At 33.7% G+C, this 63,416-nt stretch overlaps 1 protein-coding gene across 1 annotated transcript; it reads left to right on the top strand.

Moving 5' to 3' along the window:
- The first annotated feature begins 37,309 nt into the window (after positions 1 to 37,309).
- Positions 37,310 to 39,363, top strand: LOC149566222 (pathogenesis-related thaumatin-like protein 3.5). The gene is made up of 2 exons (XM_089817367.1): positions 37,310 to 37,617; positions 38,596 to 39,363. The coding sequence occupies exons 1-2, from the start codon at positions 37,440 to 37,442 to the stop codon at positions 39,276 to 39,278; spliced, it is 861 nt and encodes a 286-aa protein (XP_089673493.1). The 5' UTR covers positions 37,310 to 37,439; the 3' UTR covers positions 39,279 to 39,363.
- Positions 39,364 to 63,416: the final 24,053 nt, after the last annotated feature.

Below are 63,416 nucleotides of genomic sequence, written 5' to 3'. Positions count from 1 at the left end.
TTAAATATTATAGCGCAATGATTTATTTAAAAAAAAATTAATTTAATTATATAAGTATTTGCTTAAAAAAATTATAATTAACTATTAGTATATTTATTATTATTTTATTAATATCAATGTTAAAACATTAAAATAATAAATTAATTATTTTGTATTTTAATTAAAATATATTTAAGAACTATAATATTACAGAGTTATCCAAAATTGGTATGAAGAATAAAATATTTTTTAATTGTCACATCGGTGAGTGAGTGTAATAATGACTGAGAAAGTGAGTCGGCGGGTCATCGAGGTAGTAGTGTTGGTACAATTGGCATATTTTTAGTTTCTTAGTTTCAAAAATCATTTAAAATTTAGGTAGCTCCACAAAAAGCATTGACAAGTTATGATGTTTTCTTTTAAATAGCTTAATCTGAAATGAATGATAAGACTAGGTGACATTTATTTGAATATATTTTAAGTAATGGTGACTGGATGTTTGGATAAACATCCCAAGATAAGCATTATATATGAGGGAAAATTTTATTTCTCATCGATCTCCCAACAATATATTTCCTTTCTTGTTATACAAGGGTGCCCCTTCACCCCATTATTTATTATTATTTAAAATTAGAGTGCTTAAGTTAAACACGACATAACAAGAGATGCAATGTGTCAAAGTTCCTACTAATAAGGAAAATGAAGATTTATAAGTAGAAAGGAAGGATATGAAGAGAGAGCTGAAAAAGAGAATGATATATTATTATAAGGACAAGTAAAGGTAGAATGATAGAGAGGGTTGAAGGGAATTTTAAAAATATTAATAAATATATTATTTTAAGAAATATATAAATACCAATAGAAATTATATTATATGAATGAGCTAGTCATTTCTACCATTTCAATTATAAGTTGAAATATTTAATTTGAGAAAATAAATTGTTGATGACTTAATTCAAACTACCAAAATATCTAATTAGTTTGAGGGGTAGTATTAGTTTTACAATTTGTAAAATGGTATTGAAAAAATTAGAATAAGATTGGAAAATAGTAGCGGTTTTCATATAATATATGTTTAAAAATTGTAAAATAATATTAAAATCAAAATATATAAGTATTTTAAAAAAATGACCTTATTATACAAATTCCTCATAATTTATTATTTTTTAAATTTATAAATAATAAATTAAATATTATAGTGCAATGATTTGAATTTTTTTAAAATAATTTAATTATATAAGTATTTGCTAAAACAAATTATAATTAACTATTAGTATATTTATTATTATTTTATTAATATCAATGTAAGATTGGAAAATAGTAGCTAGTAAAATATAGTGCAGACTTAAAGAAATAACATTTTACAAGTTACAAAAATAAGCATCGATGTAAAACTAATAATAAATATATTTAAAATAAGGAATATAAAATATTTAACTCCATATTTGAACTTGGTAAGAAAAATAGATAATGATAATTAATATTGATTAGACATACATTTGTGAGGTGGAAGATAAAAATGATTGTTTTAAAAAAAAAATTCATCCACTTGTCACAAATGTGGAAAAGATAAAGTTGTAATTAATGCATTCATTAATACATGATAGAGTTATTAGAAAAATATTTGTATTTTTGTTGGAGAAAATTAAAATTTTTATTACCAAAAATAGAATGGTCCAATAGAATGAATGAAAAATGTGATTTATAAAATAATGAAAAAACAGATAAAGATATGAACATTTGAAGTTTCTTTTAATCATTTAAATCCTATGAAAAATTGAATTGAATGAATTAGTATCCTTCGAAAGGCATGAACTAATAATAAAATGAAAAGATAAATAAAAAATAATCAATGCTAATCAAATCTTTTTCAAACAAGTGTAAGCAAACAACATAACATGGACATTGAAAATTTGTTATATATTTTAGATATTATAAAAATTGAATAAATATAAATGTATTAGATAAAAAATTGAATAAATATGCATTGAAGATATTTGAGTTGTCAATTCAATTTTATTTTGCCAATATGCTTAAGGTTTTAAATTACAAAACAAACAATTGAGATATAAACCTATTATAATTTGTATCGTGGATACTCAAAATTTGCATTGTTTATAAATGATCTATGCCTATCTTCTAAAAAAAATTGCAAGCATTTTTTTGACATGCAGAATTGATATTAATTTCCTTTAAGCCATTGTTGGCACAAGAATTTCCTGCCACACAATTGAGTGTGTGATATAGAATCACATCAATTACAATGAGGTAAACTATTTAGATATTTTAAACATACTTAAAAAACATGAGGAAATGATTTTTATTTTAAAATTATAGATAATTAGAGTAAACATAAAAAGGAGCAAAGCTCATCAAGAATGAATGTAACGATATTTGGAGGGAGATGTTGTAGCCATTTCCACACTAAACAGGGTTTTCAAATCTTATGTTTCAAATGTTCTCTTTCCCCATTACTTCTATTGTAACATAAGTTGGTTTATCCTGCTTTAATTTTTCAAGAACAATTTTGTAACCATAAAATCTACCACAATAATTTGAAGCACAATCTAGAGAATATAATTTGGGAGTTAGCATGACTTGCAATTTTATGCTTTTAAAGTATTAAGAATAACTACAAAGAAAATAGTTTATATGGCACAATATTTGCTACAACAGTAAATGGATACTAAGCCAAAAATAATTAACTGTGGTAATTGTAGAAAGAGAATATTGTGCATCACCAAGAATTATGTGCAAATATGGTTCAAAATCTTCTACTTCGAACATCTCAACCATGACTTTTGTGATTTCCCTAATGGTATAAATGAACCAGGTACACTAGTAAAACTTATACTGAAAACGACCCATCTGAATCTATAATGAGTTTTTATTTCAAACTCGCCTAATTTCTCATTACAGAATCTAGTTGTTTTAGTTTTACCAGATCTCAACTATACTTAGTCTACAAATTTTGTGATTATCAATCTATAGTAGAATTACTTGGATCTCTTGGTTTTCCTATACAGTGAAGGGTCCATAACATATAAAAAATGTGGTATAATAGAAAAACTAGCTTTACTACAACTGATTTTAAAAAAAAAGTAGTGCAGGAGAAGAAGATGATACTGTTCTTAGGCTCTATTATAGTTGTAAATTAAAGTAGTATCTTTAGCTGCATGAACAGATAAAAAGAAAACAAGAAATCATAAAGTACCAAAAAAAAATCATTCAAACAATAAAATATGAAGAACACAATAGATTCAGACCCATATTGTGAAAGAGGTGGATGGAGTGGATCAAAGACAAACACCAACTAAAAGATAAGCATTCAATTCAATATGTAAAATACAAAGACTTATCACAATGTGCTACAACGCTTCATACATAGCTAAAATCTATTACAAGTCCTTAAAATGCTACAACATTCTATCCACTCATGATCCACAATGATTAGATAAACATCTTATGCTCAAGTCCTTACATAATGCCTCTATATAGAGAGGGATTAGAACAATCTAGATGGTAAACTATTACAATCAAATAACATGTGAAATATATGGCAGCGAACAGTTTATTGGACAGTGCTAGAAACTTCCATATTAAATATAGTAGTTGGGAATCTGCATGGTTGGCAGTAGCTGTTAGAAAACAACTTTTATTGTTTTTAATATAGTCTAATTGCCAATAGTTTGTTGGTAGAAATTATGATCTACCAACATATTGAGCACATATTACTCTTCAATTCATTCTTTTTGTGTGCTGGTCTCGCTAATCTTTACTTTAGTGACGTGTCTCTCAGGTCATCCATTGTGCAATGAATTGTAGTCTTCTTTTAAAGACTTCCAGCTCCTTTAGGGCCTGTTTGCTAGTGGGAATACAAGCAGAATTGCCATATGTAAATTCTTAAAATTTTGAATTCTTCATTTGGATGCACCAAATCAAAATTGGAATACGAAATAAAATAGGAATATGTATTCCAATTTTGGCCCAAAAATGAGGTTTTGCAATTTCACCCAAATAGGTGGAATTGGAATACGTATTCCTATTCCAATTTTATTTATTTTAGAAAATATAAATTTTTGGGTCTGTGAATTCCCATCAAATTTTGGCTGAACCAAATAGAGAATAGGAATATGTAACCCCATTTTCTATTCCAGAATAGCTATTCCTATTCTCGTAGCCAAACGGGCCCTTAGTGACTACCCTACAATCTTCACATTCAAAAAAAAATACTATGTGGGCATAATAGGTTTTTGGCCATACATTACTCAAACGTGAGTCCTTACTCTTATTCTATGAAATATGGTAAATATTATTACCCCTGTAGACTTAATTTGCAAACTATTATACATTCTAGCCACAAATTTTCCCAATCTTGACTATGAATTTTCAATTTTTAGAAATTATGGCAAGTTATATTTTGTGTATGGTCTATAATTCTCTATTCTCCTTGGGGAATAAATAAATAATCTATGATATTTTATGACAGGTTATTTCCACATTTTTCTATAGCCTGATTTATCAAATGTGTTCATCGATCACTCGGGATATTCATAGTACATCAATAAATAGATAATATGATCTCATATATTATGTTTGGCATATGAATTGATAAATCTTAGAAAAATGCAACCATTAAATTCTATAGGAGTCAACGCAACAAAAGATAAGTAGTATAGTTAGCTCAAAACAAAAAGAAAAAAATTATTCAAAATCATACTCCGGATCGCACAAAAAATTACAAGAAAAAACAAACAAATTACAGAGCCCAACTTGCTCAAACCTATTGGAAAAAATAAAAAATAGTAAAATGCATTCAAGCATGGAAAATTGAATACCTGAACTCAAACAATTTAGGTAATCCTACAAATTTTCAATAAGATTCGTAGGACTCCTCTCTGCAAATATCACCATGAGAGCAAAAAATAGATGTTAAGCTTTAAAGACATAACCTTTCAAAAAGTTCACAACCTGAAAAGAAAGAAAGCAAAAAAAAATATTATTATTCAAAAACCTTACCATACAACAATGCACATCACTTAGAATGACATTTCAATTTGAAACCTCATAATCAATTCTATATATCAACCTATGAGATAAAGTCGACAATGTTAGGTGTCCACAAGAAACATTTCCCTATGTATTAATTACTGGATGACCAAATAAAGTGAATTTAGATTTTTTCTATAAAATTACTGTGACCTACTACAAATGAAGGAAAATCAATTGTAATCCATAAAAGAGAAGATTTTTAAGATTTCATGAAGATTGGATTACACCATCCAAGTGGATGAAAAGACCAATCAAACTGACAAAGCACAAGAGTCAAAGTGTTCAACAAAATTTACACCAATTATTGTACTTCCAATGGTATGCACAAAGATTTCATGAAGATTGGATTACAAAATCCAAATGCAAGAAAAGACCAATCAAACTGACAAAGCACAAGAGTCAAAGTGTTCAACAAACTTTACGCCAATTATTGTACTTCCAATAGTATGCACAACTTCTACCAAAGGAACAATGAATCAGATCTACATTTTTTAAAAACTAAAAATCCCTTCCAACCAGATTTTGAAACATGGTAGGCATACCACTTCAATGAATATCAATGTTCTTCTTTACTCAAACACCCAAAGAATTCATTGGAAGAAGCACTACTACATTAAGACCACATTTTTCTTCGAAAAAGTGCTATCATATGCCTCAAAGAAATGACATCCTATTCATGCAAACAATAAAGCCAAAGATTGAGGATTGATTTTCTCTATATGTAAAGACAACTCATATTATGAAAATGAAAGAGAACAAGATATTACCAAACAAAGCATAAATTATTTTACAAGTAACTACTGCTACAGCAACTATCAAAAATTAAGAATATTGTAAATACAATTTATTAAAAAGGAAAAGAAATGAAAAATAATTACAAATAGTATACCAAAAATTAAACATTGATTGACCATTGGCTGATAATAATAATTGAAGTAGGATCGTTAGACATTCAATGATTGGGTCACCGAGATCAGCGCAATAGGAACTAGTAAAGAATATTGATGTCCATGGTAGGTGTCATAATAATCCATGACAAGGGAGGCTGTGAAAGATGTTTTTGGAAAACAATGTCTTGTACATTTATAAACATTTTTTATATTAAAAAAAATATCAAAAATTATTTATACAAAGAAACTATCAAACATCTTTGAGTAAATTTTCCTTATTTGAAAACATTAACATATAATTTGAAATAATATAATGTACAAATCTACAACTAAGCCTCCATAGAGCCCTCATTATTAGTCCCATACAGGCCTTAATGGCCTCAGCCTCACCTAGGGCCAGGAAGATTAATATCCTCTGCCACTTGGCACCTATTGCATTTATTGAATAAGGCAATAGAATTGTTGGTTGTAATCAGGACCGCTCTCACCATTACTAAGATCTTAGATATTTGCGTTACAAGACAAAGGATGGAGAACATAGGCAATCCCTAGGAGCCCAAGAAGTTGGAAATGCTCAACCCCCCTTCAAACAAGCGCTACAAGGAACCTTCAACATCTCAACCGATGCCAAATTTATTAGGAAACAACTATTTGCAACCATTTTCCCCGTCATCTTAGGAGATGGAGGTAAGGAACCATCTTCCCCATGTCTTGTTGTCAAGCCTAATTCCCAGATGATGCTTGAGTTAGATAAAGAAAAGACTAGAATCTACTGTTGAGGAACTACATTAATGATTGGTTTCATAGAGTATGGAGTAATAAGCTAGGGTATCATTTTTCTTTTTGCCACATGATCCAAAAAGGGCTATTTATTGTTATTTTTTGTAACCCTATTGTTCAAAAAGCTATTGTTGATAATTTTTTTTGGAAGGTTAGAAACTCTGAATTTAGGGCTTTATCCTAGTCTCTTGACTTTGTTAATAAAGAATTTCTTTCCTTGGCTAGCCCTAGATGGGTCACTATCAGCAATCTCCCACCCTATGTTTGGAACTTCATTCCCCAATTATTGGAACCCATTGGGAAGGTCCTCAAAATTGACCACTTGAACACTCTCATCCCTCATGCTGATATTAGAGTCCTTGTTTCCATCCTCCCTAGTGTAGATGACCTCGAAAAAATCACCCTAGAAGATGGAGTCATTCCATTTGATTGCCCTATCATTTACATGGGAGGTTTGAATGCCTACTACTTATGTAGATGGGAAGGTCATAAAAGGGAAAATTATCCCTTGCTGGTGGGGAGAAAAGTGGCTCTCTCTGAATCCTTTTCCCTCCAACCCACCTCCTAAGGTTAAATTTGTGATTATATCTTCCAAGAGAGAATCTTCTCAAATCTCCATTGACCCTTAAGCCTCTAAATGGCTAATAGAATTTGAGGATCTTGTTGCATTCTTGGACTCTCTTAAGAACCAATTTAGCCAAACTTTACAGGAACCTCATCCTCCTGTTTATCATGATGCTTTGAAAGAACTTATATCTCTTCCTAATGTTCTATCTTTGGATTCTAGTCTGGAATCTAAATTGTCTAGGAGAAAGAATAAACCCCTTAATGCCCAACAGGTGATCCTTATGTCTCTAAAAGATAAAGCTAAGATAAAAATGCATGAAAAGTCATTGACATCTATGGAACTATACTTTGCTTCAACCAGGGATTGTGAGGAGTTTGCCCCTCCTCCCTCCACCTCAACTTGTGCTGATTCAAAATCAAGTTGCCTTGAATTCTTAGCCAAAGCCCCCCCTAAGGTTGATAGCATGGATTATTTAAACATAGAGGAAAGGCTTCATGACTTCTCTCTTGTGGTTATTCTAGAAAAGTCTAGTATTCCTAATCTTGCCATGAATGAGGAGGCTTATTTAAACATAGAGGAAAGGCTTCATGACTTCTCTCTTGTGGTTATTCTAGAAAAGTCTAGTATTCCTAATCTTGCCATGAATGAGGAGGCTTTTGAAACTAAGGATGATAATCGGGACATTCCTAATTCAAGTCAACACAAGGGGAATTGTGTTCTTGAGGATGGGAAGCCTTCTAGTAATCCACTAGTTGTAGTGGAGTGTAGTCCTCATGAAGGATATTTTGCATAGTCAGAGAAATTTGTATTCAGTACGAAAAAAAGAGAACCTGGTAGTAAGAGCTATCAGGATGGTGTTCAATTTCTTAAAAGGAAAAGAGGGAGACCTCAACATTCTAGTGGTAATACTAAGCCTTTCAAAAAAGCCAAGACTAAAATGCCAAATTGTTTCAAGGGGTTCCTATCCCCTATGAATATTGATAAATAATTGTCAATGATGAATAAGCTTAAAATTACTTCATGGAATGTGAGAGGTCTTGAATCATCAAACATGAAATATATAGTTAAGAGATTCCTAGGATGGAACAAAAACATAGACATCCTACTCCTTGAAGAAGTTAAGTCTATAGGATTCACTTTGGACATTGCTTTGAAATGCATCTAGAAAGATGTTGTTACCCTCTCTACTAAGCATCCTAAAGGTAAGGGAGGCTCCTCTATCCTAGTTGGCCCTAGTTGGAAAAAGAAGATCACCAATTGGGGCTCTTCCCCTTGTAATAAAGCATCCTAGGTCACCTTCAAGGATGAAGATTTTGAGTTTTGCATTTGCTCGGTCTATGCCCCTAATGAATTTTTGGAAAGAATTTTTCTATGGAAATGGTTGGCTAAATTTCCTAACGTGCACTGGATTCTGGTAGGGGACTTTAACATGGTTGAAATGGATCAAGACAAGATGGGAGGTCTCAGGTTTGAATGGAAAGGCAATGAACATCTTTATTGGTCCAAGATGGCGAATAAACTCAACCTCATTGATCATCTTGCCGATTTGAAGAATCAATCCCATGGTACTTGGTTCACTTGGTCTAACTAGCAGAAAGGGGATAAAAAATTTATTCTCAGCTAGACAAATTCTACTTCAATGAGAATCTTTTTAGTTGTCTTAAACCTATGGACAACAACCCAATGCAAGTTCCTCCTTTCTGCCTTTCTAACCATCACCCAATTGTGATTGATATTTTTAAGCTTGGCTCCTAGCAACCAATAAAAAAAAAGACTCATGTCTATGCTCTCAATAATTCTCTCCTTCATGATCAAGATCTCGTAGCTTCCTCTAAGATCATTAATTGGTATAACTATTCTATTTGCAAACATGACAACCTGATTGACAGTTGGGTCCAATATGTTCACTCCTAGAAGAATTGATTCAAAATAATGGATATAAAGAAAGACAAAGATAGGAGGGCTCTATAACTTTCCTTGGTTAACTCTTTGTAGACTAAGGAAGATACCTCCTAGATGCATCCTGATAACCCCATACTTGTTGATTCTATGGCTAAAACTAAACATGAGTTATGAAAGCTCCAGTCCAAAAAAATTTTAGGGGGCCAAGATTCAATCCAAAGAAAACTAGTTTTCCTTAGGGGATAGGGGTTCTAATTTTGTTTTCAATGTGTTGCACTTGAAAGAGGCAAATGATAAGATTGATTGCATTTGTGAGGAAGATGTCATTTTCATAGATACAAAGGATATACTTATAATGTTGTACAAGGCAAGAAAATCCCCAAAGGAGATGTCCTAGCCCCCAACAAATAATGACATAGTGAAAACATAATAACAAGAAGCAATAATGTAAGATCTGATACTGAATTACAATAATTTGTTCATAAAATATAACTGATTACATGCAATATGCTAGGCTATAAAGTCTTCTGGGTTAGGGCCAAACACAAAATGTAATTACAAAAATTATTTTTGCAAGATTCCTCAAGATTCAACTCAAACACTATCCCAACTAGCCCAAATTTGTAACATAACAACAATCTAGAAGAAAGCACCAAGGAAATCTAAACTTGTACACGCAAGCCCTTGAAGTAATCTCCTTGTTCTCCAAGCCACAACTACTAGCTCTTCTCAAACTCAATCCAAGATCCAAGTGAAAACTACCTCACATTTGGCACTCTGTCCACATATTCACATCTTCATCAAATCCTACTTTAAACTGCCTCACATTTGGTGCTCTGCTCATAGACTCAGGAAAATTTGCCCTTTAGCTACTCCCATACTCACTTCTCTTCTGAATGAATGACTAAAGACTCCACCACAACACCTATTTATACCAATCTAAGCCACAAGTTGGTCTAAACACAAATTAAAATACAAATACATAAATTAAATGCCACAAGTCGACCTGCAACAACAAATATGCCAAAAATTCGATACCCAAGTAAAATCATGATATCTCCCATCTCCAATTGAATTAGAACTTGCACTTCAAATCATAGGTATTACTCTAGGTACTCTACAATATCTTAAATGTGCAAAAGCTGATTCCCCAAGGAAAAGTGTGCATCCATCCCAAAAGTCACACACGAAAACCTATCATGCAGTCTGCTAGAAATCGATACTGTAGGAGAATTACCATATCTCCCAACTCATAATGAATTAGAACTATGCTCTAGATATAAGGAAGTAATCTAGGTCCTCTTCAATCCTTGAAGTGTTCAGCCTCTAACTCATTAAGGATAATTAGTTACACATCTTGCAATAGGCACCCAGAAGCCAAAAAAACATAGTTCCAGCAGCAAGGCAAAAACTACTCAAACTTCAACTCAATCCATCCAATATCTATGCAATCATGAGGAAATGTTCCCCAATGTGTCTCCAACACATCCCTTACCATGAAAATCATAGTTCCACCAAAAAGGTTGATGCTCCTGCATCAGACTCCCTAGGTAAATAGAAAAGTGTGTCCTACACTTTGATGCCTAAAGAAAGATTTGCAACCAACTTCATCTTTACCAAAGGCTTCCACTTCATGAAAGTGAATAGAAAAAATCTGAAAATCAACCATCCATGCTCCATAAAAATCAAATACATATAAGTGACCCAATAAGCATGCTCACACCCAATAATAGATTGAACATAATGCTTCAACAACAAACCCTCATCCACATCAACAACTAGTGAATCCACAAAAACAACAACAAACTCCACATCATCAACAATATGAAGATCTCTATCAACATATGCCAAACTCACAACAACAACAATCTTATTGCTCACAACAAGATGCTCTGCAACACACAACTCATCACCAATAGCAACTGGATCATCCATGACCAAGTGCTCTGCAATTTCCATATCAAACCCAACCAACTGATCATGAAAATCAACCTCTGTCCTAGCATCAACAAGGATAGGAATATCTTTAGCAATAACCTCTAGCTGCTCTATAGGTTCTGTATTAGACTCCAAAAATTGATTAGCAAAACCAACCTCTTCCACCTCAACCTTGCTATGCCATCTTCTCTCATGAGCAAGTCTCTTAACTGACCAAATAACTCTCTTCTAGATTAGTAAACTCTAGCTCCAAAAAAATCTATGGAATGCCTTCCTAATCCTATACTAATCTTAATCATCCAAACTAGTTTCAAATCGAGCAACCACATCCTGAGCTTGATCAACCAAACTAGCTTCAAATCGAGCAGACATCTTAGACAACCTCCTCTCTAGTACATCATGAAGATTCTCAGCATCTAATCCTCTTGGAGCCATCTCCCAAGATCTTCAAAAACCCTCTACAAAAAATCCTTCCTACACTCCTTGTGACAACCTCAAATTGTTTGCAAGTTAGATCAAAACCTACCACCTGACATGAACAATCAAGAACCAAATCACAAGTCCAAGACCATGGATCTGCAATCCACAAACTCTCTACAATCATGCCTCAACAAGATCAGTCTTCCATCTTCACATCCATCTTTCCATCTTGTAAACCATCAGATCAAGATCAACTTAGATCTATTTCTCCAACCCAAGTCCTAGTGCAAACTACCTCAACTTTGGCAATTTGTCTACACACTCAAGAACAACCTTCACTCTGATAAACTTCACCTAACCAAGGTCTTGGTACAAACTACCCCAACTTTGGTGATCTACTTGTACACTTAGGAACAACTGAGCTCTGATACCATCTGACACAATGCAAGGCAAGAGAATCCCCAAAGAAGATGTCCTAGCCCCCAACAAATAACCACACAATGGAAACATAATAACAAGAAGCAATAATGCAAGATCTGATACCAAATTACAATAATTTTTTCATAAAATATAACTAATTACATGAAATATACCTAGTTTTAAGGCCTTATGGGTAAGCAATTACAAAAATTAGTTTTGTAAGATTCTTCAAGATCCAACCCAAACACTATTCCAACTAGCCCAAATCTGTAACAGAACAACAATCTGGAAGAAACCACCAAGGAAATCTAAACTTGTGCATGCAAGCCCTCCAAGAAATCTCCTTGGTTTCCAAGCTATAACTACTAGCTCTTTTCAAACTCGATCCAATATCCAAGTGTAAACTACCCCACATTTGGTACTCTATCCACACATTCACAATTTCATCAAATCCCGCTATAAACTGCCTCACATTTAGCGCTCTGCTCACAGAATTAGGAAAATTTGCCCTTTAGCTGCTCCCACACTCACTCCTCTTCTAAATGAATGACTAAAGACTCCACCACAACCCCTATTTATACTAATCTAAGCCACAATTCAGCCCAAAATACAAATTAAATACAAATACATAAATTAAATGCCACAAGTCGGCCTACAACAACAATTAAATGCCCAAAAATTGATACCCAAATAAAATCATGATATCTCCTAGCTCTAATTCAATTAGAACTCATGATTCAAACTATAGGTATTACTCTAGGTCCTCTATAATCCCTTAAATTCACAAAGGTTGATTCCCCAAAGAAAAGTGTGCATCCATCCCGAAAGTCACACAATCTACCAGAAATTGATACTATAGGAGAATTGCCATATCTCCCAACTCATAATGAATTAGAACTTTTTCTCTAGATACAAGGAATTAAACTAGGTCCTCTTCAATCCCTAAAGTGTGAAACCTCTAACTCATTAAGGATAATTAGTTACACATCTTGTAATAGGCACCCAAAAGCCAAAAAAATACAATTCCAGTAGCAAGGTAAAAACTGGTCAAACTTCAACTCAATCCATCCAATATCTATGCATTCACAAGAAAAGGTTCCCCAATGTGTCTCTAGCACACCCCTGACCATGAAATTCATAGCTCAACCAAAATCCAAGCTTGATGCTTTTGCATCAACTTATGACCTTCTATCAGTTTTACAAGAATTTGTTCTCTTCTGAGGATAAGGGAATGCTGACTGAGGTAACAAGGAGTAAGATTGATTCCATCATATCCAAGAAGGTCTCAACCTCAGATGTCTCCATTCTTAACTCCCCTATTTCCCTGTCAAAAATCTTAATTTCTATTTCCTCTATGGAAAATGATAAAGCTCCTAGACCAGATGGTATCTCTGTGGAATTCTTCAAAGCCAATATTGAATGAATTGGTCCCAATATTCTCAAACTCTACAACTATTCTATAATGGTAGGAACCTTGGGCCCATCTATCAATTCTGGCCTTATCAAGCTTAGTGGTCCGCCTCACAATAGGTGTATAATAATCATGCCAAAGGCCATACTTAGGAATAGTGTTTTCAATTGAAGGACTATTTTTTCCCACCATGAGGTGCATTTAAATTTGTCAAACCAAGGACGTATGCTTGAAATGGTCAGCACAAAATGTGCACTAGGTTTCTTAATGAGTCATTATTCTTATGGTGCAGGAAAGTAAAATGAAAGGAAAGAACCTACACTAGTGCTATAGGAAACTAACACACTTAACTCTTTACTAAAATGAATACTGCAAATGCAATTAAATACTAATATATATTCCAACTCAATTCACCTACTATAATTGTTCTTACAGATGCAACAAGAACACTCACAAAGTATGATGCTATAGGAAGGAGCTTATAACTTCTACCTACAATACTAAAGATGCTTGAAAACAAATCTATACTACTCTAATCTAATCCACCTCCCAAGTGGGCCCCCTTGGTTGGCTTCTGCTAATCTACTAATACAAAATGTAAACCAAGAGCTATTTCATTATGTTCCAAAAATTCATTACATGAGAACGATACATAAAATTGTAAAAACAACTCACTGCAAGAGTCAACAGTTTCTTATCATAAAATTTCTTCTAACTTCTAACACTATTGGTTTGATCCCTATAAATAGAAGATCGACACTTATTCTAAAACATAAAAGAAAAAAAAACTAACTTCAAATCTGCCAGAGAAAAAGAAGAAAAGATAACAACACATGGAATGAATAATAAAGTTTGGACAACTGCTTTGACACAATAATAAATGTAGAGAAATATAAAAATTCTTCATAGCTCCTCCATATTAGTGGCCATGTCCCTTGGTACCATTATGACTCTTTCCACCACAGCTAAACTTTAATGTCTTTTCTCCTTGAATTTTGTTGGCTATCTTCAATGTTTCCCTTTGAATACTTCTGACCATCTTCAGCTTCCTTCGCTAATAGGTTATTTATTATGTAGAGATATTTGAAGATAAGCATTATCAAATTAAATTCAAATATTAGAACACAAATTTTTATGGTTATATGAAATACTAAATTTATATATAATATTGGCAAAATATGACATATTATTTACCCATAGGTTAATCATAAGTTCAAGTAAACATAAGTTTGCAAATGTCTTGGTGGAAGTAAAACAAAGTGTTTAAAACTATCATAAAATAGAGGCAAAATTAGCCTCATCATCTGCCCTCTGGTAAACTGATGCTTGTCCTCAAGCATTGCATTTTCTAGTTAGTGACTTGAATTCTCCAACTTCAGTTCTTCCTCTCCTGCTACTCTTGAAGATGTAGTAGAATCCTTGTGTTCTCTCCCAAACTTCCTTTCTATTGTCCCCCTACAGTTTGTCAAGTCTGTCAGCATTAATATCATACAGGGGCCACATGAGCATTAGAGGTTGCATAGTGAGTGGGCACCATAGTTTTGGCCTAGCCTGTTTCCACAACTCTATATACTTTGGAATTCTATGAAGGCCAGCCTCTAAATTGATAGGACTGTGTAGCTCTAATCTTTTAAGTGTCTCAGGTAATCTAGCCCACCTACTTTTAGCACCAACCATGGCTCTCTGAAAGGAAAAGTAAGGTAGGTTCTCATATTCAACATACACCTTGGTTCTAGCAGCGAATATTTTGTCCCTTACTCCCTTGTTCTTATCCCCATAAGTTAATCTAAACCAGTCCCTAAGAATTTCTTCTGGTTTACTGCTCTTAGCTCTTAATGATAGAGGCTCTATTTTTTCCTCATCTCTGTAAGTATTCAATTGTCTATCATAATTAGCTTCATTATGCATCGAGGGCATCAAAGCCCTTAGATGTATATCCCCTATGTAGAGTAAAGGATTCCATTGAGTTTCTGCTAGAATGATATAATTGTGCACATATAACTCATAGAGCAAGTTCTGCTGCCAGGATGGCAGAGTTTGGTATAAACCATAGAATTCCTGAGCTGATTTGAATTCTACATTTATGTTCTTGAGGGTTAGCATAAGTTGGAATAAAAGGAATTGTTACTTTAAACACATAGCATAAATCTAAGGTGGTGGTCTACAAGCAAGTGCTTGATCAACCAATTTGAGGGCATAATCCATCTTTTGTTTTTGGTTTGCCAATTGCTCTTTCAAATCTATAATTTCCTCACTTAGGGACACTATGATTTTCTTCATTTTCTTCCTCTCCTCTTCCCATAGAGCTGTAGTAGGCATATGTTGTCCAAAAAATTGGAAAATAAGTTTTAGCAAGGTAATGAAACCACTGTCCTCTTCATAGTTATTTTTCCTCTTTCTTTGTTCCTTCCATAACTGCTTTATGAAATCTCTAAGCCATGTTGCTTTATAGGAAATAGGCCAGTATTTCAATAAACTAACTCATTCATTATGGGAACTATTTATTGGCCTATTGGTGGATCATTTTGATTTTCATTTACTTCAACCCTACATTCCTCATTAAGGTTTTTAGGAATGTTTGCAATTTCAGGATGAGAAGGAGAATTATTAGGAACAATTTGTATTGGAATTCTTTAGTGGATGGTTTGGATGAAGTAGACTGGGCTTCTACTGTCACCTTATAAATTTGTTTCCTCATTCTACGACTTCTCACAAGGGTCTCCTATGGTATCACAATCTTCTTCCTACTTCTTCCTTTCGGTGTCTCTGTGGCAGGAGTAACTGCTACAGGAGCTATCTTAGTTTTCTTTTTCTTTGTGACTACAAGATTTGGCTTTTCTAGTACCGAAGCCGAGGTCTCCTCCTTTAATTTTCATTTTCTCTTTGCTTGGGTAGAGGAAAGTTTTTTGAGTCTCTTAAATAGGTAAAGACACATTTTCTTGCACATTCTCTTACACATTGCCAGCTATAGCATCTTGAGTGCTTTGCTTAGCAGGTTCATCAATGGGAACTACATTCTCTTTACTGAGCTGTTCATTAAGGATAGCCTGGGATTGTAGGGTTTTAGCTTGTACAAATTCTTCCCATGATATGGGAGAGGCATTCCTAAGTGATCTTTCTATGAGTAATTTAATTAGGGCATGATGGGTGATAGAATTGTCCTTCCCCTTTTGGGTTTATTTAGCACTAATGTTTAACATATTATACAAGAAATTGGGAACATTCATTGGATAATTGTGCCTTATACAACTAAGCAATTTAAAATGATGTGCATGTAAATATGAAAATATTCCTTCATAGGTGAGGTACCTAATAATGTGCATAGTTAGCTCGTTGTATGGCGGTAGAAGAGACATCCTTTTGCAACCTTGCTTGGTGATATCCAATTGAGGATCAATTGGTATGACAAAATGAGCCCTAGATGATCTTGCATCATGTGTATTAGGATAATGTTCTCCTATTGTTGGTAACCTAGTTACTTCTACTATTTTCTCTTCTGTAGCAACAATCATTAACCCTGATACAGTAGCTTCTCCCTCATTAAATTTTCTTGTAAATTTCATGGTTGCTTCTTCATCAAATGCATTTAAACTTAGAAAATACCCTAACTAGCCACAAGCATTAAATCTCCTCACTACCTCTACATTTGAGAGTAAAATAGTATGCTCCATTGGTTCTTGTTGTTGCAATTGTCCACCCATTTTTCCTAAAAATTTCACTCTTTGCTCTTTTTGTACTATATCCCTTCTATGAATTTAGGCTTTCTTTTGTTTTTGTTTTACAAACCCATTTCACATTTTGATTTTTAGCTAATTAATGTCATAACAATTTGTTATGAGCAGTAATAATGTGGTTTATCATGGATATGTGAGAATCATCCCAAAATGGAATTCGGATCACTTCAAAATTAAATATGGGTCACACCATAGCCCGATAGTAAGGAATCATTCAAGAATAAGGGGTACGACACCTAGACACTTGTGTACTTATAGCAATTGAGTTTTATAAATAAAAAAAGTATAAAGATTTGGGAAAAAAATCTTTATGAATAAATAGGAATGTCATTGGGTTTTAGTAACCTTCCCTACCTCCTACGAAAAATGGACAAGTTTCCACACTTGTCAAACTTAGTATGGGGTATGGAACTAGCATAACACCGCCATAATATAAATAATGCAATATTATATATAACCAACGAAATTGATGTACTATAAATGAATAAAGATTTGAAAAGCTTATACCTGTGAGTTGATTGTTGTGCGTACCAAAAAGTGGCAAAAGGTGTTAGAGTAAATAATTAATAATTAATTATTTATTTGATTTACTTAAGTTTACTTAGGTTAATGCATGTATTTAATAGTTGTAGTGATGAGTTGTTGACAACACGGGAGTTTGTTCCCTTCTAGCATGTTCCACCTTTTTGTAGAAGTGTTCTTAGTTGTCAACCTTATCTTCTACAACCTTCCAGCTTATTCTACAAGCTTCCTTGAGGCCTTTATATTTGGTCTCTCTCTCATTGTAAATTCATTCATTTACATTAGAAATTTCAATTTTCCTATTGTGAAATATTTTCTCTTGCATTGTTTGCTTCAAGCTCTTGCTTGTTTGATTTCTCTTCAACAAGCTATTTGCATGCAGGTGATATTGGTGCACTGTGGAGTTAGATTTAGTGCTCTGACAATGGAGCATCATGTGGTGCAGTCAGGATACTTGAACCTTTGTATTGTTCTTGAGATCCCTATTTTGACTGCCACACCACATCTAGTTGAAGACTTTTCTCTTCAGCAGGATTCTTCTTCTTCTACTCTACCTGATCCTCCAACTCCATTCATCGAGCCTCTAGGTGCACCTATTGCAGATTCTATAGTGGACATTCATGACAGTATCATCACACCTACCTTGGGGATTCCCTTTTAGTATCCTCATATTTTCTCCTTTGAGCATCAGATAGGCCTTCCAATTTTCCCTTTCATTCAAGGGTTACCTTGTTTTGTTCCCTTGTTTACTCCGCATTGGAGTTTCATTAGTTCGATTCTTTCTTTAGGGGCTCCATTATTCTGGGGGGGCTTTGGCAACTTTTCTATCTCTCATGGGGGGCTAGTTGTACTTATGGTTTTGAGAGAGTCTATTTGAACATTTTTGGTGGAAGTTGTCCTTGGGGGGTCTTGTTGAGGCCTTCCTTCCTTCATTTTTTTAGCACATTTTTTTACCTCTTTTTAGGGGAGGGTTTTTCCCATGAGGTTTTCCCTCTTTCTCCATTTTTAGAGGTTGCATTACTTTGCATTGTAAATGGGTACCTAACATGGCCTTGTTGTCGGGACCCATTCTGCATTTCATCTTAGTTTTTGTGAGCTTAAGGCATTCCCCTAAGTTTCTCTTAAGGGGGGTGTTAGAGTAAATAATTAATTATTAATTATTTATTCTATTTACTTAAGTTTACTTAAGTTAATGCATGTATTTAATAGTTGTAGTGATGAGTTTTTGACAACACAGGAGTTTCTTCCCTTCTAGCATGTTCCACCTTTTTGTAGAAGTGTGCTTAGTTGTCAACCTTATCTTCTACCACCTTCTAGCTTGTTCTACAAGTTTCCTTGAGGCCTTTATATTTGGTCTCTCTCTCATTGTAAGTTCATTCATTCACATAGCAATTTCAATTTTCCTATTGTGAAATATTTTCTCTTGCATTGTTTGCTTCAAGCTCTTGCTCCTTCGGTTTCTCTTCAGCAAGCTATTTGCATGTAGGTGATCTTGGTGCACTGTGGAGTTGGATTTCATCAAATCCTATAGAAAGTACATCAGCAGTGACAACATATGTCAGAAAACTTGTGGTGTTTGTTGAAAGCATTGTAAAATGATGACATGGAAGGTGGGTGGGTGGTAGGTAAAGAAGTGAGATGAGTTGGAAAAGAAGAAATTAGAAGATTAATGGAGAAATTTATAACTTTATGTGGACATAAAGTTTTTATTATGGGCATGCATGAAGAAATTAATAATGAAGAGCTACACACAGGAGGTCAACACCTTCTGCTGTAGGAAGAGTTACCTAGTGTGCATTTGAATTTGGCCATTGAAACTACTGCAAGAAGTCCTCTTTTGCTTGGGACCATTTATATAACTTGAGTCTATGGCCATTGACTAATAACTTAAAAGGCACTGGATCAATGGTAGTTAATTGGATGGCTCCATTTGCAAAGACATGGTTAATTTCGTATGGACCCAACCACTGTGTTTGTAGCTTGCCTGGCATATCTTTAAATCTAGAATCATATAGCAATGCCTAGTCACCAACTTGAAATTGTTTGTTGTTAATGTGGGAGTCATGCCATTGTATCCTTTGCTTATGTATAATTTCAATGCATTCTAGAGCAGCCTTGCGCATTTCAACCAAAGAATTAAGATGTAGAAGATGTTCTCTTTGTGCTGCAGGAAGTTCAATGTTTAACTCCAATGCGGTTCTTAAAGTTTAATTTTCAAATTCAATGGGGAGCATTGCTATTTTCCCATATAGGAGCTCAAATGGTGTGAACCCTGTAGTAGTCTTCCATGTTGTTCTGTAGGCCCAAAAAACTTCTGGTAATCTACTATTCCAATCCCTATAGTGCAAATAAACTATTATTGTTAAGATAGACTCTATCTCCTATTTTGTGACTTTTGCTTATCCATTAGTTTGAGGGTGATAGGGGCTTGATTTTGGGTGCCTAATATTATATTGTTTCATCAGTTCTGTGATCAGATTAGAAGTAAATTGAGCACCTTGGTTAGTGACTAGTTCTTTGGGTACACCATAGCAAGTAAAAATTTCTTCATATAGAAATTCTACAACTTTGTGATCACGAGCATGCTTCATGGCTTTGAATTCAACCCATTTTTTTAGGTAGTTAGTGCACACAAGGATATATGATTTCCCATTGGATGGAGGATCAATTGGACCAATGAAATCCATACCCCATTTGTCAAATGGTGTTAATGCCAGTTGTAGATTGAGAGGCATTTCATCTATTCTTGTTGGTCGCCCCATCCTTTGACACTTGTCACACTTCCATGTATAGTTGGTTGCATCTTTGTGAAGTGTAGGCCAATAGTAACGAGTTGTTAAAATTTTCAAGGCTGTTCTTTTTGTTGCAAAGTACCCTCCACATGGTTCATTATGACATGCATGTAGAATATCATATGTCTCATCCTCTCTCACACACCTTCTCATAACTTGATCAGGTCTAGTATAAAATAAGATATTATCAATCCAAGAGAAATGGAAACTTTTCTCTACAAGCAACTTCTTTTCCTTGTAAGAGAAATGTTCTGGCATTTTATTAGCTGCAATGTAGTTAGCAATGTTTGCATACCATGGAGTTTGAACAACAATATGAAATATATACTCATCTAGAAATGCATTATCTACTAGAGTAGTGTCATTCTCATCATGGTGGATTCTTGATAAATAATCAATTACCACATTGGCTCTTCCAAGCTTATCAACAATGGTGATATCAAATTCTGCAACAATAGTAACCATCTTGCTAACCAGCCTATTATAGTAGGTTTGTTCATGAGATATTTAATTGCTGCATGATCAATATGAAAAAAATATGGGATAGCCAGTTATGTAATGCTGGAATTTGTTCATAGCATAAATTACTGCTAATAGTTCTTTTTTAGTCACTGTGTAGTTTAATTCTAGTCCATGAAGGCTCTTGCTAATATAATATATTGCATTTTCAAGATGTTGAGATTGTTGCCCTAGAACTGCACCTATAGCATAGTTAGAAGAATCTGTACATATGTGAAAAGGAAAAGTCCAATCAGGGCCTTGTAGAACTAGGGTTGTAGTGAGAAGTTTCTTAAGCTGCAGGAAGGCTTCATTACATTCGAATGTCTAAATGAATTCAGCTTCTTTAGTTAGTAATGTATACAAGGGACTAGGTATTTTGCTGAAGTCTTTTATGAAATGTCTATAATATCCATCATGACCTAGAAAATATCTTACATCTTTCAGTTTTGTGGGTATGGGCAATGTTTGAATTACCTCTATCTTAGTTGGATCCACTAGTATTCCTGCAACTGATATAAAATGACCAAGTACCACACCTTCCTGCATGAGCATGAAACATTTTTCACTATTAAGTGCTAGATTATGTTCATGACACCTTATCAAAAAATTTTCAAGATTCATCATGGCTTCCTCAAAGGTGACTCCAAATTTTGTGAAGTTGTCCATATATGTTTCCTTATAATCATGTGATATATCATCAAAGATGCTAATAACAACTCGTTGAAATGTTGCAGGAGCATTACATAGACCAAATGACAAAACAAACTATGCAAAAGTACCACATGGGCATGTGAATGTGGTTTTATCTTGGTCTTCAGGAGCAATATTGATTTGATTATAACCACTATACCCATCTAGAAAAGAGAAATACTTCTTTCTAGCTAAAGTGTCTAGAACTTGATCTATGAATGGTAAAGGAAAGTGATCCTTTTTGGTGGCCTTGTTCAATTCTCTGTAATCTACACAAATCCGCTATTTCCCTCCCTTTTTGGGCATTATGACAATGGGTGACACCCATCTACTATCAGATATAGGATAAATAAAATCAACATTAAGCAATTTTTGCAATTCAGTTTTAACTATTTCTCTAAGGCTTGGATTTATCCTTCTCTGGGGTTGACGGAGTGGTAGACACCCTTCATTGATGTATATTCTATGAGTGCATAATGTAGGACTCAACCCTTTTATATCACCATAGTCCCATGCAAAAGCCTTTTCATGCTTTTGAAGTAGCTTTGTTAATGGTTCCATTTGTGTGAATGATAATTTGGGGTTAACATGAAGATTATGACCTTTGGACAACACAACAATAGTGGTAGACTCTATCATAGCAGCTTTAGAAATTGTACTTGTATCTAATTCACATGGTAAAATTTGATGAAAAATGCCTGGTTCTTTGGGCAAAGTACAATTCTCATCACATTTCTCATATGTGGTTAATTCTAACACAGAACTTTTAGATACATCTTTTTATACCACACAATTGTTAGTAAGAATACTCTGAAATACTGAATCCTCTTCCTGTAGCTTTAGAAAGGATTGTTTATGTAACATCATAAGTCATGCTATAGAGTTTAATTCTTCTTCTCTATTCCCTAAATCTGGCCAAACAGATGTGCTTAAATCTGGTAATGGTTGTTCTGGAGAATACAAATCAAATTTCTTTGTTGCTTGGCCATTTGATATGGTCATATTTCCTAATCTACAACTTATATTTGCATTGGTTATAGCTAACCATGGTCATCCTAGGATGACAGTGTAACTAGATAAATTAACTTTGGGAGACAGAATCATGAAATCTGCAGGATACTCTAGAGAGTCTAAGGTTACAACTATATTTTCTATCATCCCATCAGGAGTGATAGTAGAACTATCTACAAGTTGCAAAATTGTTGGAGTAGCCCTTAGTCCTTCTATCTTCAACTTCTTCATAGTATCCTTGATCATGAAATTTATAGCAGCATCAAGATCTATTAAAACATTTTTAACAGACTGACCATTTATACTCACATTCACAACTAGACTACCTAGATCAGAATATTTTGGAGTGACCAATTTTCTTAACATAATGTCAGCTAATTTTCCCACAACATGGACTATAGTTGGGTCATTTTTCTTCCTCCCAGGCTTCTTCAGGCAAGCTTCTCTAATGGATTTTTTTATAGATAGGAACATCTTTAATAGCTTGGAATAGGGGTATTTGGACATGCATGTTCTTCAACTAATCAACAATATCAAAAGATTTTTCCTTTGTTTGTACAAGTTTACTTTGTATGAGCTTCTTTGGAAGAGGAGGTTCCACCGTTGACTGAGCTTGGGTTGAGATAGTGACATTGGTTAGGTCAACATCTTTAGAGACTGGGGGTTTTGATGCTACATGAGTATCTGGTATTTCAGTTATAAGAGGCAGTTTAGGTGCTGGTAAAGTTGTACCAGATCTCAGTTGTATATTTGAAACATTCAGAGCATAAGTAGGATATTGTTGAGCATCAACAATATACATGGGTTGTTGCGGTTGCTGGTTATTTGGATTTGGCTGAGGTTGTGTAGGTAACTGTGTCTACTTTTGAGGTCCAAGATTCATAGGTGGTGGCATTAGTGCAGGCTGTTGAGCTGGGGGTGGTAATTGTGGAGTACTAGTATTTTTGTTAGGCCACTGTTGAGGTCCTCTCCATTAGTTTGTAGACTGCCAATTCCCCTGAGATGGTTGCCATTAATTCTATTGGTTTTTCCATTGGTTATTTTGTTGGTTGGGCTAGGATGGTTGGGATTTCTAAGGCCATTGGGGCTATTACGGATTATTTTGCCACACATTACTCCAAATAGGTTGATTATATTATGGGGGGGCTTAGGGATTATGGTTTTGCCATTGATTACCATATAAATTTGAATTTTGCAAAGGGTCTTGAGGCATACCTTGATGTTGGGCCCATGGTTGGTGTTGAGCAATAAAGAATACTTGCTCATCATCTCCATCTATCTTGATGTACTCAGTTTGAAGATGTTGGTTCTCCATGCTGGCAACTAGTTTGCATTGGCAATCCTTCTTTTGCTTCCGAAAATGAGGTCAAGATTTAGCTAGTTGTAATTCAGCTTCTACATGCTTCTTCTTTGTAGTCATTGTGTTGAGATGTGTAGCAACAACATTTATGATGCCCTTCTTGAAATCTAACAATAGGTTAGATATCTGGAGCTTTGAAATACCCTGACTGATTCCGTTAGTGATTGTGGAACAAGGTCCTTGGCCTTTCTTCATAGTTGAATTTGAATAGTTTTGATAGATTTTCTTGAGGTCATCCTAGGAAGATTGATATACATCACCACTAGCCATCAGGTCTAGTGCTTCTAGACAATTATCATTCACACCTCTCAAAAATACTAGCTTTTGTGAATCCTCATACAACACATACCGAGGGTTCTTCTATAGTGTATACAAGAAACATGAAACATAGTCTTCCAATGTTTCTTCCTCCATTTGTGATATCTTGAAGATATCATCTCCTCTTGAACCAGATGCTTTGTAATACTCTTTATATTTATCCAAAAATAGAGTTTGCATTTCATCCCAAGTTCCTATTGCATTGGCTCTTAAGTCCATGAACCATCGTAAAGCTAACTCTTTCAATGTTGCTAGAAATAATTTGAGCTTATGCGCATCAATGTTGTAGTCAAAACTACAATAGAGTATGTCAAATTTAAACAAGAAGGTATCAGGGTCTTTAGCTGCAAGGCATAGAACTTTAGAAGAGCAGTTGTGGGTATATTCTTGAGATTATTAGCATTTATGAGGCTTGGAAGAGGAAATGGAAAAGTAGGTTGTGCCATTACTGGAGGTATTAGATTATGTTGTTGCTGCTGAAAAGGAACATTGGGTACTATATCATTAAGAACTGGTGGATTTGGAGTAGTATCATCAAGGAAACTGGCCAAAATTTCAGCAAAAGGTTGAAGACCACTCGTATCTATAGTTTTTGCTCTTGAGGATGATTTTGTAGAAAAAATAAGGCTTGCATCTTCAAAAGGCAACTCAACTTCTTCTTCTTCAATTTCTTCGTTCAAATTAATAGACTCCCATGGAAGAAATCTGCCATATTCATCTCGTCATCTTCCTCTTTGATGCATGCAATTGAATTCTTCACACTAGTGAAGAAAGCTTTAAAATTGAAAATTTCTAAAAAAAATTAACTAAGAACTATGACTCAAGAATGCTCCTAGCTTGACACCATCCTTGGCAATGGTGCCAAAAATGGTCCACCTTAGAATAGGTGTATAATAATCATGCCAAAGGGCATACTTAGGAATAGTGTATTCAGTCTAAGGACTATTTTTCCTCACCATGAGGTGCATTTAATTTTGTCAACCCAGGGACGTATACTTGAAATGGTCGGCATAGTATGTGCACTAGGTTTCTTAATGAGTCATTATTCTTATGGTGCAGGAAAGTAAAATGCAAGGAAAGAACCTACACTAGTGCTATAGGAAACTAACACACTTAACTCTTTACTGAAATGAATACTAAAAATGCAATTAAATACTAATATATATTCCAACTCAGTTCATCTACTATAATTGTTCTTACAGATGTTGCAAGAAAACTCACAAAGTATGATGCTACGGGAAGGAACTTATAACTTCTACCTGCAATACTAAAGATGCTTGAAAACAAATCTATACTACTCTAATCTAATCCACCTCCCAAGTGGGCCCCCTTGGTTGGATTCTGTAATTCTACTAATATAGAATGTAAACCAGGAGCTACTTCATTATGTTCCATAAATTCATTACATGAGAACGATACATAAAACTGTAAAAACAACTCACTGCAAGAGTCAACAATTTCTTATCATAAAATTTCTTCTAACTTCTAGCACTATTGGTCTGATCCCTATAAATAGAAGATTGACACTTATTTTGAAACATAAAAGAAAAACAAACTAACTTCAAATCTACCAAAGACAAAGAAGAAAAGATAACATCTCACATAATGAATAATAAAGTCTGGACAACTGGTTCGACACACTAATAAATGTAGAGAAATATAACAATTCTTCATAGCTCCTCCATATTAGCAATCATGTCCCTTGGTACCATTATGACTCTTTCCATCGTGGCTAAACCTTAACGTCTTTTCTCCTTGAATGTTGTTGGCTATCTTCAACGTTTTCCTTTGAATACTTCTGAACATCTTCAATTCCCTTTGCTAATAGGTTAGTTATTATGTAGAGATATTTGCAAATAAGTATTATCAAATTAAATTCAAATATTAGAACACACATTCTGATGGCTATATATATATGTATATATATTGGCAAAATATGACATACTATCTATAGGCATCTAAATTTGATTACATCACTTAAGTAATCCTATTTAGTCATCTCCTAAGGCATCATTAATTAAGTATTTAATATTTAATTAATCTATTGTCATCCCTTAGTTAATTAGTTAATTTAATTAACTATAGTCCAATTGATAAAATTAAAAGATAACCCAAAATCAATTTATCAATTAAATCCCTATTCCTCTATTAAATTGAATAAATCCTCAAATCTATTCAATTTAATTCTATATCCCCATTTTATTAAATAAATCATTTTAAAAAAATATAAAATCCTAAGAGCCTCCCTAAACCCTATCCTAACCCCTAATCCAACCCATTCACACATACTAACCTCATTTAGCCACCTAACTAACCCATCCCATCAAATCTAAGCCACTTACCCCCTAATCCCCTTCTAATCCAAGCCTAATCCTCTTCTAAACATGTGCACAATCATAAACATGGGTTAAGACTTGCTAACCCAAGCCAAAATCAACAATCTTATTCTCCCCTCACCCTCCAACATTTATGACCCAAGCCAAAGTCAACAATCTCATTCTCCCCCCAACCATCTCTATTTATGACCCAACCATCCCCATTTGTGGCTCAACCTTCCTCATTATTCCTTTGACCAACCCATATCCTACCCTCTTACATCCAATCACCCTATGACATGTGTCACCTCCTAATTGGCTTCAAACAAGCACAATCCATGTGCTCCCCTTTGAGTGCATCCTAGCCCTCCGTCACCATCTTGCCATCCTTGCATCTTGACCATCCATCCCTCTACTCCTTGGCCTATAAATAGAAGCTTCTCCCTTCACAAATATCATCCACTTTTGAAGCAAACTTATAATGCTATTTTGAGAGCCTAAAAACTACCAAAATACAATCATAATGCTGAAACCCCTCCATACCTTCATTGCTGAATCATTCATCCAGACCCATATTTGATTATCACTCATCCACTTTGAGCTTGAGCACATCATGAGCATACATCCGCTATCCATCAGGGAGATAGCTTTTTCATCATGAGAAGCACTTGAGGAGTTTACCATATTTGGTCTACTTTCCTCAATTTTGTCTTCTTTGGTCCTATCTTAAGTGTTTACTTGTTTTTAGTATTGAAAATGCTTTTTATAGATTAGTGTTCATTTTACTCTACTAAAAATTAGGTGATACACTATCTACTCATAGGTTAATCACAAGTTCAAGTAAATATAAGTTCACAAATGTCTTGGTGGAAGTAAAACAGAGTGCTTAAAACTATCATAAAATAGAGGCAATAATTAGCCTCATCACTTAGTTTCAAAAGTGGTGATAAAACCTTGGTCAAGAACTAGAGACCAATTACCCTTCTTAATGTTACCCATAAGATTCTAGCAAAGATTTTAGTAGCCAGAGTTGCTCCCATTCTTGCCAAAGTAATTAGTTAGACTCAAATAGGCTTTTTAAAGGGGAGGTATATTCTGGAAAACCTCCTAACTTGTTGGGAGGCTATGGAATGGGCAAGATCTTCTAGACAGGACATTGGAATGCTTTGGATAGACTATGAGAAAGCATATGACAGAGAGGAATGGAAATTTGTTCTTATGATGTTGAGAGCCTTAGGTTTTTTGGATTTCTATGTTCAAATGGTGGGAGTTTTGTTGAAGGATGTTAATGCCTCTCTTGAGGTGAATGGCAATAGATTAGAATGTTTTGAGCTTTCTAGATCCATCAGACAAGGCTGCCCCCTTGCCCCTGCCCTCTTTGTTATTGTCGTTGAAGCCTTGCACTACCTCCTAAGAGATGAATCCATCTTGCCTAGAGTTTCCAAGCTTCTCCTACCTAATGGGATGAAATATCTAATGTGTAGTTTGCAGATGATACCTCGATCCTTTTTGAACTTACAAAAGAAAACATACATCACCTCATGGCCAAGTTGGACCTCTTTTGCATAGCTTCAGGGAGCAAAATATCCATTGCTAAATCTATTATTCTGGGTTGGGAACCCAATCCGCCTCAGTGGTGCAACAAGTTTAAAATTAGTTGGGGTGGGTATCCCCTTTGCCATCATTCCCAACATTAACAATATGTGGTGCTGGGTGAAAGAGAAGATCAGTAACAATATGTTCAAATTGAACATGATGTATTTATCTTTGGCTAGTAGGATTCAGGTTTTTTAGAAGATTTTTTCCTCCTACTCAGTTTACTTCTCTTCGGCCTGGTTATTTAATGTGAATTAGTTTGAATTCTTGCAAAAAATTATCAGAGACTTCCTATGGTCTGATAGTAAAGAAACCTTTAAATCTCATGCAGTTAAATGGGAATGGTGCACTAAGAGCAAGGCTATGGGGGGCTTGGTCTCAAAGATCTGAGGCAACAAGGCATTACTTTGATTGTAAAATGGATTGCCAAAGCCACACTTGGCGAGGAACCCTGAAAGATTCTAGTTAGAAATAATTTGACTAATGGCCACCCCTATGGAGCCAAATTCTAGAATAATTGGGATGCTCTAGATTTTCTTGCACTCAACTGCAAATCTATAGTTGAGGGATTTGTTGTATTCAAGACTATTTGGAAGAGTTGGGGTAAAGTCAGACCTCTTCTAGGCACCATTGTTAGGACATAATAGGGAAACATTTTGTGTGGATTTTGCTCTATCTGGTGGAATCTCCAAAGTTAGGGCGAACCACTTGCCTTGGTGCAGGGTTGCTTAGCAAAATGCTGGTCTAAGGTGGGTATCAATATATTTAGAGATGTTTTTGGAAACAATAAATTATTGGATTGGTCAAAGTTGAAGCTGATATTCAATTTACCGAAGTCCCATAAAAAGACATATGTTATGGTTTAAAAAGCCCTTGAAGCCTCTGGTGTTAGAAGTACCTACTGCTCAACTGATTCTTGCTAGTTTCACCTTAGGTGGCCAGATTCCTACCTTCTCCATTTGGTTAAAACTAATTATGTTTATGACTTGCTCTCCTCTAGACCTGTTATGCTTAATCACCTCAATATTGTTTGGAATCTCTCTCTATCCCATCTTGAGTAGAAGAAGATCCTCAGCCAACTTTGGGCCAGACCTATTGAATCAAAGATTATCTTTTTCCTTTGGAGGTTGCTTCTTCACAAATTGCCCTTCTCCAAACCTGGTGGTGAACCCAATTCTTGCTCTATTTTTTCCCATCTTGGATTTGTTATTCATGTCTTTTTTAATTGCCCCTTTGCTTTTGGAGTTTGACAATTATTTAGGTTTACTTTGGGCTCCAAATTTTTTGTTGTTGATGTTATCCATGGTAAAATTTGTTATGGCAGCAAGAAACTAAATGTGTTCTAGTCTATTCTTTCCTCTTTATTGTTGTGGTTTATTTGGAAATCTAGGAATAACAACATTTTTCAGGGGGTTGATCGTATCCTTACCGAGTCTCCTTAGAGACTCATAGCTATTGATATTTCCCTGTAGGTGGCAACAATTGTCAAATTGAAAGAGGACCAGTTCTAGGAGCTCCTGAAAGAAGGTAAATCCACACTTTCAAAGGAGGAGCTCTTCTATGGATACACCACCCTTAAAGAGAAAGACAAGGAGAATGTTGCCAACTCTATGGAGGATGTCTTCAACATCCCTTTAGCTCAATTGTTGAAGAAGATCAGAAAGGATGGTAAATGGAGGCCCCCCTCTGAAGATTTTGTACCGGTTGCTTCCTTCATGCCTTCCCCTATGAGGTTCACCACTTCAGATTCAAGTGAAGAAGAAAATCTTTAATTTTTTTTGTATTGTGTACTTTTCTTTTGTTCGTCTGGATGTTGATACTATGTTACTTCATCTGTGACAACTTTAGTGTTGTATTTTGGTATAGGTTCTCTCTGGTATATGGTGTAGATAGCATCTTACCCTAGTTAAACTTTGGTTGTAACTCTCTTTTTTGTCTTCTTGATGTGTAATAATAAACAATATAATGTATGACTATTCTGTGAATGAAAAAATCTTTAAAAATGTGCATATGGATGTTATTATTAATGTTTTGAGCCTTGATATTAGTAGTAGAAAGTTAAAAACATTTTAAAAATCAAAGAAAAGAGGCTCAATAAAATTGCTACAATTTTTATCTCCTATCATTGTTTATGTCATCATAGCTTAAAAAATTTAGGGTTATTGTAGACATCTTACAAATCCTGGAAATTCCATCTTTTCTATGTTTCATTTTAAGAATTTTTTTTATAGTTCTTTAAAAAGTGCACAACAAAGTTGATAGTAAAATATAATTGTTCATAATTAAAAAAAAGAGAGGACTTAGATTCAAATTTAGGTTAATTTAAATTATGTCATTGAAATATGTTTAGCATGAATTAATATTAGAAATTTATTTTATAAAGATTGATTTGATGTAGTTCAAATTTTAAGGGTATTAGATTTTTTATTTTCTTTTCAAAGAAAGATTTATTTCACTTGAGAGTTTAGTTTTAGTTATTTTCTTTTTCATTATTCATAAGAATGGATTTATTGTAGCTAGAATATAATTATAATTTATATTGCAATTTTGATTTTTTGGTAATTATGGTTGAGAGTTTGATAACAATTGGTATGAAGGGATTTGCTATAAATTTTGATACATTTTATAAAGACATTATTTGTTGTACAATCATTGATAGATGTGATTTATTGTACTTAAGAATTCAACAAATGATATTACATTTTAATTGTAAATTTTGATTTTGGGGAAAAAGATGTGGTCTACTATAGAATTTGGTAGTAATTAGTATCAAAAAAATTACAGTGAGTTTATTTATTTATTTTGCATGATATGATTTATTGTAATTGAGAGCTTATACTCGATAAAATTTTCTTATAAATCATAATTGTATGACGTTTAGTACTTAGGAGTTTAGGACAATAGATAAGATTATTATATTACTTTAACATGATAAATCTTAATATTTAGGTAGCCACTAGTAATCTTAATATTTAGATAGCCACTAATACAATTAACAAATTGTCTTTGATCACTAATTTGAATTAAAGTGGGTTAAATTGGGTGAATAAATCATTGACTATAATGAATCTATCTAGAATAATGGATTGCTAGTGGAGAGAGAATTTCCAGTCAAAGATTTTCTGATCTCTTCTAAATAACGTGTGATAATTTTGGTGCTATTGCCTCATCTAAAAAAGTAGTCAACATTTGAAAAAAAAAAAAATTAATATAAAATGACTAATAAAATAGAAATTAAAAAATTTAACTAAAAATATTAATTTTTTTTTAAAATAAAAACATGTATCTAGTTACTATCATACTCTCTTATAGTATCATAGTGTGAAAACAATATAGTTAATTTTATGTCAATGTTGCCCTTGGCTTTAATCTTTGTGATATTATTGAGTTGGAATGAAAGCTATTGCTGTATATTTTTAAATGGAGGTCACATCAACAATAATAAAAGGTGATTTGTATAAGTTTATTTATCAATTCTATTTAGTTTATATAAAGTTAAAAGAAATTCTATTATGATTGGATGGGAAGACAAACATGTATGTATAATGAGAATTAACAAGAATTGAATTGTTTATTTTGAAAAAGTCAAAATTTGTTTTTTTTTTAAAAATTTTTTTTTAGGACTTTTATGTATATAGTTTTATTAAGAAAGTGTTTCATTGTGTGAGGTGACCTATACTGTATTCGATGTATGGTCTACAACATATCTTTCTATAAAGAAGATCAATAGGGTTGAAAACATTATTTTCTCTTAAAATACATATCAAGAAATTTTATATCTTAAAAAATAAACTAATTCTAGATCCAAAATAAAAAATCATAGCTTTGAAAATCATTTTCAATTATACTTTTTGTGCTATTCTGATTAGATGGTGAGTTAACTACCAATCATGTTTTGTGTCCTTAATAATTCTTGATCCAAAAACAAACAATAGTAGCTTTGAAAATTATTTTGAATTATGTTTTGTGGTAGAATGAAAGAAGATTAAAATTGTGAGCTTAGATGTACTATTAATTTCTTATTGGATAGGTTGGAGATAATAGATCTCTAAAACTTGAGGCGTGACAAGACTTGGATAGAGCTAAGGGCATGAAGTTGCATTCTTCCATAAATTGACATGCTAGAGGTGAATTATCAATGAAAAATTAGTTATTTTATTATTGCCTTGTATTCTTGGAGAGTGAAATAAACATCCTTTTACTAGACTTGACTTTTTGTAACTTTTTTTCCCTAGCTCAAATTTTGATGCTAAAATAAACTAAAAAAGAGTAATGGATATAAATATATCCCAAAATTAAATAAAAAATACACATACATGATAAAAAATTTATTTGACAGTATTATGTATGGTAAAAGATCACATGGCAATGATAATGAATGTGGCAACACCTCAATTTAACCAAACATGCATGAATATGATAGAGCTTAGAAACTATATGTATCAGTTCCTCAAGTAAAATCATGCCAATATATCTTAGACATGCAATTATGTGCTCCTCGAACTATGTCAAGGACATATAAGTGATTTATATATATATAGAAGACAAATTATTACTTGTTTCTTGCAACTTATCAAAGATGTATTAGCCTTGGCTTTGGCTCTCCTATCACTTTAGATTGTAACTATTTATCTCATACACCTTAAGAGGTAGTTTAATGTCTACATGTTCATAACCTTCAATTCATCTAATTTATATTACATAGAGAATTCAATAATTTATGCAAAGGTTGAAAATACTATAGAATAGTTGAACATAACATTATGCTACATTGGAATAAAATGCTTATGGTTTATATATAAGTTTGAATTATACATCTCATTATCTATCCGACTTAGATGTTATAGAACTCTTTTACCAAAACTATCTCTTCCTTAGTGAAAAAATGTCCATCAAAGAAGAAGACAAGTAATCTCAATCAAGTGTCCTATTGGATAAAGAAAAGAACAAGGAGGAGAGCCAAGAAGAAATTAAAGCTTAATAGAATGGATTGTAGATGAGAGCAGTACAAATGCTACCAAATGGAAATTATTTTTTCAAATCCCTAGTGGATAAACTTGAAGGTGATCAAGACCAACACTCAAAGTATTGTAGAATGGTAGTGGAGTACCTTATGAAGCATCATTTAGACTATGCACATTTCTGTTCTTAGAAAGATGACGTGAATTTTGAAGAATACTATGAAAAAATGGCAGAAGATGGAACTTGGGTAGACCATTTTAAAATTTATGCAACCTCCATGGTGACTCGAGCTAACATTCATGTGCACCATTTGAAGGGCCATATATCCCATCTAATATTTTGATAGCTCAAATACTCCCACACTCCATGTCTCATATCATGAGGAAAAGCACTACAATAGCTTGTACTTCATTAATCACATTGTCGATGTTCTTGTAGCACTCATTCTTTTGGAAGAGTAATCAAATCACATGTCATTTTGAACAAAAGCCTTTAAAGTTAATGATGGTACGCTCTGATACCACTGACAAAGGGCCACACCACCATTACCAACTCACAACCAAGAATGCAACAATATGAAGACAATTTTATTATACTTGAAAATCCAGTAGTAATTACAATAATGTTTTTGCAAGATCTCTCAAGATCCAATCTAAGCCTAAGCTAGTCTAGATCCACACTCTAGTAGAAACCTCCAAGATCTTAACTTGTGCTCGCAAGCCACCAAGCAACCTCCTTGTTTCTAAACCGCAGTCACTAGCTCTTCTCTAATCTTATCCAAGATCCAAGTGTAAACTGCCTCACATTCGGCGCTCTGTCTACATACTCACAAGTCCATCACAATCCTACTATAAACTGCCTCACATTCGGCGCTCTGTCCACAGACTCAGGAAAACTCACTCTTCACTTTCTCCTTCTCTTTCACACCTTCTAGCTTTCACATATTCAAGCTTTTCCTTCCAAAGCTTCTACTTCTCGAGCTTCTACTTCTCAAGCTTCTCCTTCTCAAGCTACTCCTCCTCAAGCTTCCACTTCTCAAGCTACTCCTTGAGCTTGATTAGAAATGCTCATATGCCTTGCTTAAATAGGCACTTACCACCCAATACATGACTTATCCACAACCTTCTAGAATTCCTCCACAACCTTCTACAACTTCCATAACCTTCTACAATATCCACAACTTTCTACAATATTCATAACTTTCTAGAATTCTACCCACACACCTCGATAAATGGAATGACAACAATTTATTTTTTATTTTTTCTATTATGCCACCTATGCACCTCGAAAATAGAAATTCCCTTTTCCTTTCTTTTCTCCTTTTTTATTTTTTATTATTTCTCCTCTAATTTTTGTCACTTTCTCTCTCCTCCAGATTTTTTAATTTTTTTTTTCAATAATTTTCCCATGCAAGATGCTCCTACATCAGACTCTGCCGGTAGATAGAAAAGTGTGTCCCACACTTTGACACCAAAAAGAAAGATCTACAACCATCTTCATCTTCACCAAAGGTTTCCACCTCAACAGGGACAAGAAAACCACCATGCAAATCTTCCACATCTGCATTACTCTATCAAACACCAAAATCTCAACCATCCAATCAACATGCTCACTCCTAGGAACAAACTGAACATAATGCTTAATCAAAAAAACTTCATTCTCATCAACAACTAGTGAATCCACACCAGCAGCAACAAACTCCATATCAACAGTCACATGTAGATCTCCATCAACACATGCCAAACTCTCAACACCAGCAACCTCATTGCTCACAACAAGATGCTCTGCAAGATACAAGTCACCACCAACATCAACTAGATCATCCACGACTAAATGTTCTACAGTCTCCATGTCAGACTCAATCAACTGATAATGAAAACCAATCTCCATCCCAACATCAACAATGTTAGGAATATCTTCAGCAACAACCTCTAGTTGCTCTCTAGGTTCTGCATCAGGCTCCACAAATTGATTAGCAAAACCATCCTCTTCCACCTTGACCTTCTTAGCTTGAACAACCAATCTAGCATCCAATCGAGAAATCATCTTAGAAAAATTCCTCTCCACTATATCATGGATTTTCGCAATCATCTTAGGGTCCAATCCTCTTGGAGCCATCTCCCAAGATCTTCGTAAACCCTCTGTAACAAATCCTTGCCACGCTCCTTGTGACAACCTCGAATTGTTTGCAAGTCAGATCGCAACCTGCCACCTCGCACGAACAATCAGGAACCACATCACAAGTCTAGGACAACGGATTTACAATCCACTAGCTCTGATAAACTTTGCCCAACCAAGGTCCTAGTACAAACTGCCACACACTTCGATGATCTGCTTGTACACTCAGGAACTCCCGCTCTGATAAACTTCACCCAACCAAGGTCTTGGTACAAACTGCCTCACACTTTGACGATCTGCTTGTACACTCAGGAACTCCCGCTCTAATAAACTTCACCCAACCAAGGTCCTGGTACAAACTGCCTCACACTTCGGCGATCTGCTTGTACACTCAGGAACTCCTGCTCTGATACCACTAATGACGGTACACTCTAATACAATTGACAAAGGGCCACACCACTGTTACCAACTCACAACCAAGAATGCAACAATATGAAGACAATTTTATTATACTTGAAAATCCAGTAGTAATTACAATAATGTTTTTGCAAGATCTCTCAAGATCCAATCCAAGCCTAAGCTAGTCTAGATCCACACTCTAGTAGAATCCTCCAAGATCTCAACTTGTGCTCACAAGCCACCAAGCAACCTCCTTGTTTCTAAACCGCAGTCACTAGCTCTTCTCTAACCTTATCCAAGATCCAAGTGTAAACTGCCTCACATTCGGCGCTTTGTCCACAGACTCAGGAAAACTCACTCTTCACTTTCTCCTTCTCTTTCACACCTTCTAGCTTTCACACATTCAAGCTTTTCCTTCCAAAGCTTCTACTTCTCGAGTTTCTACTTCTCAAGTTTCTCCTCCTCAAGCTTCCACTTCTCAAGCTACTCCTTGAGCTTGATTAGAAATGCTCATATGCCTTGCTTAAATAGGCACTTACCACCCAATACATGACTTATCCACAACCTTCTAGAATTCCTCCACAACCTTCTACAACTTCCATAACCTTCTACAATATCCACAACTTTCTACAATATTCATAACTTTCTAGAATTCTACCCGCACACCTTGATAAATGGAATGACAACAATTTGTTTTTTATTTTTTCTATTATGCCACCTATGCACCTCGCAAATAGAAATCCCCTTTTCCTTTCGTTTCTCCTTTTTTATTTTTTATTATTTCTCCTCTAATTTTCGTCACTTTCTCTCTCCTCCATAATTTTTTTTTTTTTTTTTTCAATTTTTCTTTTATTTTTTTCAATAATTTTCCCATGCAAGATGCTCCTGCATCAAAAGTTTATTATGAATAAAAATGGGTGCAAAGTTACTAGCAACACTTTCAAAGAGGATAAAATATTGGAAAGATGGGATGAACCTTGATGAAGGAAAAGTCTAGCGGGGTGTACTCCATGAACCTACAAAGGAAGAGAAATTATAACGATAAAAAATATCTAATCAAGGTTTTACTCTGCACACAAAATTTTATGATCAAGCCTTCCATCTCAGCACTACAGTAATAACATTTGATATTTAAAAAAAAAAAAAACTGTAACCTTTACACCCTTCAAAAGTACAAGTGCTAGTTTAAATATAAATCAGAATCCAAAAGAAAGATGAAAAATGATAAAATGATAGGTTATTAGCTTAATAACACACCTAAGGGTCAACACTTCTCTAACTTTTCACATGATATTAAAAACCTTTTCTTTTTGGTCATATTAGCAGGCAAAACGTCTCTTGAATAGATTCCTGAAATTTTCAATTAGTTTTAGGTGTAAAACTTTCGGTCTCCCGTAGGCATGCATCTTGATCGTCCTTTTCTGCCACGCGTCAACTTCTCCCCGCACTACAGGAGAAACACACGTTTTATGTGCGTCAGATCTGCGTGCAAGAGGCCAGAGCTACACACTCATTAATCACGCTTCTCGATCATTTGACGTACACATTTCAGGTCGCTATATATTTTAAGACATTCATTCAATCCTACCAGATACTTAAAAATCATGCATTCAAATTTTATATTATGTATTTCTCTCTCTTCGTAGTAGTTGAAAACTTTCTTAGTTTTAAATCTTAAATTTCATGTTTTTTTTGCAGCAGTTGTAGATTTTAGTGATCTCACTTGGAGTCCAAAATGACGTGAGGTAACAATTGTTGAAGATGAGATCAATCCAGTCTTCAGTTTTTGCTATAAATAGACCTTTGCTCTTCAAAAATTTATCATACTCTTCATCATATTTGGTCTATCAGTTCACTTTCATTGCTTATAAAGTCTTCAGAATGGCAACTCATTTTAAGAAAATAGGCGTCTTTGGAGCTTTGTTACTGCTTTCAATGGGTAAGATTACTGTGGGTATTCACATTTTTAAAATTTTTCTCCAGTTCTTGTCACTTCGCATTATAAAGTAGCAGTTTTTATACAGTTATCTTTGGTCTTAAAAATCTTCTGTTTTATTGTATCATGCATATTTTGTTTTCTTCTAGATTATAATGGAGAACTCTATGGTTCCCTATGTATACAAGGGTAAAAAATCAGCCATTTCCAGCCTCACAAAAAGTCTACTTAAAATAATAACTATGCACTACAACCATTTCAAAATTTGTATAGCTAATCTTCTTCTAATACAATGCATTTTATTCAAAGAGTCAATATATTCTCTTTTAATAACTATTTTTTACTAATACTTATGCACAATTATCCTAATATTCATAGACTTATAGGTACCAATAAAATTCCAAGTCTTCAAATATTAAGTATTGAGAGTACAAGTAAGCACTATTGGTTCATGTGACAATAGTCATTAGAGCATGGATTATTACTATGTCTCTTCTCATATATTTGGATTGACATCTAATTCGATTGATGAGAATTTCATGTAGTAGGTACCAAGTCTAGTCTCTCTCCCAATCCACAAAATAATGGAGGGCAAATTGTCTTTGCGTCAGCCATCAAAAGACAAACACACACTAGACCATGGAGGACGTATTGCCTTGGTGTCACACATCAAAAGAATGACACACTAGACCACCTAATCTATAGAGTCCCAAAAAAACCCCTTCAAAGTAGTATAAAAAATCCCTACCAAGTTTGATAATAAGGTGAATACATCCATACCTAATTTTTTTTATTAGAAGTATTAATCATTTAATTGTAACACAGTTGCTTTGTTTTGTTGGCTTCCAAATGATCATTTATCTTCATATTAGACAAGGGGGATAGCATCAACTTGAAAAACTCAATTGTAAAATCCTTTCTATAATCTTGTCAAATTGCTACTAAAAAAACTAACCAAATTGGTGTCCATTTTCAAACCAGAAAAAGCAAGGGGCCGAGAATTGACCCTAACAAACAACTGCCCCTACACCGTGTGGCCGGGCATCCTAACTGCAGCAGGAGGTATTCCCCTAGAAAGCGGCGGCTTCACCTTACTAACCGGCGAATCCCGGTCACTCACCGCCCCCGACAACTGGTCCGGCCGGTTGTGGCCTCGAACAGGCTGCACTTTCGATGCCCCGGAAGGTCCAATGACCTGCTCGACCGGCGACTGCGGCGGCGTCCTCCAGTGCGGCCAAGCTGGAGGGGTCCCACCAGCGACCCTCGCAGAATTCACGCTGGCAGATGACGTGGACTACTATGACGTCAGCCTCGTCGACGGCTACAACGTCCCACTCGCTGTCCAGACACGTGGAGGCAGTGGCGACTGCAGAGCAGCAGGGTGTTCCAGTGATTTGACCGACACGTGTCCGTCGGAGCTGGCTGTGAATGATAATGGACGGGTAGTGGCCTGTAAGAGTGCTTGCGTGGCGTTTGGGAGTCCAGAGTATTGTTGTACGGGGGAGTTTGGGAGCCCTCAGAGTTGTGGACCTTCTGTTTATTCGCAGATGTTTAAGGCCGCCTGTCCCGCTGCTTATAGCTACGCTTATGATGATCCTTCTAGTACTTTTACTTGCACCGCACCAGATTATCAGATCACTTTCTGCTCCCAAGCTTTCATGTAGAGGAAACTATTTTGATTTTCATATGTTGGTTGTAAGAATGACTTTGATTTTCATAATTTTATAGCTAATAATGGTTTTGTTGCAAGGTAAGAGGTTCTTAGTTATGATGATGGAGATGTAGTTTGAAAGGATTTTGAAGCAATCATATCAATATGTATCAATGATTTCAAAAGTGATATAAAAATATTATAATATTTAGTAAGATATGTATTAAAATTGTAGATGAGATATTTGTGCATGTGTGTTTAGTTGAAGGAAATTTCTAGTTTAGAAGTGTGCTTATTCATAACATTGTACTCTCTTAAAGACAAATATGTCATTATCTATATATGCTGAGACGTTTCCATAAAAATAAAGAAGAGTAGATTTTAACATTTAATAAAATACCATGTTTCTTTAATTCGGGTTGTTTAATTAGGCAAGAACCTACAATACAATGGTAAATTGTGAGCCTCTCATCAGGGAGGTCTTGTGTTCAAATCTTCTCGACATAAACAAATAATAATAATTATTCTTAACAATAATAATAAATGAACCTCTAGGCTTCGGTTGATTACCTCTGAAAAAAAAAATAGAGGTTGTTTAATTTTGTAAGCTTTTTTGTGTGGTTTCTAAATTGTTGTCCTTGTAATGGTGTTCTCTTCTTTTATAGTTATTGTTTTTATTTCTCCACTCCCCCGCCCGCCCCCCCCCCCCCCCCCCGGCCCCCTCTCTCTACTTAGTCTGTCACTTTGATCATTTAATCATTTGGTTTTGTTTCATCCATCCTAGTGATGATTCATAGAGTTTGATTTGAAATGTTGACGAAAAAATGTTTACACAATTGAATACACAAGCAACATGCAACAAGATATAATATTAAAAAAAGGTTGGGTGTTGATCCATTGGTTGGGTATTTTAGCATAAATTGGAGGCCTCCAAACTAGTAGATTTGACCTTTATTCATAGTGTTCCTATAGAAATTGTCAATCTAACTTCATGAAGCCAAGATCACTTGCATTCAAAGATAACCCATCACTAGGAAGAATGAAATAACAAAGTGATGGTTTGAGCTCTAAAAATATGAAAGATTATATTTTAAGATCAAACAAATGAATAAAAGATACAATTGTCAATCCTTAAATAGAAGTTCGAGTAACCTAAAATAAGAATCTCTAAACAATAAAAATTTAATAATTAATATAATTATTAAATGTCACTAATGCATATAGTGATATCTTAATAGTGAAGTAATGGTAACTTAATGGTTAAGACAAGATAACTTAATAATTAAGTTATTACTTTATTCTAACAATTCCTACTTAGAGGAATATGTACATTAGTATTAAATGGATTGCCAAAAAGGCTTGATAGATTTTTGGTTCATTATTCTCTTTTACACAATTATGATAAGATTAGTTCTTGGGTCACGTTGGGAGGAGATTATGATCACCTCTCTATTCTTTTGTGGTTAGCAAATGTTGATCCAAAACTAGCTTCAACATTCCTTTCAATCCCTTTTGGTGCTCGGGGGATGATTTCTTAAACCTTGCTAAAAAGGAATGGAACCTTTTTTATTTTTCTTTATGATCAACCATTATGAAATTTTCTCAAAATCTTAAAAAGGTTAAGCATGCGACTATTTCTAAGGCACATAAGAGACATTTGGACCAAGATTCGTATTTAAAATTGGTGGAGCAACAACTTGATAGTTTTTATGATTATGCTTATGATTTTCAGAATGGTTTAAACAAGGCTGCTATAATAAAGATATTAAAGTTGGAAAATAAAAAGAGGAAGCTACTAATTGAATAATAAGTTCATTGGAGACTAAAAAGTCATGGACTTTAGCTAAAGAATGGTGATGAGAACAAACAATACTTCCATATCTTTGCTAACTATTGGAAAAAGACAACACAATACAAGAGATGGGAAAGGAGGATGGACAGAAGGCTAACACATTTGCAAAGATTATTGAGTTGGGAGTCAAACATTTCAAACACTTTTATAAGGAACCAAATAGAGGCATTATTCCTAACATTGTGAAAATATCTAGATGATTTTCAAGTTTTGTTGATGAGGCAGAAATAAGAGACTCATGAGAGAAATATCTATGAAAAAGTTGAAGGTTATTACGTGACTTATTAAAAAGATAAAAGTCTTAGCCAAGATGGCTATACTATTGAAAAAATCCTATATATTTTTTATTACTTGAATAACATGATATCCTTTGAGTGGTTGAAGAAACACATTAATTTGGAAAAATTCTTGGGGTCTTTAATCCTAAATTTATCTCTCTCGTTGAAATTGCATATACAAGACCATTGTTAAAGGTATTGCTTCTATAGTCAAGGAAATACTATTTCATAATATCTCTAGTGTTTGGTATACATATTAATGAGGCCATTGGAATTCCACAAGAAGGAATTCATACTATAAAAACTAAGAAGTTGCCTTCATGGAGATCAAGATTAATTTGTCCAAGGCCTATGACATAGTAAATTGGTTATGTATTTAGTCACTGCATATACATCTTGGACTTTGTCTACAAATAATAAATTGGATTATGTGTTGTATCAATTCTCTCTAATGTGTCATTATCATAAATTTGGCTCAAGTTCTAATTTTTTAAATTCTCCTAGAGAGTTGAGGCACTATTGCCCTCTATCCCCTTTTCTTTTCCTACTTACTATTGAGAGCTTAAGTTAGGCATTACCTGATGCTAAACAAAATGGTTCCATATGTGGCATTTTAATTATAGCTCCACTAGATTGATCCATCTCCTTTTTTTGGATGATATAATACTTTTTAGAAGAGCTCCATGCTAAAAATGATCAATTTAAAGGAAATTTTGGATATTTTTTGTGCTACTACGAGTATGGTGATCAATGTACACATTAATCCATTGTCTCTTTCAATAGATTGTAGGTTGATTTTCAAAACTAGGTAACAATTTTTTTCCCTATTAAATATTTGATCTGCAAGTTGGATTCAAATATTATGGATTTAATTAAAAACCAAATAGTCATGTTTGGAATTATTGGTTTTGGATGATTCAAAAAGCTAAAAAATATTTTAACATTTTGTGCAATGCATAGTTATCCATTGAGGGTAGACTTACCTTGATAAAAAAACACTACATGAAGTATTGGTTTGAGGGTAGACTACATTGAGGGTAGACTGTTTTTCTATTTGGGTACTTAGTTGGTAAGAAACACTACTATTTTCGAAACCAAATTGTAAGATTTGATGAGAAACAAATCTACTAAGCCCAAGAAACATGTATGCAAAAACTTGTCCCAAGGTAGAAATCTAGAGAAGAAATTCACACGAGTTTTTCTCTGACATTACATGAATATGTATTATCATCCAAAAGAATAATAGATATTTATAATTGATCAATCCTTATAGAAGGATATCATAAAACCTAAAAGGGAAACCCTAAGAGGTAAATGACATTTAATATTTAATATTTAATTATTAAATGGAAATGCGTGTGCATAAAGTTAAATCATAATAAGGGAGTAAAGGTAATTTAATAAATGAAATTAAATTAACCCTTTACTCTAGCACTCCCCCTTAAGATGAGAAATAATGCAGCTACAAACAATGCATGAAAAAAAAAGGAAACTACAATGCTCAAGGAAAACTTGGGTCCCAACAACAAGCCCTAGTGAGGTACCCAATCACAACCAAATCTCTATGAGACAGAGAAATAGGGAAAACCACATGGGAAAAACCCTACTCCAAAAAGAGATAAAATAACCTAAAAGGAAAGAAAAGAAGGAAGGACTCATCACTGAAACCCCCAAGGACAACTTCCTTCACCCAAAGCATAGAACAAAGTTGAAGATGGTACAGGGATATAAAAGGTTTAGTGAAGATGTTTGCAACCTGCTTAATAGTGGGAATGTACTCCAAGCTAAGAGAGTCATCCTGAATCAGATGCCTGATGAAGTGCATATGAATCTCAATGTGCTTGGTTGTTTGATGTTCAAATAGGTGGAAATGTGTATAGCACTCTGATTGTCATACCAAATAAAGGGGGGACTTTCATGAGGAAATCCAAACTTTGTCATCAATTGTCGAAGCCATAAAACCTCTTGACTAGCTAGCACAATTTTCATGTACTCTACCTTTGTAGATGATAATACATGAGCATGACGCTTCTTCCAAGACCATGTGATAGGACCAAATCCAAGATAGAAAAAAAATCCAGAAGTAGACTTGCGATCATCAATATCACCAACCCAATTTGAGTCTATGTAACCAATGATGTAAGGATCCCCTGGTGTATTGTGAGTGTCATAACATATAGTACCCTAGATGTACCTCAAGATACATTTGGAATCTTGCTAATGACTCTAATGTGGATCATGTGAGAACCTAGAGACAAGTCCAACTACAAAGGAAATATTAGGACATTCTGTGTCAGTTACAACAAACTACCCACAAGTTGTTTGCATAAAGTGGAATCCACTTAGAAGTAGTGCAAGTGGTAGATAAAACAACACCCAATTGAAAAGTATTAGAAATGTAATAGGAGTAACTGAGAGGGTAGGGGTGAATCAATTACCACAAAAACAAATCCTTGTCCCTTAGATGTCAATACAAACTTCCACTTATCATAGAATACAAAATAGCTCAGTTAACACTAGAGTATACAAGGTTAATACTACAAACTCTATATTGCTCAGTTAATACTGACATTTGTGTAAACATCAATGGCAATATATAGTTGAATAATTGATTCCAAGAAAATCCCTCTTTGGCATTGATGGAAACACAACATGTCAACATAAACTGATGAAAGTATGAGCAATTTTAATATCCTTAGTTTAATTATGATTCTCATCCACTCCAAGATTCTTCTTGGATCTGTCTTTGTTGCTTTCCTATCATTTTCTCTCTCTTAGCTATAGACTCCATTATTAAGAATTTCCCTCAATCTCATTAATACAGAGCTTTTCACAAATCTTCATGTCACATTTCCATGTTGACACTAAACTCTCCCTCTTTGACATCAATTACCAAACGATGCAAACATATGAAATAACAGAGTAGCTTATCTACTAATTCATATGCAATATGCTTTGTATTATACAACATCAACTTGATTGATCTTCAGTAGAGCTTGGTTGATGCCTCACTAAATTTTTCTTTAGTGGGCATCAGAGAGGGGAATAACCCTTACCTCTTAGATACATGATTGCATCCTTAGGTAAAGCTTTAGTAAATATATCTTCTATCTGCTCGGCAGTGTTCACATAGTGTTCACATATTCAAATCTCACCTCTTTTTCTTGAATCAGTTCACTTAGGAAATGATATTTTATTGCAATGTGTTTTGTCTTTGAGCTCATCACAGGATCTTTGGATATATTGATTGCACTTGTGTTATCACAATAGATAACCATTGGTTTCTTGATTTCTTCCTTCATTCCCGACATCAACTGCTTGATCCACATTATGTTTGAACAATTAACTACTACAACAACATACTCTACTTCTATTATGGATTGAGGAATAAAAGTTTTCTTCTTACTTGTTCAAGACACTAACCTTTTTCCCAGAAAGAATGCTCCTTCACTAGTACTTTTAATGCTTCCTACCCAATCTGCATCAATAAAGGTCCTTAACTCAAGATTTCCTCCTTTCTTGTACTATAACCCATAGTCTTTAGTTCCTTTTAGATATCTCAAAATTATTTTGACTTCTATCATGTGATTTTCTTTAGGATTAGCAAAAAGTCTTGCAACTATGTCAACTGCCAATGTAATATTAGGTCTTGTGTGAACCACATACTGAAGTTTCTCAATCATTGATCTATAAGTAGTCTAGTTTACCTCCTTTGAATCATCATTCTTTAAGAGCTTATGTCCAATAGACATAGGTGTTTAAACTAGTTTAGAATCTTCCATTCCAAATACTTTAAATGTTTCCCTGATGTATTTTAATTGAGTGATAAATATCCCATCCTTCATCTAATTGACTTGAAGACCCACAAAAAAATTTCTTTCTCCAAACATAGACATTTAAAATTATTTCCTCATTTCTTCAAAGAATAATTACATAAGTTATCATGTCATGTAAATAAGATATCACCCACAAATATTTTGCAAGCAATATCTTGTCCTGAGATCCTTCCTTGTTATACAAATTGTTATTATCATTTATCTTCTTAAAGCCAATTTTTTCTAGATTTCCATGAAGTATTTCATACCATGCTCTTGGAGCTTATTTTAATCCATATAAGGCTTTATGAATTTTACATATCATGTCTCTTTGGCTTCGATCTATAAAACTTTCAGGCTTATCAATGTGGACTTCTTCCCCCAAGACTCCATTCAAGAAAACTGATCTGACATCTACATGATATATTTTGAATCTTTTTTGTGATGCATATGCTAGAAGTGTTCTTACTCCTTGAAGTCTTGGAATAGGGGAAAATGTTTCCCCATAATCAATACCTTCTTCTTGAGCATAACCTTTATACAAAAGTCTTGCCTTGTTTCTTGTCACTTCACCTTTCTCATTCATTTTGTTTCTGAATATCCATTTTGTACCAATCATATTTTTGTCCTTAGGTCTAGGAACAAGAGACCAAGTTTTACTCTTTTCTATTTTCTCAATTTCTTCATTCATTGCTTCTATCCAATTTTCATTTTCTAATGCATTTATTACAAATCTAGGTTCAAATTCACTAATTAGACATGTACCTTTTAATTTGTTCCTTTTCAATATTCTTGTGTTTCTTCTCCAGTTATTTGATAAGGTATATGATGCCTTGTGATGTATTTGGAAATCCTTGGATCTTTCTTTCTTTTCTCAAAACTTGGTTCTTCAAGATCTATATCTTGATGCTTGAATTCCTCTAGTTGAACTAGTTGTACCTCAGGTAGTATTGTCTACAATTCAAGTTGCACTGCCTAGCAATGCAACTCAGGTTGAACTAACAATGACTCGGGTGCCTTTGTCTGTGACTCAGGTTGAACTATTAGTGGATTGCTAGGTGCACTTGGTTGTTGATTGGCTTCAACCTTCTTAGGTAAGGTTTCATGTTCTTCATAGTATATGAATCTTCTACAATCTTTAGAATCTTTTTTGCTTTGTTCTTCACTTCTTTCTACAAACTCATCAATTTTCACATGTGCACTTTCTATGACTTTGTTAGTATAAATATTCATACATCTATATGCCTTGATTTTATTGGAGTACCCTATGAATATTCCTTCATCACTCTTTGTATCAAGATTTCCTTTTAACATCTTTTAAGATATAACATTTTCTTCCAAAAACTCTGAGATAACATACATTGGGTTTATATCCATACCATGATTCATAAGGTTTTTTGATTGTACCTTTCCTTAATTGAACTTAGTTTAGTGTGTGAATTGTTGTGCTAATTGCTTCTCTCTAGTACTCTGGTGTGACATTATTCTCTCATAATTATGTTCTTGCATATTGCATAATGGATCTAATCCTTCTCTCTACTATTTCATTTTGTTATTGAGTTCTAGGTCTTGATACTTGTCTTTTGATTCCTCTTTCATTGCATAACTCTTTGAGTTCATTTGAGATGAATTCTCCTCCTCTATTTGATCTCAGGCATTTTATATTTTTTCCTATTTCTTTTTCAACTCTAGCCAAATACCATTTAAAATTTTGAAAAGCATCAGAATTATCTTTTAAAAATATTACAATCATCATTTCAGAGTAATCATCAAAAAATAAAATGAGATATATATCTCCACAATAACTTTCCACACCAATTGGTCCACAAAGATTTATATGATCTAGTTCCAAAACTTCTTCAGAGCTATAGGACTTACTTTTGAATCTACTTTTACTCATTTTTCCAATTTGACATTGTTTGCACATTCCCATCTCAAGTTTCTTTAAATAAAGTATGTCTCTTACTCTATTATTCTTGCTTATGTTGATCATGTTGTCAAAGTTAACATGACACATTCTTTTATGCCATAGCCAACTTTCCTCAACTCGAGCTAATAAACAAGTGATTTCATTGAAATCTAGGTAAAAAACTACATTTTGTCTAATTACCTATTCTAAGTAGTTTTCCTTTTCCATCCAATAGTTTGGCTTTTCCATTCATCAATTCAACTTTGTATCCTATATTTTTAAGCTGAGCTACACTGAGTAGATTATGTCTTAATCCTTCAACCCAATAGGAATTCTCACATTTTATATCATTGGTTAATGCTATGATTCCTTTCCCTTATACATAACATGGTTCATTGTTTCCAAATCTAACACTTCCACCATCATATTGTTCTAAATGTTCAAAAAAAATATTTATCACCATGTTGAAAATATAAGAGGAGTAACTGAGAGGGGAGGGGTGAATTAGGTGCCACTAAAATAAATCCTAGACAAAACATAAACTCTACTGAAACTATTGTTACTTGGTTAACACACAAGCACTCGGTTAACACTAACAATAAGTTGTAACTCGGTAAGCACTATAATATCAACTATTACTTGGAAAATATTGAACATGCAGATCTTAAGATATTAACTATGATTAACCTTAATTAACTTAGTTGCATATACACTAAAGAAATAGCATGAACACAAGTCACACCAAAATTTAATGTGGAAACCCAATTAGGGAAAAACCACCAATTGCAACTAGTTACTATTTTTCATTCTTCTGAAGTGAGCTCTATTAGGAGCCAACTATGTTAAAGGTTAAAAAATATACTATTAGGTGTGACCTTGTTAGAGGATTTAATCATCCTATTAGGAATGGCCTTGTTAGAGGTCTTTAGACACTTCAATCTAGAAATGCCACCTTGTTAGAGGATTTGGAAAATAGTTGTTAAGATAACTCTGTTAAGAGATTTGATACACTGCTACAATGGTTAGAGAGTAAGAATGATATGACCTGATTGCTTACGCAACTGTATTGCTGATTTCAGATCTCAATTCTAGCTTGAATACTTGATCCTCCTAATTAGATTAATCTTGCCGCCCGACAAGGCTATTCTGCTTATCCTTCCAATTCACTTCCTTTAAGCATCTTTTGATCTTCCACACATTCAATCCTCAAATTGACCTTATACTTATATCATTAACATTATCAAGTCAGCTTGAATACAAATTAGAATAATTAATATGTATCTCCTCAATCTGCTAGAACCAACAAACGAATCTATTAAACTCAGTATGCCAAAACAAGAAAATCCTTTGTGAGTTGACCCTTCTTGGTAGATACTAACATTAAAATGATTTTCCTATGTTACTCAAGTGAACTCGGTTAACAATGCATCCTCACAAATCTTTCTTTGGTAACCAAGTCACCTTGGTTAACACTGGTTCCATCCAACTTTCCTTTGTGAACCAACTGAGCTCAGTTAACACTCAACTTTTGTGAACTTCTTGTCGATGCCTGAGCATACTTGGTAGACACTATCTTCTAAGCTTGGAAAACACTATAATGCTTACTAGATATTGAAAAATCTCTTCATCACCTGAGTGAGCTTGACAAACGCTGACTAGTAAAGATATGACATTTTGTGTAACATCAAAGACAATATACAATTTATCAGTTGTTTTCAAAAATCTCCCTCTTTGGCATTGATGGCAACAAAAAATGTCATAATACATTGAAATTTTAGAAAAAAATTAAGTAAGGTAAATATGCTTAGTTTCATTCTGATTTTCATCCATGAGAACTCCCTTTATCAGTGTGAACTCTCTCTTACTTCAGTTTCTCCCTCTGTCAGCAAACTATGTCTTCAACACCTCTTTTTGATAGAAAATTCTCCCTCTTTAATATCAGACCAAGTTATTCCTCTTTGAAATCTTCAAAAAAAAATTCTATGATATGACACAAACTCCACTTCTTTGACATCTTATGCCAAAAACAATATTCAGTGAATAGCAATGTACCTAATGTATATATTCCTATGCAATCTACCCTTTCATAACTAAATCAACTTGATTGATCTCCAACATGCTTTGGTTGATGCATCACTAAATTTTATTTAGTGAGCTTTAGATAGGGGAATAACCCCTAAATTACCTCTTAGATACAAAAATTCCTCCTTAGGTTATGGCTTGGTGAATATGTCTAAAATTTGTTCTTTAGTATTCACATATTCCAGTCTCACCTCTTTGTATTGTACCAATTCTCTCATAAAATGATTTTTTTATTGCAATGTGCTTGGTCTTGGTATGTATTGCAAGATTCTTTGATATATTGATTGTACTTGTGTTATCACATAAGATAACCATTAGATCCTTGATTTATATCTTCATACCTGCCAACAGTTGCTTGAACCAAACAACATTGGAACAATTAATTACTACTGTAACATACTATGCCTCTACTATAGACTGATAAATGTAATGTTGCTTCTTACTTGTCCAAGATACTAATCTCTTACCAAGAAAGAATGCTCCACACTGGTGTTCTTCCTATCATCAACAATTCCTGCTCAATATGCATCAATGAAGGCTTTCAAATCCAAATTGCCTCCTTTCTTGTACCATATTCCATAGTCTTTAGTACCCTTTAGATACCTCATGATTCTATTTATTTCCATCATATGATTTTCTTTAGGATTAGCTACAAATCTTTCCATGTTACCAATTGCAAGAGCAATATTAGGCCTAGTATGTACAACATACTAAAAAATTTCAATCATTGATGTCTATTTGGTCTGATCTACCTCCTTGGAATCATCAATTTTGGAAATCTTATGTCTAGTAGACATAGTTGTTCCAACTGGTCTTGAATCCTCCATTCCAAACTTCTTCAGTATCTCCTTGATATACTTAGATTGAGTAATGTAGATACCATCTTTCTTCTGTTGAATCTGTAAGACAACAAAGAATTTGATTTCACCAAACATTGACATCTCAAATTCCTTATTCATTTCCTCTGAAAAAGCTTTGCAAAAATAATCATTTCTAGTAGACAATGTATCATCCACAAATATGTTTGCCAACACAACCTTCTTGTCTAGTCCTTCTTTAATGTATAGGCCGATGTTATCATTTGTCCTTTGAAAACCAATCTTCATCAAGTAACTATGAAGTCTTTCATATGAAGCTCTAGGAGCTTGCTCAAGACCATACAATTCTTTGTGCATTTTACAAGCCATATCCTTTTTCCTAGGATATACAAAACCTTCAGGTTGTTCTATTTAAACTTTTTCTTCTAGAATTCCATTCAAGGATGCAGATTTCACATCCATCTGATACACTATAAATCCTTTATATGCAGCATAAGCAAGTAATGTCCTAACACCTTCTAATCTTGCAATAGGAGAAAATTTTTCACCATAATCAATACCTTCCTCTTGAGAATAACCTTTGCATACTTACCTTGCTTTGTTTCTTGAAACTTCTCCATCTTCATTCAACTTATTTCTGAAAACCCACTTTGTGCCAGTTACATTCTTATCTTTTGGTCTAGGGACAAGAGTCCAGGTCTTATTCCTTTCTATCTATTATATATTTTCATTCATTTCTTCAATCCAAATTTTATTATCCAAATCATCTTTAACTATTCTAGGTTCAAATTTAGTAAGCAAACATGTACCTTTCAATTTGTTCCTTGTCATTATACCATCTAACTTGTCTCTAATGATCTACTTAGGTGCATGGTGTCTTTTGACATATCTTGCTAATGTAGGTACTTTGGATTTAGAACTTGTTCCACTTGCCTCACCATGATCTTCTACATCATACTTAGGTCCCACTATTTGTGATTTGGGTTCTTCAGATTCGGACTCAGGTTGCATTGGTTGCAACTCTATAGCCTTTGATTGTGACTTGGGTACTTCAAATTGTGACTCAGGTTGCACTAGTTTCAACTCAGGTGCTTCTGAAGATTTTGGGGTCTTGGGAGGTGAAGTGTATTGACTTCCAATTGGATTAGGCAATGTATCAGGTTCAAAGTAAATAAACTGTATGTAATCTTTAGGTTCTTTGCTGCTCTTTTCTTCACTCTTTTATGCAAACTCGTGAATCTTCACATGTGCACTTTCTATGATCTTATGACTAGATAGATTTAAACAATTGTATGCTTTACTTCTGCTAGAGTATCCTAGGAATTTTCCTTCATCACTTTTGACATCAAATTTACCTTTCCTAGTCTCCTTCAAAATATAACATTTTCTACCAAATACTTTCAAGTAACTCACATTAGGTTTGTAGCCATAACATAGTTCATAAGGAGCCTGATTTGAGTATTTATTTAGTTTTACTTTATTCAATGTATGATCTATTGTACTGATTTCTTCTTTCTAGTATTTGATTGCAACATTCTTTTCTATCATCAAGGTTCTTACACAATCCATGATTGATCTATTCCTTCTTTCTGCTATACCTTTTGTTGAGGTGTACTAGGGGCTGATACTTGTCTTTTAATTGTTCTTTTGGTGTACAATTCATTGAATTCATTAGAAAATAATTCACCTCATGTATCTAATCTCAAACATTTTAGCTTCTTTCTTGTTTCCTTCTCAACTCTTGCCAAATACCACTTGAACTTTTGAAAAGCTTCAAGCTTATCTTTCATATACATTACTATCATCATCCTAGAATAATCATCAAAAAATAAAATGAATTACTTATCCTCACTATAGCTCTGAATGCCAATAGGTCCACAAAGGTCTGTATGAACCAACTCCAAGACTTCTTCAGAATGATAGTTCTTCCTCTTGAAACTTGTCTTTCCCATCTTACCAATTTGACAATTCTTGCATAGACCCATTTCGGATTTCCTCGGATTATGAATACCTCTTACTCTTTTGTATTTTCTTATCTTGATCAAGTTATCAAAGTTGACATGACATAACCTTTTATGCCATAACCAACTTTCTTTTACTTGAGCAATGAAACATGAACTTTCACTAAGATCTAGGTAGAATAAGTTACCTTTAGTTTGGTTACCAAACCCAACTAGATTTCCTTTTCCATCTAGTAGTTTGGCCTTCCCATTCATTAATTCTACCTTTAATCCAATATTATTCAACTATGCCATATTTAGTAGATTATGTTTCAATCCTTCAACCCACTAAGCATTATCACATCTAAGTTCATTGGTTAGATAAATACAACCTTTTCCTTTTACGCAACATGGTTCATTGTTTCAAAATCTTACACTTCCACCATCATATTGTTCCATATGTTCAAAATTTATTCTATCACTAGTCATATGATGAGAACAACCACTATCAATAATCCATGTATCATTTTTTCTAACATGAGAGACAAGTGCCATTTTATCTTCTTCATCATTAGATTCATCTTTTACAACAATATAGACCATTTCATCATCATCACTACTATCTAAGTCTTTAGCCATGGAACAAGACTTCTTACCTTTTCCCTTATAGCTTTTGAAATCATTCTTGCCTTCTATACTTGATGTTCTTCTTTTCATGTTTGTCTTATTTTTTTGGACACCTTGCAACAATCTTACCAACTTCTTCACAAGAAAAATAGATTAGAGGAATTTTACCTTTATAATTTCCTTTTCCTTTGGGATATCTTGTTGCAAGTAGTGCTTCAATGGCTTCAAGATCACTGTTAGAACTGTCTTCCTCTTCTCTTTTAGATTGTTTTTCTTTTGACTTTGTAGCTTTCTTTTTCATTGATAACTTGGCTTCAAATGCAAACTCAAGATTGCTAGAACTAGGAACATAATTATCATAGTTATCTAGCTCAAATGTTGTCAATCTTCTCACTAAAGCATCCAAGATTATCTTACTATTTGGATCACATTTCATCTCCTAAATAGTTGGCACTCTGATTGTATAGATAGGAAGAAGGGTTCTGAGTACCTTGCTTATCACTGTCACATTTTCAATTTTCCCTCTAGAGAATTTGATTGCACTTGCACTAGCTTTGATTATATCAACATATTTTGCAATTTTTTCATCCTCCATCATCTTCATCTGATCGAACTGGCCTCTTAAGCTTTCTACCTTGGCTCTTCTCACATTATCATTGCATCAATAGATATCCTTCAATTTTTTCCACATCTTATTAGCAATAGCACACCCTTTGACCTCATCAAATTCAGCATAGTTAAGAGTTGATGCGATGTCAATCATCATGATATTGTGATTCTTCTTTTCAGCAATCTCTTCCATAGTCATTGTTTCAATAGGAGCTATATACCAAGAATTTAAATATTTCAAACCTGAATTACTGATGATCACCAGATGTAGCTTCATAAGTTCTTTCCATGCCTCAAAGTTATCTTTTTTCAACTTGGGAATCCCTCTCCTATAAGACATCTTGGTCTTTAGCTTAGGTCCTTGAAACCTTCTCTACAAGCACCAAAAGTTCTGATAACAATTGTTGGAAATCTAAGAAGAGTAACTAAGAGGGGAGGGGTGAATCAATTACCACTAAAATAAATCCCAAATCCCTTAGATGTCAATACAATACATAAAATTTGTTGAAACTATTGTTACTTAGTTAACACTAACAATATGCTATAACTCAGAAAGCACTATAATATCAATTGTTACTCGACAAATACTAAACATGTAGATCTTAAGATATTAACTATGATTAACCTTAATTAAATTATTTGCATACACATAAAATAAATAGCATAAACAAAAGTGATGCCAAGATTTAACATGGAAACCTAATTTGGGATAAACCACCAATTGCAACTAGTTACTCTTTTTCATTCTTCTAAAGTGAGCCCTGTTAGGAGCCAACCCTGTTAAAGATTACAAAATGCATTCTTAGGTGTGACCTTGTTAGAGGATTTAATAGCTTTATTAGGAGTGGCCTTGTTAGAGGTCTTTAGACACTTCAATCTAGAAATGTCATCTTATTAGAGGATTTGGCAAATAGTTGTTAAGCTAACTCTATTAGGAGATTTGATACACTACTACAATTTTTAGAGAGTAGCAATGATATGACCTGATTGATGATGCAATTGTATTGTTGATTTTAGATCTCAATTTTGACTTGAATACTTCTGACACATTCAACCCTCAACATGACCTTATACCTATATCATTAGCATTGTCAAGTTAGCTTGAATACAAATTAGAATAATTAATATTAATCTCCTCAGTCTGCTAGAACCAATAAACAAATCTATTAAACTCAATATGCCAAAACAAGAAAATCCTTTGTGAGTTGACCCTGCTCGGTAGATACTAACACTGAAATAATTTTCCTGTGTTAACCAAAAGAACTCAATTAATAATGCATCTTCACAAACTTCCTTTGGTAACCAAGTTAGCTTAATTAACATTGATTCCATCCAACTTTCCTTTGTTAACCAAGTGAGCTCGGTTAATACTCAACTTTTGTGAACTTCTCTTTGATGCCCAAGTGAACTCGATAGACACTATCTTCTGAACTTGGCAAACACTGGAATACTCGATAGACACAAAAAACTATCTTCATCACCTAAGAGGGCTTGGCATACATTGGCTGGTAAAGATATGAATTTTTTTGTAACATCAAAGACAATATATAATTGATCAATTATCTTCAACACACCAGTCATGTGATGAGAACAACCACTATCTATGATCCATGTATCATTTTTTCTAGCATGAGAGATTAGTGCCATCTTTTCATTTTCCTCATCATTAGATTCATCTTTGATATCAATATAAACTGATTCATCCTCATCATCATCATTATTATAATCTTTTGCAATGTAACTTGATTTCTTACCTTTTTTTCTGAAGTCCTTGTAGTTTTTGAAGTCTTTCTTTCCTTTGAATTTGTTAAAAAATAATTCATATTTGTCTTCTTTGTTTGGACACCTTGCAACAATGTGACCAACTTCTTCACATGAGAAACAAATCAATAGAATCTTTCCTCTGAATTTTTCTTTTCCCTTTGCTACCTTTTTTTCTAGGAGAGCTTCAATAACTTCAAGATACTCATCTGAATCATCTTCATCTTCACTGTCAACTTGTTTACCTTTTGAGTTCCCTCCTTCTCTACCAAAGGCTAGTTTAGCTTTGAATGTGAATTCAAGATTGTTAGAAGGAGCATAATTATCAAAATTATCCAACTCAAAAGAAGTCAATCTTCCCACAAGAATGTCTAGGGTTAGATCATGTGTTGGATGGTATCTCATCTCTTGAATAGATGAAACTCTAATTGCATAAATAGGAAGAAGAGTTCTTAGTACCTTGTTGATTACTATTTCATCATCAATTTTACCTTCTGCAACTTTGATTGCACTAACACTTTCTTTTACCCTTTCACTGTATTGGCTGTTGTTCTCACCTTTTTTCATTTTTGGTTGACCAAAATTTCCTCTTAAACTTTATGTCTTAGCTCTTTGCACATTTTTGTCACCTCCAATGACTTTCTTCAACTTTTCTCACATGTCAAATGCAGTAGGAAAATCCTTGACTTCATCAAATTTAGAATAGTTCAAAGACAATGCAACATCAATCATCATAATATTGTGATCCTTTTCTTCTATTATTTTCTCCACAAACATAGGCTTGGATTGTACCACATATTTGTTCTCCAAGTAGAATACACCATCATCACTAATGCTTGATATATGAAGCTTCATCAACTCCTGCCATGCTGAAAAGTTTTCTCTGTTAAGTGGAGGAATCTCTCTTCTATAATTTTAATTCCCTGCCAAGTACCCAAAAGAAATTAACCTAAAGTTTCACTAAGTTTTCGAAACAATTTTTTTGAAAGGTTATAACAAAAAGAGATAATATAGCAGAAGAAATAACTTATATACATACAAACAATCCATAAAAATATTACATCTCTTAAGGGTCCCATGATGTTGAATCATATATAAAGTTCTATTAACACTAAATCAGATACATAACAAATCTACATCATAGAATAATCACAAGTATGAATTTAATCAAAAAATATACAATTACATAAGATGCCACTTGGCATAACCAGAATGCATGATCATCTATTGTACAAGTCACAGGGTATGAAAAGTTCAAATAATATACATCATGAAAATCATTTTAAAAGATATATAGATAATCAAGTACAGTACAACATAATATAACCATCCAACAAAAACATAAGATCAAAATTAAAGGAACAACTACACAAGTACATCCAACAATGGCATCCAGTTGTTCGATCTCAATGGTATCAGAAACACTACCATCAGACCTTGTAGAACCTAAATGGCCCAATCCCACCATGCTGAGGAGATAATCTCAAATCCCAAATAGATATCAATCCACAATTCATAACCAACATCTAGGTCAAGGAAATCCTGATAGCAATCTATCTAAAAGGTGCCAAGACACAAGTAACATCTAAACCCAGAGGCAACAAAGAAATGTAGGAAATCTACTTTGTAAGTGGGCAAGTGTTATTTCATGAGCCAACTCTAAGGTTACCTTGGCAACCTCACTAGACTCTGCCCCCCTAATGACTCTATGTGGCATTAGTATCCTTTATTACAAAAAAGACATACTAACAAAGCAAGGTCGCAACCAAGAATCTTTTCTACTCCCATCCTAGCCTGTACTAGCACTTGAGGCATGGGTAAGGAAAAACATTGACTCATATTAATTCATTTTAAAACCCATTTAATGAGATTTTATCACTTATTAAAACAACTTACAATGGGTTACCTAGGTAGCCTCTTTAGGGACTCGGCCTCCATTGCAAGCCACTTCCCAAAATGCACAAAGATTACCTACCTTAAGCTCATGAAAAGTACAACACATAAAATCATAATTTTCACCTCAATCCTATACAAGCAACTAATACAAACCGAAAAATAAATCACAATATCCACCTTAGTCCTATGGAAGCAACTAGAAAGTACCTATAGATCTAAATCACAATATTCACCTCAGTCCTATACAAGCAACTAGAAAGCATCAAAAGATAACTGATCCAAACTCAAAGGTTACACTAGGATAATCACACCATTCACCTTAGTTCTATACAAGCAATAAGAAAGCACTAACAAGCAACTAATCAAAACTCATCATAAAAATAAGTGAATACATCACAATGGTCGAGTATAACATATCATGACCAAATAATAACCATAACATCATCACAAAACAAAACTCCCCAAGTCTCTAGTAAACATCTTGATTGGTCAACGTACTTAGTCAACTCCAATCCCAACACAAAATAAAACATACATCACAACAATTGTAGTTTTCTTAATTTGCTTGGTTTTCAAAACAACATAAGACTTTGATTTAAAAATAGGGTTTGAGTTTTCAAGTTCACAAAGAAAACAAGTTTACTTAGTGCAGAAAACAATTTCATATAACTTGAATCTATTCTTTTTAAAAATAACATCCTTAAATTTTAAGTAGAATTTTTTTCCTTAAATATAATTTTTAAAAATGTCTATTAAAATAATTTTAATTTTATAGAATATAAATACAACCTTATAATTAAAAATTATTATTAACAATTATTAAATTAACAATAAGAATAATTAAAATATTAATAAAATAAAATATGTTTATATTAATTTATTAATATTAATAATCATTAAACTAAAAATATAATAATTATTAAATATAATAATAATATCTAACAATTAAAACAACATACATATGCAATATTAATTTATTATATCTCCTTTTGGGGAGGTCGCTTAGCAGCCGACTACTTAGGTAGTGTTCACTATCATCATAATCGGTTTGTCATTGCAACAAGGAGGGGGGAGGTCATGGCCCCTCCTCACTATATATATATATATATATATATATATATATATATATATATATATATATATATATATATATATATATATATATATATATATATATATATATATATATATATATATATATATATATATATATATATATATATATATATATATATATATATATATATATATATATATTACAAAACAATTAAAAATAATAAATGCCCCCCTCCAAAATCATACCAAAATAAATTATTATCATAGTAATTATTTACCATGGTAATTTATAGTTATATATATATTTACAAATTTTCCAGTATATATCTAAAGGAAAACAAATACAAACTATCAAATTTGTAAATTTAATTTCTAGTACTATTTTCCAAACCTTCATCCTGAATTTAATTTTCTAAAAAATCTGAGTTCCAATAAGAATTTTTCATTGATCTCTCTTATAGACAATTCAAGAATGAGAATCAACTTTTCTCAATCAAGGGTTTAAACCTGAATTAAATTTCTAAAAACATATCCATACAAACACAGAGAAGATAGAGAAATTTCAAAGAGGAAACTACTATTCAAATCTCAACAAGATCCTACCTCGATCTGATGCTAACCAGATGAATGTTCAAAGCTCATAATAAATTCTCATTTTCTTGAAAACTCTCTTTCTTGAAATTTTCTCCTCCAAACCTATGTGTGGAGAAATGAGCTCTAATTTCTTAATAAAGAGCTTTCTCCCTTAATGGTTTCAGTTTTATAATCACGCGAACTTTTTCTTTATAATTTTATCTTATTTTAATTCCATGTGTAAACTTTTTACATTTTAATTAATATAAACTTTATTAAATTTATTCTCTCTCTCTCTCATTAAATCACAAGACGTCTTTAATAATATATTTATTAATTCAACTAATAATAATATTTAGAGTTTATTATTAAAATTAAACTCCTAAATAAATTATTATTAAATTAAATTAATATAATTAAGCAAAAATCAAAAACTTTAATAAAATCTTTTAAATTTAATTATTTCATTTAATTAATTTCTCAGTTAATTATATATAATTAAATATCAAATTTTCTTCATAAATTCTTGTTAAATTAAATTATTAAATAATCTTCTTTATTTGATTGAATTATAATTGAAAATCACAATAGGGCCGATAGAATTAAATAAGAAAACCCATTTTTTAAGACAAAGTACTAAATCAAACTCAAGTTTCAAAATCTCAAATTCACATCACCTGACGAATTTGGAAGGGTGGATAACTCAAAAACTTGGCTTACTTTCTAGGACAATTGGCTTAGGGTTAGGATTTAGACTTAAGAAATTTCTCCCCTCTTTTACCATTGAGATACTGTGATAGGACATGCTCATTCTAACAATTTAAGGAAGTTGATACCCGATACCTACAATGTGTATAAAATTTGAGCATGAACATAGACATATCTAGATCTAAACTAAATAGAAAATGGCAAGGAGTGGTGCATTGTGTAGATGTTGACTAGATGGTGACTACGACTCCCTCCCTCAACCATATCAAAAATGTCAAACATAAAATTAAACATACAAATACATCATACACATGCAAGTATGGGATAAGTAACCATAGAAACTGCATATAAATAATCCATCTAACTATCATTATGAAATAATTGAAATCACTATATATGAACATACACGTATCATCATCAAAAGAATAATCATGAACACATGAAATAACTACGCATCAAGTAGCTCATCAAATATATCAACTAAGTATGAAATAACATCAAATCAAATCAGGTAACTAAGTACCAATAATCATAAAGCATAACCATAAAACTAGTCTAGAAGAATTCAACAATATCACATAAAAAGTAAACTAGGGGTAGCCATTACATTAAGACATCATGATCTTTAGCTTAGGTCCTTAAAACCTTTTCCTACAAGCACCAACTACTCTGATACCAATTGTTAGAAATGTAAAGTTACCACAAAAAAATCCTTGTCCCTTAGATGTCAATACAAACTTTTATTTATCATACAATACAAAATAGCTCGATTAACACTAGAATATATAAGATTAATATTGAAAACTCTATATTTCTTAGTTAATACTGACATTTGTGTAAACATCAAAGATAATATACAATTGAATAATTGATTCCAACAAAAATGTGTGGGAGTAGGATTGCAATCAAGCATGTTGAATCTCTCAAGAATATCAAGAGCATACTTATGTTGGAGTATGGCTATCCCATGTGAAGATTGAACAACTTGTAGGCCCAAAAAATAGTGTAGAAGTCTAAGGTCTATCATCTCAAACTACCCTCTTAAATCTCATTGAACACTCTGAATCATGGAGGATGAGCCACCTATAATGATGAGATCGCCTACATAAAGGACTAGTATCAATAAGTTAGCCCCATGACATTGAATGTAAACTATAGGATTGAAATGACAATGAGTGAATGGTGAAGCAAGCACGAAGGAATCCATCTTCTCATACCAAGCTTGAGGGGCTTGTTTGGGACCATATAAAGACCATCAAAGTTGGCATACCAAAGAAGAGTCTTGCACATACCCATGAGGCAACTCCATATAGATCTTGTCACATAGGTCTCCATGCAAAAGGTACTCTTCATGTCCATTTGAAAAACTTTCCATCCCTAATAAGCTAAAAGAGAGAGTGCAAGGCAAATAGAATTCATCTTTGCAATAAGAGAAAAGGTCTTAGAATAGTCAATACCTTCAACCTATGAAAATCCCTTTGCAAAAAGATGGTCCTTGTACCTATCAATAGAACCATCTACAACATACTTAGTATGGTATACCCACCGACACTAAACCATTTTTTTTCCCTTTTGGCAGAGGGCGAAGATCCCATGTGTGGTTCTTCATCAAAGAAGAGTACTCCTCATCTATATCTCAATCCCACACTAAGTATCATATCGCCTATGATAAAATCTATGGATCATCTGAAATAACATGAATCAATAGTACTAGAAGTCTGAGGATGAGTGTGACAAGAATTTGAAGGATCACTTGCCATAGGTCCTACTAAATCAATAGTATCATGAGCCCACTTGGGCACTTGCTAAATAACTAGTTGATTTGCTGAAGGGGGATCAACATCAAGATCTTCCACAAAGGATGCATAATCATGTGGAGGAGTGGAGGAAGTACTAGGTAGTGAGGGAGAAGCTAGTGATGGAGGCTCTATCTAAGGATAACACTCATCAAACTAGACATCTTGCTGAAACAAGACATCTATGAAATTAGGGTAAAATAACCTATATGTGTTCACATCCTCATAGTAACCAACAAATATGAGTTGTCATCTCTTCCTCTTCATGGCTATCCACTGAGCATCTGGAATAAATTCCCAAGCCTCACTACCAAAAATGTGGAATGTAGAAATATCAGGCTTGACATGAGTCCAAGCCTCCTCAGGAATCAAATATCATAATGCCCTATAAGGAATCCAATTCTAAATATAGTTGGTACAATTGATAGCTGCAACCCAAAATGAAGAACTCATAGCTTGAGACTATATCATACAATTGGTCATCTCTCTTAATGTCCTATTCTTTCTCTCTACAATCCCATTCTACTGAGGGGTATGGGGAATTGTGATGTTGTAAACCATGCTCAGTACAAAAATTTCTCTAAAAGATTGATTCACATATTCCTTTCCATTGTCAGTGTTTATACACTTGACAAAAAGACCAAACTACATCTGCACAAATGTATTAAATATTCAAAATGAATTAAATACATTAGACTTGTACTTCAAAAAGTACAACCACGTTCATTTAGAGAAGTCATCTTTGAAGGTAAGCACATATCAAGCACCTAAAATGGATGGAGTGGGAATGACATAAGATCATTGTGTATCAACTCCAATGGTGCCTTAGTATGTATGGATCTACTTGCCAAAAATGGATCCCTATGACGTTTTCGAAGTGCACAACCTTGACAAACATCATTAGTACAAGAGATCTGAGGTATCCCAATCACTAGCTCCTACGTACTCATTTTTTATAGATATCTATAGTTGACATGGCCAAAATGCTTATACCAAAGCTTGATCACTATGTCTGCATGAGCAATAAGAGAAACACCTATAGTATCAAAGCTCCCAAAGCCATCAAATTGATATAAGTGAGATTGAAGATCAGCACTTCTAGTAGCGACAACCAAGTTAATTTTATGGAGATCTTGAATAACCACATCATGTGGTGAGAACTCAATTGTCTCACCAGAGCAAGAATGAAAAATTTGAAAGATAGACAAGAGGTTCATAGAAATGACCAAAAAAAAGAGAACTTCATGTAGGGAACCACCCTCTAAAGAGATAGTGCCTGAACCTAAAACTAAAATTTGTGTGGAGTCATCAACTACAATCTGTGTAGTAACACTCTAAGAAATTGAGGTAATCAGATCAAGTGAATGTGTCATATAGTGGGAGGCACCTAAATAAAAAATCCAAGTAGTTATAGAAGATAATTCTCTTGCAGAAAGAGCATATCCTTTCCCTGAATGAGGAGGTGGTGGCTTCAAAGAAGCACTACTATGTTGCTACATGGCCTCCTCTAAAGCCTCAAGATGTTTCCAACACCTGGAAACTAGATGTCCTTCCTTGCCACAAAAACTACAAGGATCACCTATAAACTTCTTAGTCTTAGAAAAATACTGACTAGACCAAGAAGATTCACCCTTTAGAGTGGATTTTTGAGCATCTAATTTAGAAGTAAGCTTGGAGGAACTCTTACTATCTATTGAATTTTTCTTGGGCTTCAGTTTTTCTTTCAGCTTCCCTGTAGATTTCTGAGCAACCAATGCCTGGGTGTTTGATCCTATAATAGTATCGAACTATGTAAGCGTGGACTACTTTCTAGTCAATTAATCACAAAAAATCTCAAAAGTGGGCATGGTAAGTCTAGGACCTAAAGCATCCATAGTGGAATGGAAGGTAGAAGAGAAAAATTGAAAGTTTCCTCGAAGGTTTGATAGAATTAGATAGATGCACTCCTTATCTATCTTCACTTTCTCACACCCATGTAATAAAGTTCTTTATTGTTTGAACCTCATTAGAAAGCCCTCAATAGAGGGAAAAGTATTTGGTACTAGTGAAGTAAGCTTTGCCTCAATCTAAAGTTCTTTGAACTCATTGATGGTACCAAATAAGTCCTTAAAATTTTCCCACATTTCTTGAGGGGTGGTACACTTATTAAGATGAAAGTGTAAGCTATTTGAAAAACTCAAAGAAATTAGACCCATGGCTTCATCTATCTTATTCCTATGTTGTAAAGTATGATATTGACTCTAAAAAATTGGTTGCATCGTATCTAAACAAGATCACAAACCCTTTGAACAAAGAAGTCATTACATAGAAAATTTCCATGTGTGATAATTATGAGGGTTTAAAAGAACTAGACAAGAAGAGGTCTCAACCATTTTTTATAAGAAAGTCTTTGAATTTTTCTAATATATTGATATTGTAATAGAAAATAATG

This window comes from Cupressus sempervirens, chromosome 3 (assembly GCF_028749045.1).
Source record: "Cupressus sempervirens isolate cs-2001-9-10 chromosome 3, ASM2874904v1, whole genome shotgun sequence".
NCBI classification, from domain to species: domain Eukaryota; kingdom Viridiplantae; phylum Streptophyta; class Pinopsida; order Cupressales; family Cupressaceae; genus Cupressus; species Cupressus sempervirens.
Note: the sequence above shows the minus strand (reverse complement) of the source record. Positions and strands in the feature narration are given on the sequence as shown.

Bases quoted from the DNA above. Each gene is read 5' to 3' on its own strand.
- LOC149566222 (XM_089817367.1), top strand. From the start codon at position 37,440: ATGAGATCAATCCAGTCTTCAGTTTTTGCTATAAATAGACCTTTGCTC. The intron at 37,618-38,595 runs GTAAGATTACTG...TTTTCAAACCAG, and splicing joins TTTGTTACTGCTTTCAATGG to AAAAAGCAAGGGGCCGAGAA.